At 47.4% G+C, this 72089-nt stretch overlaps 2 protein-coding genes across 2 annotated transcripts in view; one reads left to right on the top strand and one right to left on the bottom strand.

Moving 5' to 3' along the window:
* Nucleotides 1-14907: 14907 nt before the first annotated feature.
* LOC123165890 (FBD-associated F-box protein At5g60610) lies at nt 14908-17047 on the bottom strand. The gene is made up of 3 exons (XM_044583633.1): nt 16127-17047; nt 15661-15804; nt 14908-15548 (listed from the first exon to the last, which is right to left on the bottom strand). Exons 1-3 carry the CDS (start codon nt 16976-16978, stop codon nt 15153-15155), a joined length of 1392 nt encoding a protein of 463 aa, XP_044439568.1. The 5' UTR covers nt 16979-17047; the 3' UTR covers nt 14908-15152.
* A 52457-nt stretch (nt 17048-69504) lies between these two features.
* The window catches only part of LOC123168472 (pentatricopeptide repeat-containing protein At1g18485), a 2787-nt gene continuing 202 nt past the window's right edge, over nt 69505-72089 (top strand). Inside the window, exon 1 of the mRNA XM_044586358.1 lies at nt 69505-72089. This exon is cut by the window's right edge and continues 202 nt beyond it. Within this exon, the coding sequence (XP_044442293.1) occupies nt 69577-72089 (2513 nt within the window). The 5' untranslated portion in view covers nt 69505-69576.

The following is a 72089-nucleotide window of genomic DNA, read 5'->3' on the forward strand; positions in this document are numbered from 1 at the left end:
GCCTCGGAACACATGCGAAACACTTAGGTTGACTTGACGAGCCTAGCATGTACAGACATGGCCTCGGAACACAAGAGATCGAAAGGTCGAACATGAGTCTTATAGTAGATGCGATCAACATGGAGATGTTCACCGTTGATGACTAGTCCGTCTCACGTGATGATCGGACATGGCCTAGTCGATTCGGATCATGTATCACTTAGATGACTAGAGGGATGTCTATCTAAGTGGGAGTTCTTTAAATAATTTTATTAATTGAACTCATTGTCATGAACATAGTCTAAATTGTCTTTGCAAATTAAGTTGCAGATCAATAGCTCGTGCTTAAGCTGCCTGTTTTAATACGTTCCTAGAGAAAGACTAAGTTGAAAGTTGTTGTGAGCAATTGTGCGGACTAGGGCCGTAGTCTGAGGATTGTCCTCACTGCTACACAGAAGGCTTCTGTCCTTGATGCACCGCTCGGTGTGCCAACCCCTCTAGCGTTGCCTTTGGATGTTGTGAACATCTGGCAGACACGTTCTGATGACTACTTGATAGTTTAGTGCGCCATCCTTTACGGCTTAGAGTCGGGGCTCCAAAAGCGTTTTGAACGCCATGGAACATATGAGATACTCCAAGAGCTGAAATTGGTATTTCAGGCTCATGCCCATGTTGAGAGGTTTGAGACCTCTGACAAGATCTTTGCCTACAAGATGGAGGAGAATAGCTCAGCCAGTGAGCATGTGCTCAGAATGTCTGGGTACTTCAATCGCTTGAATCAAGTGGGAGTTAATCTTCCAGATAAGAGATTGATTGAGAAAGTTCTCCAGTCGCTATCACCAAGCTACTAGAACTTCGTGATGAACTATAACATGCAGGGGATGGAGATGATCCCGGAGCAGTTCGCGGTAGGCCGCGGAAGTAGAAATGAAGAAGGAGCATCAAGTGTTGATGGTTAACAAGACCACTAGTTTCAAAGAAGGGAAAGGGCAAGTAGGGAAACTTCATGAATGGCAAGCCAGTTGCCGCTCCAATGAAGAAACCCAAGAACCCAAACCCGAGACGAAGTGCTTCTATTAGGGGAACTGTCACTGGTAGCGGAACTGCCTCAAATACTTGGTAGATAAGAAGGCTGGCAACTTCAACAAAAGTATATTTGATATCTGTGTTATTGATGTGTACCTTACTAGTACTCCTAGTAGCACATGGGTATTAGATACCGGTTTAGTTGCTAAGATTGGTAACTCGAAACAAAAGCTACGGAATAAACGGAGACTAGCTAGGGGCGAGGTGACGATGCGTGTTGGAAGTGTTTCCAAGGTTGATGTGATCACCATCGCACGCTCCCTCTACCTTCGAGATTAGTGTTGAACCTAGATAAATGTTGTTTGCATTGGTGTCTGCGTTGAGCATGAACATGATTAGATCATGTTTATTGCAATGCGGTTATCCATTTAAGTAAGAGAATAATGGTTATTCTATTTACATGAATAACACCTTCTATGGTCATGCACCCCATGTGAATGGTTTATTGAATCTCGATCGTGGTGATACACATGTTCATAACATTGATGCCAAAAGATGTAGAGTTGATAATGATAGTACCACTTTTGTGGCACTGCCGCTTAAGGTCATATTGGTGTAAAGCGCATGAAGAACCTCGCCGATGGAGTTTTGGAGTCACTTGATTTTGAATCACTTGACACATGCGAGCCATGCCTCATTGGCAAGATGACTAAACCCCCGTTTTCTGGAACAATGGAACGGGCAAGTGACTTGTTGGAAATCATACATGTTGATGTGTGCGATTCGATGAGTGTTGACGCGTGCGGTGGATATCGTTATTTTCTCACCTTCACCAATGAATTGAGTAGATATGGGTATATTTACTTAATGAAGCATAAGTCTGAAACGTTTGAAAAGTTCAAGCAATTTCAGAGTGAAGTTGAGAATCATCATAACAAGAAGATCAAGTTCCTGCGATCTGATCAAGGGAAAAGTATCTGAGTTGTGAGTTTGGCAATCACTAAAGACAAGGTGGAATCGTTTCACAGTTGACGCCACCTGGAACACCATAGCGTAATGGTGTGTCCGAGCGTCGTAGTCGCACCCTATTGGTTATGGTGCGATCTATGATATCTCTTACCGATCTACCGCTATCGTTTTGGGGTTATGCATTAGAGACAGCTACATTCACTTTAAATAGGGCACCATCTAAGTCTGTGGAGACGACACCGTATGAACTATGGTTTGGCAAGAAACCTAAGTTGTTGTGTCTTAAGGTTTGGGGCTACGATGCTTATGTCGATAGGCTTCGGCCAGAAAAGCTCGAACCCAAAGCGGAAAATTGTGTCTTCATAGAATACCCAAACAAGACGATTGGGTATACCTTCTATCTCAGATCTGAGGGCAAATTGTTTGTCGCTATGAACAGGTCCTTTGTCGAGAAAGAGTTTCTCTCGAAAGAATTGAGTGGGAGGATGGTGGAGACTTGATGAGGTCATTGAACCGTCACTTCAACTAATGTGTAGCAGGGCACAGGAAGTTGTTCCTGTGGCACCTACACCAATTGAAGTGGAAGCTTATGATAGTGATCATGAAACTTCAGATCAAGTCACTACCAAACCTCATAGGACGACAAGGATGCGTACTACTTCAGAGTGGTACGTAATCCTGTCTTGGAAGTCATGTTGCTAGACAACAATGAACCTACGAGCTATGGAGAAGCGATGGTGGGCCCGGATTCCGACGAATGGCTTGAGGCCATAAAATCCGAGAGGATCCATGTATGAAAACAAAGTATAGACTTTGAAAGAACTACTTGATGGTCATAAGGCTATTGGGTACAGATGGATTTTAAAGGGAAGACAGACAATGATGGTAAGTGTCACCATTAAGAAAGCTTGACTTGTCGTTAAGATGTTTTCCGGCAAGTTCAAGGAGTTGACTGCGATGAGACTTTCTCACTCGTAGCGATGCTAAGAGTTTGTTAGAATTATATTAGCAGTTACTGCATTATTTATGAAATCTTGCAGATAGGATGTCAAAACATTGTTTCCTCGACGATTTTCTTGAGGAAAGGTTGTATGTGATACAACCAGAAGGTTTTGTCAATCCTGAAAGATGCTAACAAGTATGCAAAGCTCCAGCAATCCTTCTAAGGATTGGAGTAAGCATCTCGGAGTTGGAATGAACGCTTTGATGAGTATATGTTGTTAACATATTGTTGATCAGAAATGATGTAGAATTTCTGGAAAGCATCCAGGGTTATTTGAAAAGTGTTTTTTAATGGAAAACCTGGATTAAGCTACTTGAACATTGAGCATCAAGATCTATAAGGATAGATAAAAAACTCTTAATAGTACTTTCAAATGAATACATACCGTGACAATATTTTGAAGGAGTTCAAAATACATCAGCAAAGAAGGAGTTCTTGGTTGTGTTACAAGGTGTGAGTATTGAGTAAGACTGAAGACCTGACCACGGCAGAAGAGAGAGAAAGGACGAAGGTCGTCCCCTATGCTTTAGACGTAGGCTCTATAGTATGCTATGCTGTGTACCGCACCTAAAGTGTGCCTTGCCATGAGTTAGTCAAGGGGTACAATAGTGATCCGGGAATGGATCACATGACAGCGGTCGAACTTATCCTTAGTATCTAGTGGACTAAGGAATTTTCTCGATTATGGAGGTGGTAAAACAGTTCGTCGTAAAGGGTTACGTCGATGCAAACTTTGACACTAATCCAGATGACTCTGAGTAGTAAACCAGATTCGTATAGTAGAGCAGTTATTTGGAATAGCTCCAAGTAGCGCGTGGTAGCTACATCTACAAGATGACATAGAGATTTGTAAAGCACACACGGATCTGAATGTTGCAGACCCATTGACTAAAACCTCTCCCGTAAGCATAACATGATCAAACCCTAGAACTCATTGAGTGTTAATCACATGGTGATGTGGACTTGATTATTGACTAGTGAACTTTGAGTGTTAATCACATGGTGATGTGAACTAGATTATTGACTCTAGTGCAAGTGGGAGACTGTTGGAAATATGCCCTAGAGGCAATAATAAAATGGTTATTATTGTATTTCCTTGTTCATGATAATTGTCTGTTGTTCATGCTATAATTGTATCAACTGGAAACCGTAATACATGTGTGAATACATAGACCACAACATGTCCCTAGTAAGCCTCTAGTTGACTAGCTCGTTGATCAATAGATGGTTATGGTTTCCTGACCATGGACATTGGATGTCATTGATAACGAGATCACATCATTAGGAGAATGATGTGATGGACAAGACCCAATCCTAAGCATAGCACAAGATCGTGTAGTTCGTTTGCTAGAGCTTTTCTAATGTCAAGTATCATTTCCTTAGACCATGAGATTGTGCAACTCCCGGATACCGTAGGAATGCTTTGGGTGTACCAAACGTCACAACGTAACTGGGTGGCTATAAAGGTGCACTACAGGTATCTCCGAAAGTGTCTGTTGGGTTGGCACGAATCGAGACTGGGATTTGTCACTCCGTATGACGGAGAGGTATCTCTGGGCCCACTTGGTAATGCATCATCATAATGAGCTCAATGTGACCAAGTGTTTGGTCACGGGATCATGCATTACGGTACGAGTAAAGTGACTTGCCGGTAACGAGATTGAACAAGGTATTGGGATACCGACGATCGAATCTCGGGCAAGTAACGTACCGATTGACAAAGGGAATTGTATACGGGATTGATTGAATCCTCGACATCGTGGTTCATCCGATGAGATCATCATGGAACATGTGGGAGCCAACATGGGTATCCAGATCCCGCTGTTGGTTATTGACCGGAGAGTCGTCTCGGTCATGTCTGCATGTCTCCCGAACCCGTAGGATCTACACACTTAAGGTTCAGTGACGCTAGAGTTGTAGAGATATTAGTATGCGGTTAACCAAAAGTTGTTCGGAGTCCCGGATGAGATCCCGGACGTCACGAGGAGTTCCGGAATGGTCCGGAGGTAAAGATTTATATATGGGAAGTCCTATTTTGGCCACCGGAAAATGTTCGGGATTTTTCGGTATTGTACCGGGAAGGTTCTAGAAGGTTCCAAAGTGGGGCCCACCTGCATGGGGGGACCCACATGAACGTGGGTAGTGGGGGTAAGGCCCCACACCCCTGTTCAAGGCGCACGAAGATCCCACCTTAGAAGGAATAAGATCATATCCCGAAGGGATAAGATCAAGATCCTTAAAAAAGGGGGATAACAATCGGTGGGGAAGGGAAATGATGGGATTTCTTTCCCCCACCTTTGACAACGCCCCAATGGACTTGGAGGGCAAGAAACCAGCCCCCTCCACCCCGGGGAGGCGCATGGGAGCAGCACCCCCAAGCCCTGGCGCCTCCCTCCCTCCCGTGACACCTCTTACTCCCCGCTTGCGCTTGGCGAAGCCCTGCCGGGATCCCGCTACTTCCACCACCACGCCGTCGTGCTGCTGGATCTCCATCAACTTATCCTCCCCCCTTTCTGGATCAAGAAGGAGGAGACGTCCCCGCTCCGTACGTGTGTTGAACGCGGAGGTGCCGTTCGTTCGGCGCTAGGATCATCGGTGATTTGGATTACGACGAGTACGACTCCATCAACCCCGTTCTTTTGAACGCTTCCGCGCGCGATCTACAAGGATATGTAGATGCACTCTTTTCCCTCTCGTTGCTAGAAGACTCCATAGATTGTTCTTGGTGATGCGTAGAAATTTTTTAATTTCTGCAACGATCTCCAACAACCATCCCGTCGAACGAATCTTCAATGATATCCAAACAGGGAGAATCACTCGCTCTAAAACTCGTTTGGCTAATTTTTGTGAACATTATTCATTCATCTCTAGCATTGAACCTATGAAGGTTGAAGAAGGATTGGAAGATCCGGATTGGATAAATGCCATGCACGAAGAGTTACACAACTTTGAGAGGAACCAAGTGTGAACATTGGTCGAGAAGCCCGACAACAACCACAACATCATCAGTACCAAATGGGTGTTTCACAATAAGCAAGATGAAGATGGACAAGTCGTTCGCAACAAAGCACGTCTCATCGCCCAAGGCTACACTCAAGTCGAAGGTATGGACTATGGTGAGACATATGCCCCCGTTGCTAGACTTGAGTCCATCCGCATCTTACTTGCCTATGCAAATCACCATGATATTACCTTGTACCAAATGGACATTAAAACTGCTTTTCTAAATGGTGAAATTGAGGAGGAAGTTTATGTTAAACAACCTCCCGGCTTTGTTAATCCTAAGAAACCCGACCATGTTTACAAACTTCACAAAGCTCTTTATGGTCTTAAACAAGCTCCTAGAGCATGGTATAAATGCTTGACCAAGTTCCTTATTGAAAAAGGCTTTGAGATTGGAAAAATTGATTCTACTCTTTTGCCTAAAAGGGTTAATGGAGAATTATTTGTGTGCCAAATTTATGTCGATGATATCATATTTGGTTTGACTAACCCCCATATTAGTGAAAAGTTTGGAAGGCTAATGTCGGAGAAGTTTGAGATGTCTATGATGAGTGAACTCAAGTTCTTTCTTGGTTTGCAAATCAAGCAAACTAAGGAGGGTACATTTGTTTCTCAAACAAAGTATACCAAGGACTTATTCAAGAAGTTCAACATGCAAGAATGAAAAGGTATGAATACACCCATGCCTATTAGTGAACATCTTGACTTGACTAAGGATTGCGAACCGGTTGACCAAAAGGTTTACCGCTCTATGATTGGCTCATTGTTATATCTATGTGCCTCCCGTCCTGATATTATGCTAAGTGTGTGCATGTGTGCATGATATCAAGCGCCCCTAAAGAATGTCATCTTAAGGCTGTGAAAAGGATAGTGAGATACTTAATTCATACACCAAATTTTGGCATTTGGTATCCTAAGAGGTCTTCTTTTGATCTTGTTGGCTACTCCGACTCGGACTATGCCGGTGACAAGGTTGATAGAAATTCCACTTCGGGTACTTGCCAATTTCTTGGTAGATCTCTTGTGTCTTGGTCCTCCAAGAAACAAAACTCGGTACCCTTATCCACCGCCGAAGCGGAATACATTGCCGCCGGTTCATGTTGTGCTCAGTTACTTTGGATGACCCAAACTCTTAAAGATTATGGGATCTATGTGAAACATGTTCCATTGCTTTGTGATAATGAAAGTGCTATTAAGATTTCTCACAATCCCGTGCAACATTCTCGAACTAAGCATATTGAAGTTCGTCATCATTTTATTCGAGATCATGTTGCTAAAGGGGACATTGATCTTAAGCATGTTCGTACCAATAAGCAATTGGCGTATATATTCACCAAACCGCTTGATGATATAGTATTTTGTCATTTGAGAGGTGAATTGAACATCATTGATGCTTCAAACTTGGAGTAGAAACTCCATTTGGACACATGCAAGGCATGAGCCTTTGACTAATCCTTGATATTTCTCTTATGATGATGATCATATGTCTTGGATATATACTTGCACCCTTGCATGCTATCTAACCCTTGTAGGTACTTGGATGAATCTAAATCTATGAGATTGCAAGTCACTCACATCTTGAGCAATCTCTACATCACCAAGTCTCTACAATATGGTGGTTGAAGACAAGGAAGCATGAAACCTTTCAACATATCTTTTGACAATTTCTTTATATCAAATTTCATTTGGTATCAAACCTCGTGCTTGTCACTTTGGATACACAAGTCCTCTTCCTTGCAAGACTAACCCATGTAGGTAGATGAACTCAAACTACAAGTGGTGCTCCCAACCATTGATGAGCTGCATCAACCTTGAGCATCCCACACAAGTCCAACTAGATGATCAAGATCAACACCACCACTCAAGGTATGTTATTCCATCTTAGAGAAGCTTTACCCCAAGTCATGGGTCAAAGCAGCTCAACAAGATGTGAATACATCAAAATGCTTAAACTAAAAATGGCAACCCCATTTTGAGCTTAAACGATGAGTATGACCTACAATCAAGTGTTCTCACTTGACTCCTCAATCAATATACTCTAACATAGGTGACTTTGTCGCCGACCAATTCTAGATGAAGTTCTCTAGTGTTTTTCTATGTTCTTGCATTTGTTTCTTGCATGTGAGTTTCCCTTTTATCAAAAAAAACTTCATCTAGATTTCTTTTCTTTTCTCTGTTATGTTTTGCATTCCCTGCATCCAATTCATTGCAAATATTTCAGTAAATTCCTTGCAAATATTTGTGAAATCTTATTTGCCTAAGTGAGCTGAGATGACAATTGTTTTTCTCTCTGTGTTGAATTCGGCACCGATTTGTTCTTGTCAGCTAAACCGAAATAACTCGGTGCCACCGAAGCAAATAACTCGGAGTAACCGATTTCAATACTGAGAAAACACTTTGCCATTTGCATCCTGCATATTTGTTCCTACTCCACTCAATGATTCTTGTCCTCTACATGCATCACATTCTATATGCTGCTTTGTCATGTGACTCAAGGACCAAACCTATTCGACTCACACTCTAGAAGATCCCTTCTTGGAAAATGATGTCAAAGGGGGAGAGAGAGATCACATCAAAGCTTAATCACATCAAAGGGGGAGAGAGACCCTATGGGAAGGAAAAATTTCTTAGTCTTCCCAGATGATTGGTATTCAAAGAGGAGAGAACTCACATGTCTTTAAGAGGGGAAAAGACATGTATATGTTATGTTATGTTTGTTTTGCTCTGATTTTCTTTTTCCCTATCTTCTCCTATTATCCAATATAAGATTCAGGGGGAGAAAGACATCTAAGGGAAGGAAATCTTCGAATTCATTGCATATCTTTACTCTTTGGGGACATGTCTATATCCAATAGGGTACCTAGTACTCACTCACTACATGTCATCCCAATCTTGGTACTCTTGTGGTTTGTTGTTCTTGCTCTGTTTAGTAGATGTTTCTGTGTTATCTAACCTTGTTTACTCAGGTTCATCTCTTCCAAAGCCAGCTCAAGACCACAAGGTAAGTATATGCATCACACTCATGTGCATGATGATCTCTTGCTGATGTACATATTGTTTGCAAGAAGGACTCATGAACATGAAGGTATACTTCCTGTATCTACACCATTTGCTCTGATGCATATAACCAAGATACATGTAACTCATTGCTTGCTCTGACATGCTCATGCATTCACATGATCTTATATTCTATATTTACATGATTGCATACATGTAGGGGGAGCCTATGCATGTTACATGTCTTTTCAAAGCTTTACTTGTTATTCTTCATATCTTTATCCAAAGCTTTGATGTATGTTGTCATCAATTACCAAAAAGGGGGAGATTGAAAGCACAAGTGCTCCCTGGGTGGTTTTGGTAATTAATGTCAACATATCTCTTGTTGGAATAATATTTTCATCTAGTATATTTCAGATGAGTTCAACAAAGGCGTGGCATGGACAAGAGGATGTGGAACCCCTTCAAGATGCTAAGGACAAAGATTGGCAAAAGCTCAAGACTCTACATTTTCATTTTAGTGATCCAAGATCATGTTGAGTCCATAGGAAAGCCAATACTATTAAAAGGGGATGAGGTGTTGCTTAATGGCTTGCTTGCTCAAAGTGCTTAGTGATATGCTCCAAAGCCCTCAACAACTTTCTCATTTCCACATATGTCCTAAACCTAAAGTCAAACTCGGCCCTACCAATTTGATCTATCCGGTGCCACCGAGTTCACTTGACATAGCCACTACCAGAAACCCTAATCAGTTCGGTCTCACCTATGAGATCCCGGTCTCACTGAGATGGGCTTGCAAACTCTATGTTGCATGTTGCAATCATTTCGGTCTCACCGAGATACGCAATCGGTCCCACCGAGTTTGCTTGACCAACTCTCTGTTTTGCTTATTACCAAAATCGGTCTCACCGAGTTTGTGTAATCGGTCAAACCGAGTTGAGGTTTTACCCTAACCCTAGCACATCGGTCCCACCGAGTTGATCATATCGGTCCCACCGAAAAGCCTAACGTTCACATTTTGAACTAAATCGGTCTGACCGAGTCTCAGTTTTCGGTCCCATCGAGTTTAGTAAATTGTGTGTAACGGCTAGATTTTGTGTGGATGCTATATATACCCCTCCACCCATCCTCCATTCGGGGGGAAAGCCATCAGAACGTGCCTACACTTCCAGCATTCATTTTCTAAGAGAGAACCACCTACTCATGTGTTGAGACCAAGATATTCCAATCCAACCACAAGAATCTTGATCTCTAGCCTTCCCCAAGTTGCTTTCCACTCAAATCATCTTTCCACCAAATCCAAATCTGAGAGAGAGAGTTGAGTGTTGGGGAGACTATCATTTGAAGCACAAGAGCAAGGAGTTCATCATCAACTCACCATCTATTACCTTTTGGAGAGTGGTGTCTCCTAGATTGGTTAGGTGTTACTTGGGAGCCTCCGTCAAGATTGTGGAGTTGAACCAAGGAGTTTGTAAGGGCAAGGAGATCGCCTACTTCGTGAAGATCTATCCAAGTGAGGCAAGTCCTTCGTGGGTGATGGCCATGTGGGATAGACAAGGTTGCTTCTTCATGGACCCTTCGTGGGTGGAGCCTTCCGTGGACTCGCGCAACCGTTACCCTTCGTGGGTTGAAGTCTCCATCAACGTGGATGTATGATAGCACCACCTATCGGAACCACGTCAAAAATCTCCGTGTCTCCAATTGCGTTTGCACACTCCAATCCCATCCCTTTACTTTCTTTCAACTTGCATGCTTTACTTTCCGTTGCTCATATACTCTTGCCATGCTTGCTTGAAATGTATTGTGAATGTTTAAACTTGTGCTAAAACTCCACCTTAACTTGAAGAAATTAAAAACTGCTACTTTTCTTTGTTAAGGGGTCTAATCACCCCCCTCTAGACACCTCTTCTCGATCCTTTCAATATCTCAATTGAATGAAAAGGCTTCAAAATTAGAGAAATATAGTGTATTAGAAGAATTGAATGAGAGAGCTTGAGAAATTATTGACCCTGTCAAAATCGGATGACACAATTCTAAATTGAATACCTCGATTAATTGTGAGGCCTTACAAATTAGAAAGCATGGTATATAGTGTAAAAGAATTGAATGAGAGAGCTTTGCGAAATTGTTGACCCGTTCAAAATTGGTGACCCAATTCTGATTGTAGACCTCAATTGAATGTGGGCTTTTTAAACCTAGTGAGCTTAGTATTATAGAGGATTTTTGCTGAACTGGAGAAGAAAGAAGAGGGGAGAGAAGAGAAGTGGGCTAGAGATTAACAGCCAGCCGCAACATGTTATTTTAGACACTTTAGATAAAGTGAGGTTAATCATGTATCGATAAAGTAATACATTTTATATCTAACTATCATACTTACCGGTAATAATTTTGACAATAAATGATATGGCAGCATCATATAATCAACCGCTGACTATACTCTATTTTTTAGGGTCTGACTATACTATTAACCATACCTATAAAGGGAACGATTTGATGCAGGCGGTCCAAATGTGAGCTATTTGTTTGGCTGCACAATTTTCCTCTTTTTTATTGTTTCAACAGTTCTCGTTTGGGGTTTTGATTTTCTGTGTTTCTTCACGGTTTCCTTTTTCTGTTTCTTAATTGTTTTCAACATATGTCTACATTTTTTATTTACACTGTACATTTTCTATATACATTGAGAACATTTTTATACACACTTACATTTTTCCAAATATATGGTAATCTTTTTTTTTCAAATATATGTTTCAATGTCTACACTTGTTTCATATATATTAAATTCTTCGTACATATGAAACAGTTTTATACATGTTTAAAAAAATTAAATACATGATTAACATTTTTAAAAATATGTTTTGATATGTACTGTTTTTAATACACATTTTACATTTTTTGCATGCACATGAAAAAACTTATACATGTTTAACATTTTTCCGAACACATGCTTTGATCATTTTTCGAATATGGTTAAACATTTATTAAACACACGTTGAAACATTTTTCTAATGAACAAAACAATGTTTTTAAACTACATGGACATTAGTTTACATTGTATAAATATTTTTAAAAATTATCACGAATGTATTTTTTTGAAATGCATGATTTGTTTTCTAAATAATGTACAATTTTTGAATGGTACAACTTTTTCTAATAACACAAAAATAAATTTACATTTTATAAGCATTTTCAAAAAATGGCACGTACATTTCTCTGAAACGCGTGAACATTTCTAAAATGTCATAAACAAGTTTTTGAAAGGTTTAACTTTATAAAAAAATATGCTAAGAATTTTTTCACTTCATTAACATTTTGCAAATTCTAGTTCTTTTAGTTTTGAGTAAATTAAATTTTGGACTATATGTATTGAAAGTTTTTAAATATATAAACAAAAATAAGGGACCCCTGAGAAAACAGATCAAGAGACTTGCATACCTCGCGTGGCCTCCTCCAAGGGCGACCGGGGGAGCTAACCCTAGCCCCCGCCCCCGCCACCCCCTCCTCCCTCGCCGTCCTTAGAGGTGGCCGCTGGTGAAGGGGGTGGCGGGGATCTCGCATCCTGCGGCAGTGTTGCGGCTGCCTGGAGGTGCGGAGCACGACTGCACGAGATCTTCCTACAACATCTGCTCCTCCCGGCGGCGCGATCCCGGTGACAGCGTAGGGAGGACGGACTCGACGAAGATCTACGACGCAAGGGCACCGGAGCGGCGGCTCTAGACACGGCCACGACAGCGACCCTTCCGTCAGGGATGACTGGCCAGGACGTGGCTTCATGTGGCAGTGCCTATGGGAAGTGGATCAAGGGATCATGTGCCCGGGTTCGAAGCTGGAGGCCCGTGGCGGCCGAAGCTTTCTCCGACGTCGACAATGCTTGATGCTAGAGATCCGCAACCCTCTAGGGTTTGCGGACCGAAAGCCAGATGTGGGTTCGGGGAGGTGTGGCCGTGTAAACCGCGCCGACTTTGGTCTTGGCAGACGATGCCGATGTATTTGCGTCATTGTTGTCCAGTTCGACACATTGCCATGCCCTTGTACCACGAGGGGTCACAAACGTCATGCACAACATGACCGCGCACCTGACCCACAAACATCCGTGTAACCACGAGGGTCGGCTCTGATACCAACTTGTAACGCCCCGGATACACCCATCGGTTACTAGTGGTTACTCCTAGCGGGTTCTAGACTGGCCTCATAGATCAACACTAATCTTTCATGTGCACTTTGTCCTCACTCGTGCGCACCTGGGACCAACTTCCTAGTCGGTCACCCATCGAATGGGCTCCCGGAAAAGAAGCAATTGCTTGGTGATATGAGTAGTTTATCATACCTATCCATCCAGGCTCTCACACCGCAGGAGACACACCTCCAGACGCCCTCCGACGATGCTAGAAGCCCACCGGTACGGGGGCTTGGCGGGGAGAATCTTATTCCATCTTCAGGAAGCCACCACGGTCTCGCCTTCCTGAGCAGGACACAAACCCTAACAAAACTTGAAGAAACTCCTAAAAACAGAGCCCTCCCGCCGGCAAGGGCTGGAATCCAACATACCCCCATGGCCCTCAGGTCACAAGAGACGTGGCAGATTGGTGTCGCCGCCGCCGGGAAGCAGGAACCCTAGCCACCTCTTCCCTTGGAAGGAGCGCCGGGAAGCAGGAACCCTAGCCACCTCTTCCCTTGGAAGGAGAGACGGAGGGGAGGAGATACAGTTAAAGGTTTGATTCGAGGAGTGTGGCTACCCGACATCACATATGAGGGGCCGTCCGGGACTGTCTAGACGCGTCCACGGATGTTTAGGGGGGCGTATTTGCTAAGTCTGGCTGTAGATGCTCTAAAGGGTCGAAGGTTTAGCGTGGTCACCGATTTCGATGTCTTTGCTAGTAGCCCAGATTTCAGAATGCAGAGGCAATAGCGCCAGAACAGTCAACTTCTCCAGCGTGAGTACAATTCTGAGGTGTTTTTGCAGCTAGAAAGTACAGCAACGCCAAACCATCATGGCTCCCTTGATCAGTGGCTTCAGTGACAAATCCATCCACATTCATCCTAATCCATCCTGGGGTGGCCATTTCCACGGCTCTGGGCAAACCACGGCCCTGCAAACGTCACCGATCTTCTTTCCATGTCAGGAATTGTTCCACTAATTTGATCACGAGATTGGAGGTGGCTTTGCAGGAAGTGCACTAAGCAAAGATGTGAGATTTTTTGGCCTTATTATGAACTGTGTTGTTCCTAACGTGTCATATGGCCTTTGTGCAGGATAACAGCAGGATACAAAGGTCAAGTTTCAGAACAAGATTTAGAGCCTGTTCGGCAGGCCTCCACTCCCCACTTTTCAACTCCCAGCTCCATCTAGATGGGGAGCGCGCCGAGCGGCACTTTTGCAACTCTGAAAAATGGCCTACAAGCCGCTCCGCTCTGCTCTGGGAGAGCATGGAGCCAACGCGTTCGGTGCCACTCCACAGCTACTCCAGCCGCTCCAGGAGCGGAGGCCGGCTGAATAGGCACTTACTTACCATGTGGAGGAGCCAGTCAGGTCCAGTGTAGTTGAAATCTTCTTCTGGGACTAGCTCAGTTTTTGCCACACAAAAAACCTGCATTGACTCACGCCAGAAAAAAAAAAGGACACCTTCCGCGGCTCAGTCATATGGCCTTTGTGCATATAACAGCATCATGCCGGAAGTCTTACTCAATTCAGTTCCAGCACAAGTTTAATTTTTCTTTCTGTTGCTATAACACCAGAAAACTTGTCAACCTAGCTCGGTATATTCTGATGATATGAACGAAAACTGACAAGAGGTGTTTGTTAAATTAACTGACAAAGGTGACACTCTGCAGAAGCAAAGCGAAGCTAGGAAAATGGCACCTAACACATGCTACAAAGCAGGCGTACTATATTCAGATTCCAGAATGTGATCTTGACAGTGTTGCTAATTTTATCACTAATAATACACCACGTTTGATATCATGACAAGATGACACTAGCCAGTTCAGTAGTTCTGCTAGCTTAGATACTTAAATACACACAATCATGGTAGTTGAAACTTGAAACATACATAAGGTAGTTGAAACATGGTCCAACACAAGGGAAGGCATTGCCTTACAAACTTAAACTGTGTGATCTTCCAGTACAAATGTCAGTGAGTCCCCAAAAGACGGATCGATCAGGTATACATATAGCTAATTAGCCATGCATTGAGCAGCGAAAAGGGTCATCGACCGTAAGGTCAGCTGATTTCTGCAAGCTAAAACCAATGTCTACTTTAGTCAACACCAGCAACACTTTAGAGGCCCATGCCCGTAACCGTGGACATCCCAGTCTGTTTATCATCTCATTCACCTCGTTCGGTAAAGACATTTTTTCTTTAGGTGGCACAAGCACCAAAGAATGCAGCTCCAGGGCATCCTTGGAGATGAACTTGAGGAATTCAAATTCGTTTTGATGCCCTTGATATTTGTGGATAACCATCCTTTTGACATGTGATCGCAAGCATTTGATCGGACTGGCCTCCTGCCAGAACTTGGCATGGTGCTCCCCAGTGGGTTCATAGCCAGGTACGGATGGATCATGCAGGAGAGACTGCAAATTTATGCCAGTGCGTAAACAGTTCAATTGCATATATGGATCATGCTGCTAGTAATTGATTATAACATTGCCAAATGATCAACTAACAGAAAGAATTGGGAGAAACCTCGATGTGAAGCATGTCAACATTGGGAAAGCATCTAAGGAAGCTGGCAAGCATGTTGACCTCCTCGAAAACACCAAAATTCACCCTCAAGGCCAATATCTTGACGCCTGGAAGCACAGTTCTTGGGCACACTATTATGTTTGGCTGCAATGCGGCGCACCGAGACAGATACACATCATACTCACACATATGAACCACAGTGTTCTTGATGGATGGATGGAATAATTTGCACCAAAAGAAATACAAATATCATAACTCATTAGCAGTTTTATAATCGTAGAGAAGACTATGGTGGATGGATCTCAGTGGATGGAATGATTTTCTAAAATCCTAAATAATTTCATGCTGAGAAGATAGATCACCTATCCACTTGTACGTCCTGACAAGATTTATGAACATATGCAACACCCTTTGACCATTTAAAAAAAAAAATCATGTTGAGATAGAGATGGAGAGGTAACCGTACCTCGATGACATCATCGCCGATCTGCAGCTTGTGAGCTCTCGGCTCCAGGTAGCCAAACACCCGCAGGTTGGGTGCACAGGTAATCTTGACCCTCATACCAGCACCTCCAATAGCACTAGGAGGCGGTTCCACCAAGATAAGGCGATCCAAGAGCGGCGTTTCCATCACGGCGACCTCCTTCACCGGGGATCCGTCAACGACCACGCAATGGAGGCTTTGGCTGCGGAGACGCACATGCTTGGGCTCGTTGCGGGCGAGCACAAGGGTCTTCAGAACGGGAATGGCAGCAATCAAACACTCCAGGTCATGATCGCTCATGTCAATCCTTATCATATTGAGACTGTGGAGGTGGGGAAGAAAGACGTCGGCGCCGTGGGAGACGTCGGCGGGGAACGTCCAGAAGCCCAGCAAGAGGCGCTGGAGCGAGTCGCAGCGGAGGATTTCAGCGGGGAGGCGCGGGGAGGCGTGCTGGGGCTGGATGTGCTTGTTGACGAGGACGAGTTTCTGAATGCCCTTGGTGACGAGGAGGCGCGGCCACTCGGCGAGGTCATGGTCCAGGGAGGCGAACCTGCATCCGGCGAGGCGGACGGCGCGGAAGGGGCCCGGGTGGTCGGCAAGCACCCAGGAGACTATGGCGTCACGGGCGGACTCGTGGAGGTCGACATCGTCGAGGACGAGCGGTGTGGAGTGCCAGAGGTGGCGCCAGCGGGGGGAGAGGGCGGTGGTGCCGGCGGCGTCCGTGACGGAGAGGCGGGAGATGATGGCGCAGAGGAGGTCGTCGTGGAGGGCGCTGATTCGGTCCTCGCCGTCGCAGCCGGCGGTGGGGAGGAGGGAGGCGGCGCCGTCGGCCATGGTGGGACGCGAGGGTTTGGTATGATTCTGGCCGGAATGGAGCAGCCCACTAAGCGTCGTTTCGCTTTTCTTTTTTGCTCTCTTTTTGAGACGGGCTCACTCTTTTTTTATTTATCTATGGTAGGTTAGTTCAACTCAAAAAAAATAAAAAATCTATGGTAGGTTAGTGAAATTCCTCTCTTTTTTATCCAAGCTTGTACTAGTATATTTGTATATTGAGATGCAATTTATGTCATTGCATCAATGCCACCCCTTATATTGCCCGATATATTTATCTAGGGCAGACTGATGGGTCGATAGGGTCAAGAAGTAGACATCTCCGGCTAACCTAGGACCCCACATCAACAGACAGTGAGGCCCTCGAACCACAAGCACACTCAAGTGTTCACCAATAATTATTTCACTCGGATGGCATCCATCCGCTCGGATGTTGTCTGGTCACTCGACCGCTCCGCATTCACTCGGTTACCCCACCCACACCCGTACCAGGGAGGCGAAGGGACCGTGCGGGATCTGAAGCGACCGAGGAGCACGACGTCGGGCGTTACTAGCAATTAAACCTTCAGTTATCAGTAGTAACGCCTGTAATAAACATATTCATCAACCCCTCCTCGTAATGGGCTAGCTCAAGGGGCGACCCATTCTATATCTAGCAGACCCCTTAAACCCGTGACCCTTATAACCGGGGTAAGGGACGAGAAAAGCGCATTTTAAGGGTCGAAATCGGTTGCAGAGGATATTCTCTTTTGCCGCTCGGGTTTGCGGGCTCTGTTCGGCGCGCTGCCGATTTCGCCCCTCAAACCGTAAAACCACACTATGCAATTGACCGCGATTTTGATAAATAAACACAAATTTGGAGAATTCAAACACAGTTTTGGCGTCATTTGAACATAGTTTCGGGCCACAACCCAAAAGACATCGCATCCATCATCACTTCATCATCATCATCATCACACGATGAAATCTTCACCACCACCATTGGCAGCACCACTTGCCGAACCACCACCGAACATTGGCACCGATTGCGGCTATCCTCCTCCTCTCCAAGATCTCCAACCTTGCAATGTCATGCCATTCTTTGGTGACCTCATCCATCTCATTTCGATTCATCATCATGATCTTCTTCTCCTCGGCAAGAAGCTTGGCCATGTCTTTGTTCTCGTCGGCCATGGCTCTTCTCTTCTCAATGGCGGCCTTGCGCATGGTCTCCTCCTTGAGTAGTTTCCACTTCTCTTGCTTCTCTTGAGCCTTCTTCTCGGCCAACTCCTTTTTTGCCTCCAATGTCTTGATCACCAATAGCTCATTGGACTTGACCATGCGATCTAGCTTGTCCTGCAAGCTTGAAGCCTCTGCTTCCTTCTTGATCTTGTCCTTGGCCTTTTTGTTTCCATCAGGCTTGTTCTTGTTTCTTGGGTCGTCATCATCTTCATCTTCATCATCATCAATCTTGGTGAGTGCACCTCTCTTCGGTGGTGATTCTTTGTCAATCAACTTCCACTTCTCGATGTCCTTGAGAAGTTCCCAACAATGCTCTAGTTGAAATGCCTTCTTACCGGAACCTTCCATGTCTTTGTACCTCCCTTGCGCAATTTTGTCCTACAAAATGAAAATAATGTCAAATTATGCAACCACTCGGACGACTACAAAAGATTTGCACAACTTGCGACATGAAAACAAACTCATATAGTCAGATTCAACGGTACCACTTGGAGGTGCATTGTGGACTTGTTGCAAGCATGCAGCCCAACGGCTACAAATTGGCTTGATCACGTCCCAATGACCTTGGGGACACCGAAAGGTGTGTGGCGTCCTGTTGGGATACTTTGCCATCATGCAGAGGTATTGATCCTCGATCCTTTGCCAATACTGCTTCGCAGTTTGGTCGGTGCCGATGCACGCATCAATAGAAACCGCTTCCCAAGCCTTGATCAAGACTTTATCTTCCAATCGCATGTAGTTCTTTGATCTTGCCCGTGATTTTGCTTGTGCTTCGTCGAACACCCCCTCGTCAACCTCCTCCATATCAGCTCCTTACTCACCGTGACCATGCATGCCATCATCCATCTCATTGTAAACGTAATAACTGATCGGGACTTAATCGATGTCGATGGTGTTGTCGTCCAACATTTGCATGAAGTCGGCAATCGCTTCATGCTAACTAGCGCTACAAATTAGCTCCATAACTCACGAACACGCTCAATGGACAAAAAGTGAAAGAAGTGCAAGCAATTGAAGCATCATACCGCGGGGCCATTCCGTCAAACACCTCGGGGGCGGTGGCAGCAGCACCGTCGGCGGGCATTCTCGGGGCTGTTCATGCCGGAGCTATCGAGGGAGGTGTTGATAGGGTAGCTCTAGCTGTGAGCTTCTTGCGTTTCACACCGGAAGCCTTCCCATTCTTCACCGGCGGGTGACCGACCGAATTCGCAACAGAGGCGGCGGGGCCAGCAGGCGCGCCTGCCTTCCCAGCAGGGCCCGCGGGAGCGCCGCCCTGGACGATGACATTGCCCTGCCGCTTGCGGTGTGGCGCGGTGGAGCCTTGAATGGCGACGAGCGCGGCATGGCCTGCGAAGAGATCTGCGGAATGAGGTGGCGCATGGATGGCATCCACGGTGACGGCTGAGAGGCTTCCATGGCGGCGAGGGAAGCCGGGGAAGGTGCTCCGGAGCGGGCAGAGGGACGTGGTCGGCGGTGGAGGGGAGGGGAGGCGGGAACTACCTCGCGGAAATGTCCCTCCCGCCAAATCTCGCAGCTGATAGGGGTCACGCTCGGGTCGGCCTCCCACCTAGTGAATCTAAAGGTTGAGAGCGAAATTTTTTCGCGCCCCGCAATTTTTTTTACAAGTTGGACGCCAATACGGTGTCTGATCAGGCAACCTTTTCCGCCCGAAACCGTAAAAGGGCGGTTATTTTGTGGGTTGGGACGTTTTAAGGGGTCTAGTAGAGTTGCTCTAAGCCGCCCCATAGCACTTGGAGAGAGGTTAGCATCCATTGTACTCATCGAGACATAAGAAAAACAGCTCCAGCAGCTCTAGATGTAGGGTCTTTACCTCCATAGCGAGGGGCCCAAACTCGTAAACCTCTTGTGTCACATCTTCGAAAACACGTCCTATGCACAATCATTTCTCTGGCCATATCATGAAGGGCAAGTCAAATAAACAACCACACATACACTGATTGTCTTTCAGATTTCGACACAATTCGTAAGTTCATGGTTTCTTAATCTATAGCAATCACTGAATCTTGGTATTCATTGTTCCAAACAAGAACATAGTTTATTACATGGATTCTCGCAGAGAGTCAATAAAGCCCCAGGATCTGACGCATCTTCAGCAATTCATGGATAGATATTGAATTCTATGATGTTGAAATTAATTTGCATTCATATCTAGTTCAAGAATTGATGTTGTGAAAATTCATCTTCATTTGCAGTGTGTTCTCATTGTGAAAAACTAAACAAGGGAACATGTTCAAGAGGGAACTACCTCTGCAGCACGAGATCGTTTCTCCAGTAAGACACCAAAATCCGTTATTTTCGAAAAATATATCCAATGTTTGCAAATAAATTTTGTTACACTAGTCAAATGTTCAAGTTTCTAAATAAATATATTTCTATTTCTGTCCAAAGAAAACAAAATACATCTAATAGCTGTTTAGGTTGTTCCTAAAAGGGCAAATACATGACTAATTTTGTAAAAAAAATTAAGTTTCCTCAGCAACAAGCAGGAACCCACCTTTGTGGATACTAATTTTGTAGACACATGATCTCCATCTGCAAATCTGCTGATAGTTGTGAAGATGCTCGCGAATTAGTACCAGCAAGTCTATCTTAATTAATATCTTCTACTCCACTCATATGGCACATTCTGATCTTATAAATATTGTAGCTAATCTTTGAACCAAGGACCCCTGAACCGCTCCACGCTTGTGAATTGCTGATGGTTAGGAGATTTATCAGCAACTTCTTCCTGAATCACTACATCAAGCCCACTGGTGATAATGAAGATTTCAGTATGCCTTCTCCTGAAACAATGAGTAAGAGTTAGCCGCTAAATCATTGGAATTTATATATATGCAGTACATAATTAATCATACGTGTTCCCCTACGCATATGCTAATTCACTTTTACGTGTGCGTAGGGGCTCCCGAACCGTTTATGATAGCACATTATCGCGCACACACGAGAGCTTATAGTAAACCGTGCCCAATGTAAAATGCCATCCCACTTGTACATTTTTCAGGAAACGTGTGCGATCCCAAACAGAAAGCACACGTCACTCATACCGCAACCGTCGGTGATACACAACAAATCACAGATGATCTGCAGCACTTGTATATGTGCGAAGAGGCTCTTGAACCGTTTGTGATAGCACATTATCACACACGGTAGTTGTTCGCGAAATGTGTGCGATGGTGTCATGCATAGCAGACAATTTCCGCAGAAAACTCGTGTGCAATGGGACACATATCACACACAGTTCCTACGATGGCTCGTGTGCCTTAGATACTGTTTCGCAAATGGTTCAGTATGAACACCGTTTGGTTTCACCATTTTATTAGAAACGTTTGATCACCAATCCCACACGTGTGTCAGAATGTGGTGTGTGCGATATGTTGTTGCATCACCTACGATTACATTTGGCAACGCGTCTGTATCATGGATCCCTATCCCCGACGGTTTTTGGGTCGTGTGGGAAGGACCCCTATCGCACACACTCACTAGAAGATGGTTTAAAAATGTCATTGCGAAAAGGGGTTAAAAACCGTTTGTATAGCAGCTGGTTGTACCAGTGATAATTTTGGGTGAAATACTACCCTCGAAGACTATTGCGACCCCATACTTATGCGCCATCGCCTGACCAAGGAGAACTTAATTATAAGAGGGTGAACTAGTAGTCGTGCTTGCCCTTTTTGTGGTTTAGATGAATCTATAGAACACTTGTTCTTGAAGTGCTCCTTGGCTAGGACCCAATGGAATATAATAAATGTGCCTTCAATTTGTGTGGTATCCCTCATACCATCGATGCCTCGTTAACTAGTTAGTTGAATAAATTTAGAGCTGAGAACAAACATCTTATGTTCACTGGGTTAGCCGTGGTATTTTGGACTATTTGTAAAATTAGAAATAGTGTCATTTTCGACAATGCTAGAATTAGTGACCCTTCTATCCCTATCAATATAAGTACTAGCAGCCTGTTTGGTAGTTTTAGGGAAAGGGAACAAGAGTTTATAGGAAGGAGTTTGTAGAAGGATTAGACTTGGGAAGTGGACCACTAGTCCTAGTCCCATGTTTGGTACGGTTATAGGGAATTGCTTGCCAAAATTGGACAAGAAATTATTCTTCTAAAAAATAAATCAGATCTAACCAACATGAGAGAAGGGGAAAACGTTTGGTACATGTGCAACGGCCAGATTCTTTTTTCGTTCGTCAAACTCCCATTCCCAGCCTGAATTACCAGGGCCCTCCACGGAAGAGATACAGGGGAGTTTCCCCCGTCAATTCCTCTTCCCCTTCCATCCACAATTCCTATACCCCCCAACCATACAGGGGATTTTTAGTGCCATAGCCTCTTAATTCCCATTCCCAAGCTTTACTCCCCCCAACCAAACAGGCTTTAGATGGCTTAACGATTGGATTGTTGAGCGGAGAAAATAGGAAAATACAAGAAAAGCTAAAGTGTGTGGTAAGATTTCTAGAGTTGACAACAAATGAAGTGTTTCACGCAGTTTAAGGGTGGCGTTTTGGGGTGCTCAGGATACGACGAAGTTGCTTAGATGTGCTAAGAGCATCTACAGCTGGACCTCTCAAACCCGCCTCATATGCCCGGGCGGGCCGCCCGGTCACTGTCCGGTCACGATTTTTTAACCCAGACGGGCCCCTCAAACGACCCTCAAATGCTCGGGCGTAGGTCCTTGTAGGTCCGTAGGATGAACAGGTTTTGATTCACCTGTGGCAAAAGATAAGAAATAGTTAGAAAAAAGAGAAGAAGGATGTAGGAGGGCGAACCATATTATAGGCCTGTCCGTATGGTGCCTCCGCCTATGACCAATGTATTTTAAGTGCATAATTATGCATGCGTGATACGAACTTTGCGGGCATATGTGGCGAACGACGGAGGCGGAACTGCTAATCCAGCTCTAAGATTGACCGATGCTGTGTAATAGAGGCCGGTGGCTTAATAGCCGATGAGATATGCGACTTGACGGGGCCGCTTTGTACTTCGGCTGTGATGGTCGCGGTATGTTCCTTGGTACGGAGGGAGCGTTCCTTGTTTCCATTGATCGTGATGACGCCGTGTGGACCGGGCATCTTAAGTTTTAGGTAGGTGTAGTGTGGGACCGCATTGAAACGAGCAAAAACGGTCCGCCCGGGAAGTGCATGGTAGCCACTGCAGAACGGGACAATATCGAAGATCAAGTCTTCGCTTCGAAAGTTGTCCGGCGAACCGAAGACAACTTCAATGTGATTGAGCCCGTGCAGTGAGCTTCTACGCCGGGTACCACTCATTTGAAGGTAGTTGTGGCGGGCTTGATTGATGACCCACAAGTATAGGGGATCTATCATAGCCCTTTCGATAAGTAAGAGTGTCGAACCCAACAAGGAGCAGAAGGAAATGATAAGCGGTTTTCAGCAAGGTATTCTCTGCAAGTACTGAAATTATCGGTAACAGATAGTTTTGTGATAAGGTAATTTGTAACGGGTAACAAGTAATAAAAGTAAATAAAGTGCAGCAAGGTGGCCCAATCCTTTTTGTAGCAAAGGACAAGCCTGGATAAACTCTTATATAAAGGAAAGCGCTCCCGAGGACACATGGGAATTATCGTCAAGCTAGTTTTCATCACGCTAATATGATTCACGTTCGTTACTTTAATAATTTGATAAGTGGGTGGACCGGTGCTTGGGTACTGCCCTTCCTTGGACAAGCATCCCACTTATGATTAACCCTATTGCAAGCATCCGCAACTACAAAAGAAGTATTAAGGTAAACCTAACCATAGCATGAAACATATGGATCCAAGTCAGCCCCTTACGAAGCAACGCATAAACTAGGGTTTAAGTCTGTCACTCTAGCAACCCATCATCTACTTATTACTTCCCAATGCCTTCCCCTAGGCCCAAATAATGGTGAAGTGTCATGTAGTCGACGTTCACATAACACCACTAGAGGAAAGACAACATACATCTCATCAAAATATCGAACGAATACCAAATTCACATGACTACTTATAGCAAGACTTCTCCCATGTCCTCAGGAACAAACGTAACTACTCAAAAATCATATTCATGTTCATAATCAGAGGGGTATTAATATGCATAAAGGATCTGAACATATGATCTTCCACCAAATAAACCAACTAGCATCAACTACAAGGAGTAATCAACACTACTAGCAACCCACAGGTACCAATCTGAGGTTTTGAGACAAAGATTGAATACAAGAGATGAACTAGGGTTTGAGATGAGATGGTGCTGGTGAAGATGTTGATGGAGATTGACCCCCTCCCGATGAGAGGATCGATGGTGATGATGATGATTTCCCCCTCCTGGAGGGATGTTTCCCCGGCAGAACAGCTCCGCCGGAACCCTAGATTGGTTCCGCCTCAAGACGGCGGCGCTTCGTCCCGAAAGCTTTCTTCTCATTTTTTATATGACGAAAGACTTCATATAGCAGAAGATGGGCATCGGAGGCCTGCCAGGGGGCCCACGAGACAGGGGGCGCGCCCAGGGGGTAGGGCGCGCCCCCACCCTCATGGCCAGGGTGTGGGCTCCCTCTGGTTGATTCTTTCACCAGTATTTTTTATATATTCCAAAACGTGCCTCCGTGAAGTCTCAGGACTTTTGGAGTTGTGCAGAATAGGTCTCTAATATTTGCTCCTTTTAACAGCCCATAATGCAATAAATATCGATATAAAAGTATGATGCAAAATGGACATATCAACTCCCCCAAGCTTAGACTTCGCTTGTCCTCAAGCGGAAGCCGATATTGAAAAATATGTTCACATGTTTAGATATAGAGGTGTCGATAAAATAAAATACGGACATGAGGGCACCATGATCATTCTTAAAACAGCAACATATATATATATATACACACATATATATATATATATATTATATATATATATTGTCATATGATTTCTTATGCTAAAGTAACAATCTATTCACAATGTAAAGTATGAATCAGAAACTTCATTGAAAACTAACAAACTATAATCTCAGTCATTGAAGCAATTGCAATTTATCATAACATCGGAAAGAGTCAATATAAGAGCTTTTCAGCAAGTCCACATACTCAACTATCATTTAGTCTTTCACAATTGCTAACACTCACGTAATACTTATGGGTATGGAGTTTCAATCGGACACAGAGAAAGATAGGGGCTTATAGTGTTGCCTCCCAACCTTTTACCTCAAGGGTAATGTCAACAATAATAGTTCATGATAACTTACATCCAATTGGATATATATATATATATATATATATATATATATATATATATATCAGGATCCTTCCAACATCCTGTGCTTGCCAAAGGATAAAATGTAAAAAGGAAAGGTGAAGATCACCAAGACTCTTGCATAAGGTATAAGACAAGAATAAAAGATAGGCCCTTCGCAGAGGGAAGCAGAGGTTGCCATGTGTTTTTGTGGTTGGATGCACAAAATCTTAATGCGAAAGAACGTAACTTTATATTGCCACTTGTGATATGGACCTTTATTATGCAGTCCGTCGCTTTTATTTCTTCCACATCACAAGATCGTACAAAGCTTATTTTCTCCACACTAATAAATCATACATATTTAGAGAGCAATTTTTATTGCATGCAACAATGACAACTTACTTGAAGGATCTTACTCAATCTATAGGTAGGTATGGTGGACTCTCATGGCAAAACTGGGTTTAAGGATATTTGGAAGCACAAGTAGTATCTCTACTTGGTGCAAAGAATTTGGCTAGCATGAGGGGGAAAGGCAAGCTCAACATGTTGGATAATCCATGACAATATACTTTATTTTAGATATAAGAAAACATAACCCATTACGTTGTCTTCCTTGTCCAACATCAACTTTTTAGCATGTCATATTTTAATGAGTGCTCACAATCATAAAAGATGTCCAAGATAGTGTATTTATATGTGAAAACCTCTCTTTCTTTATTACTTCCTATTAATTGCAACGATGATCAAAATTATGGTCAACTCTCAACAACTTTTATTCATCATACTCTTTATATGTGAAGTCATTACTCTCTATAAGATCAATATGTTCTCTTTAATTCTTTTTACTCTTTTTCTTCTCTTCTATTTTTATTCCCTCAAGATCATAGTAAGATAATCAAGCCCTTGACTCAAAACTAATCTTTATTATATATAACTCATGGACTCGATTACATAGAAGGATCATAAAGCAAAACTCAAAACTAGATCATATTAAAACTTTATTCTACTAGATCAAGATATTACCAAAAGGATCGGACTAAGAAAAACGGTAAAGATAGGAGTGTGATGGTGATACGATACCGGGGCACCTCCCCCAAGCTTGGCAGTTGCCAAGGGGAGTGCCCATACCCATGTGATTATGTCTCTTTCTTCGGAGGTGGTGATGTGATATTATTGGCGATGATGCCCCTCAGGATACGATTCTCCTCCTCGAGCTTATTGACTTGCTGCTTGAGGTCCATTATTTCCTTACGAAGCTTACTCGTCACGGCTAAAGCTCCTTTCACCCAAGGATGTTGCATAGCTGCGGGAGAACAAGTAACACTCTTTTTCATATTTTCATAAGAAAGAAATCTAACATTGGAAGGGATGACCGAGTTTGGAATAGCTGAGCTCTGTAGTTCCCCCATCGTGAATCTTGCTCGGAAACGAGAAGTAACTTCTTGATCCTCCTCCATGGCATCTATCCTTTTCAAGTCGGCCTCCATCTCTTCCTCCGTTGATGGCCCAAAGTGGTCAGCGTCGCTGTTTGCTCCTGGTCCCGGTGTCGGATGAGACACCCGACTCTCCCCGACTGACTCTTGAGAAGACATCTTGCTCTAATCTGCAGCAGAAACAACTCAAGACAAAAACAGAGGATATTTGCGTGATACAGTGGTCAAAACCTTCGGGAGATTATATAACGAATTTTTACCGACCAAAAGAAGTATCATGCAAGAAAATGGAGTCCGGAGGGCACACAAGGTGCCCACGAGGCAGGGGGTGCGCCCTCCACCCTCGTGGACGCCTCGTGTCCTTCCCGGACTACTTCTTATTTTCCTATTTTCTTAAATATTCCAAAACAGAGAAAAATTGCCATTAGGACTGTTTTGGAGTCGGTTTACTTACTGTACCACATACCTATTACTTTTCAGAGTTTGAAACGTTCTGGAAAGTGTCCCTTATGTACTCCTCCGGGGTTACGGTTTCAATAACATTAGTTTCGACATTTATAGGATTACCTGAGATATAATGTTTGATTCTTTGACCGTTCACCACCTTTGGATTTGTGCCTTCGAAGTTATTAATTTTTATGGCACCAGAACGATAGACCTCCTCGATAACGTAAGGACCTTCCCATTTAGAGAGAAATTTTCCTGCAAAAAATCTTAAATGAGAGTTGTATAGCAAAACATAATCACCTACATTAAACTCACGCTTTTGTATCCTTTTGTCATGCCATCTTTTAACTTTTTCTTTAAACAGTTTGGCATTCTCATAGGCCTGGGTTCTCCACTCATCAAGTGAGCTAATGTCAGATAGCCTCTTCTCACCGGCAAGTTTGAAATCATAATTGAGCTCTTTAATGGCCCAATATGCCTTATGTTCTAGTTCGAGAGGTAAGTGACATGCTTTTCCATAAACCATTTTATACGGAGACATACCCATAGGATTTTTATATGCAGTTCTATAGGCCCATAATGCATCATCAAGTTTCTTGGACCAATTCTTTCTAGATCTATTAACAGTCTTTTGCAAAATTAATTTAATCTCTCTATTACTCAATTCTACTTGACCACTAGACTGTGGGTGGTATGGAGATGCAATTCTATGATTAACATCATACTTAGCAAGCATTTTACGAAAAGCACCATGAATAAAATGTGAACCACCATCAGTCATTAAATATCTAGGGACTCCAAACCTCGGAAAAATAACTTCTTTAAGCATCTTAATAGAGGTGTTATGATCAGCACTACTAGTTGGAATAGCTTCTACCCACTTAGTAACGTAATCAACAGCAACTAAAATATGTGTATACCCATTAGAGGAAGGAAACGGTCCCATATAATCAAAGCCCCAAACATCAAATGGTTCAATAACAAGTGAATAGTTCATAGGCATTTCTTGACGTCTACTAATATTACCAATTCTTTGACATTCATCACAAGACAAGACAAACTTACGGGCATCTTTGAAGAGAGTAGGCCAATAAAAACCGGATTGCAATACCTTATGTGCAGTTCTATCTCCAGCGTGGTGTCCTCCATAAGCCTCGGAGTGACACTTGCGTAGGATCTGTTCCTGTTCATGCTCAGGTACACAACGTCTAATAACACCATCTACTCCTTCTTTATAAAGGTGTGGGTCATCCCAGAAGTAATGTCTTAAATCATAGAAAAACTTTTTCTTTTGCTGGTATGTGAAACTAGGTGGTATAAATTTAGCAACAATGTAATTAGCATAATCAGCATACCATGGAGCAGTACGAGAAGCATTTATGACAGCTAATTGTTCATCAGGAAAGCTATCATCAATAGGTAGTGGGTCATCAAGAACATTCTCTAACCTAGACAAGTTGTCTGCAACGGGGTTCTCAGCTCCCTTTCTATCAATAATATGCAAATCAAATTCTTGTAGAAGAGAACCCATCTAATAAGTCTAGGTTTAGCATCTTTCTTTTCCATAAGATATTTAATAGCAGCATGATCAGTGTGAACAGTTACTTTAGAATCAACAATATAAGGTCTGAACTTATCACAAGCAAATACAACTGCTAAAAATTCTTTTTCAGTAGTAGCATAATTTCTCTGGGCACTGTCTAGAGTTTTACTAGCATATTGGATAACATTTAATTTCTTATCAACTCTTTGTCCTAGAACATCACCTACAGCATAATCACTAGCATCACACATAATTTCAAAGGGTAAATTCCAATCAGGTGGCTGAACAATAGGTGCAGAAATCAAGCTTTCTTAAGTATTTCAAATGCTTCTACACAATCATCATCAAAGACAAAAGGAACATCTTTTTGTAAGAGATTAGTCAGAGGCCTAGAAATTTTAGAGAAGTCCTTAATGAACCTCCTATAAAAACCGGCATGACCAAGGAAACTTCTTATACCTTTAATGTCCTTAGGACACGACATCTTTTCAATAGCATCAACTTTAGCTTTATCAACTTCAATACCTCTTTCAGAAATTTTATGCCCCAAGACAATACCTTCATTAACCATAAAGTGGCACTTCTCCCAATTCAAGACAAGATTAGTTTCTTCACATCTCTGCAAAACTCGATCAAGGTTGCTTAAGCAATCATCAAAAGAAGTTCCATATACGGAGAAATCATCCATGAAAACCTCAACAATCTTTTCACAAAAGTCAGAGAATATAGCATCATGCATCTTTGAAAGGTAGCAGGTGCATTGCATAAACCAAAAGGCATACGTCTATAAGCAAAGGTACCGAAAGGGCAAGTAAAAGTGGTCTTTTCTTGATCCTCTTTTGACACAGGTATTTGAGAGAAACCAGAATAACCATCTAGAAAGCAAAAATGTGTATGTTTGGATAATCTTTCTAGCATTTGATCAATAAAAGGTAAAGGGTAATGATCCTTTTTAGTAGCTCTATTTAGTTTACGAAAATCAATTACCATTCTTTAACCTGTAACAATTCTTTGTGGGATCAACTCATCTTTATCATTAGGAACAAAAGTAATACCTCCCTTCTTAGGGACACAATGGAAAGGACTTACCCACTGACTATCAGCAACAGGATAAATTATACCTGCCTCCAGAAGCTTTAGTATTTCTTTTCTTACCACTTCTTTCATCTTAGGATTTAACCGTCGTTGGTGATCAACAACCGGTTTAGCGTCTTTCTCCAATTTTATTTTGTGCTGGCATAGAGTGGGACTAATGCCCTTAAGATCATCAAGAGTATATCCAATAGCAGCACGGTGCTTCTTCAGAGTTTTCAATAATTTCTCTTCTTCCTGCTCTGAAAGGTTAGCACTAATAATAACAGGATATATCTTCTTTTCATCAAGATAAGCATATTTAAGAGTATCAGGTAATGGTTTAAGCTCAAACACGGGATCACCCTTGGGTGGAGGAGGATCCCCTAGAATTTCAACAGGCAAGTTGTGTTTCAAAATAGGTCCCTGTTTAAAGAATACTTCATCTATTTCCCTTCTTTCATTCATAAACATATCATTTTCATGGTCTAGCAAATATTGTTCTAAAGGATCATTAGGAAGCACGGCAATAGAAGCAAGACCAATAATTTCATCTTTACTAGGCAATTCTTTATCATGGGGTTGTCTATGAAATTTAGCAAAATTAAATCATGAGACATATCCCCTAAACCAATAGTAACAACATCCTTTTTGCAATCTATCTTAGCATTAACAGTATTCAAGAAGGGTCTGCCAAATATAATGGGACAAAAGTCATCTTGTGGGGAACAAAGAACAAGAAAATCAGTAGGATATTTAACTTTCCCACACAAGACTTCAACATCTCTAACAATCCCAACTGGTGAAATAGTATCTCTATTGGCAAGCTTAATTGTAACATCAATTTCTTCTATCTCAGCAGGTGCAATATCATGCATAATTTCTTTGTATAAGGAATGAGGTATTGCACTTGCACTAGTACCCATATCACATATGCCATGATAACAATGATCTCCTATTTTAACAGAAACAACAGGCATGCCAACAACAGGTCTATGTTTACCCTTAGTATCGGGTCTAGCAATTCTAGCAGCTTCATCACAGAAGAAAATAGCATGCCCATCAATATTATCGGCCAAGAGATCTTTAACCATAGCAATACTAGGTTCAACTTTAATTTTGCTCAGGGGGTGTAGGTGTTCTAGTATTACTCTTACGAACCACAGTTGAAGCTTTAGCATGATCCTTTATTCTAACAGGGAAAGGTGGTTTCTCAATATAAGCGGTAGGAACAATAGGATCTACATTATAAGTGATAGTCTTTTCTTCAACTTTAATAGGTTCAACTACTTTTACTTCAATGGGAGGATGATATTTAAACCACTTCTCCTTAGGGAGATCAACATGAGTAGCAAATGATTCACAGAAAGAAGCTACTATCTCAGAGTCAAGTCCATATTTAGTGCTAAATTCACGGAAAACATCGGTATCCATAAAAGTTTTAACACAATCAAACTTAGGTGTTATACCTGACTCCTTACCTTCGTCGAGTTCCCAATCTTCAGAGTTGCGTTTAATTCTTTCCAATAAATCCCATTTGAATTCAATAGTCTTCATCATAAAAGAACCAGTACAAGAAGTATCGAGCATGGAGCGATTATTGAGAGAAAGCCGAGCATAAATTTTTTGAATAATAATTTCTCTTGAGAGCTCATGATTGGGGCATGAATATAACATTGACTTAAGCCTCCCCCAAGCTTGAGCGATGCTTTCTCCTTCGCGAGGCCAAAAATTACATATATAATTACGATCACGATGAACAAGATGCATAGGATAAAACTTCTGATGAAATTCCAATTTCAATCGGTTGTAGTTCCATGATCCCATATCATCACATAGCCTAAACCATGTCAACGCCTTTCCCTTCAAAGATAAAGGGAAGACCTTCTTCTCGATAACATCCTCGGGCATACCTGCAAGCTTAAATAATCCACAAACTTCATCCACATAGATTAGGTGCAAATCGGGATGCAATGTTCCATCTCCTGTAAAAGGATTAGCTAGCAGTTTCTCTATCATACCCGAAGGAATTTCAAAGTAAACATTTTCAGTAGGTTCAGTAGGTTGAGGAGCAACTCTTTGCTCTACTGGTCGGGGTGAAGATACCCGAACAAGCCCCTCAAAGGATTACTTTCCATAGTAACAAGTGACAGTAAATTTCAGCACACTATATAAATTTTTCCTTACCAAATTCCACTTACCAAAGGCGCTTCACTCCCCGGCAACGGCGCCAGAAAAGAGTCTTGATGACCCACAAGTATAGGGGATCTATCGTAGTCCTTTCGATAATTAAGAGTGTCGAACCCAACGAGGAGCAGAAGGAAATGATAAGCGGTTTTCAGCAAGGTATTCTCTGCAAGCACTGAAATTATCGGTAACAGATAGTTTCGTGATAAGGTAATTTGTAACGGGTAACAAGTAATAAAAGTAAATAAAGTGCAGCAAGGTGGCCCAATCCTTTTTGTAGCAAAGGACAAGCCTGGACAAACTCTTATATAAAGGAAAGCGCTCCCGAGGACACATGGGGATTATCATCAAGCTAGTTTTCATCACGCTCATATGATTCGGGTTCGTTACTTTGATAATTTGATATGTGGGTGGACCGGTGCTTGGGTACTGCCATTCCTTGGACAAGCATCCCACTTATGATTAACCCCTATTGCAAGCATCCGCAACTACAAAAGAAGTATTAAGGTAAACCTAATCATAGCATGAAACATATGGATCCAAATTAGCCCCTTATGAAGCAACACATAAACTAGGGTTTAAGCTTCTGTCACTCTAGCAACCCATCATCTACTTATTACTTCCCAATGCCTTCTCCTAGGCCCAAATAATGGTGAAGTGTCATGTAGTCAACGTTCACATAACACCACTAGAGGAAAGACAACATACATCTCATCAAAATATCGAACGAATACCAAATTCACATGACTACTTATAGCAAGACTTCTCCCATGTCCTCAGGAACAAACGTAACTACTCACAAATCATATTCATGTTCATAATCAGAGGGGTATTAATATGCATAAAGGATCTGAACATATGATCTTCCACCAAATAAACCAACTAGCATTAACTACAAGGAGTAATCAACACTACTAGCAACCCACAGGTACCAATCTGAGGTTTTGAGACAAAGATTGAATACAAGGGATGAACTAGGGTTTGAGATGAGATGGTGCTGGTGAAGATGTTGATGGAGATTGACCCCCTCCCGATGAGAGGATCGATGGTGATGACGATGGTGATGATTTCCCCTTCCTGGAGGGATGTTTCCCCGGCAGAACAGCTCCGCCGGAACCCTAGATTGGTTCCGCCAAGGTTCCGCCTCGAGACAGCGGCGCTTCGTCCCGAAAGCTTTCTTCCCATTTTTTATATGACGAAAGACTTCATATAGCAGAAGATGGGCACCGGAGGCCTGCCAGGGAGCCCACAAGACAGGGGGCGCGCCCAGGGGGGTAGGGCGCGCCCCCCACCCTCGTGGCCAGGGTGTGGGTCCCCTATGGTTGATTCTTTCGCCAGTATTTTTTATATATTCCAAAACGTGCCTCCGTGAAGTTTCAGGACTTTTGGAGTTGTGCAGAATAGGTCTCTAATATTTGCTTCTTTTCCAGCCCAGAATTCCAGCTGCCAGCATTCTCCCTCTTCATGTAAACCTTGTAAAATAAGAGAGAATAGGCATAAGTATTGTGACATAATGTGTAATAACAGCCCATAATGCAATAAATATCGATATAAAAGCATGATGCAAAATGGACGTATCATTGATCCTTGAGGGATCAATGCCCATCTTGCGGACAGTGTCTTGATAGAGTAAATTAAGGCTACCGCCGCCGTCCACAAGGACTCACATGAGATGGAATCCATTGATAATTGGATCGAGGACCAGAGCTGCCGAACTTCCGTGACAGATACTGGTTGGGTGGTCCCTGCGGTCGAAAGTGATCGAGCAGGCCGCCCATGGGTTGAATTTTGGGGTGACCGGTTTTATGGCGTAGACGTTTCGTGGTGCGCGCTTGCGCTCCCTTGTAGGGATATGCGTCACATATATCATGTTTACTATTTTTACTTTGGGGGGAAATTGCTTCTGTCCCCCGGTGTTGGTTGGCGAGTCTCTTCGTCTTCGCTGTCACTGGGCGGCCCCTTCCCTTTGTGTTCAGCATTGAGCTTGCCGGCTTGTTTGAAAACCCAACAATTTATGTTGGTATGGTTGGCCGGTTTGTCAGGGCTGCCATGAATCTGACAGGGCCGATCCAGTATCTAATCTAAACTGGATGGACCATCTCTGTCTGCCTTGAATGGCTTTTTCCGTTGACCGGATTTGGAGCCACTGAATCCGACGTTGACCGCCGTGTCTTGGGTTCCTGCATTATTGTTTCGACGCTTGTCTTTATTGCGCCGTGGCTTGCCATTGCCGTCCCTGGCTTCGGAGGTGCCAGGATCGCTGGTGCTATTGCTTCTACGAGCAAGCCAGCTATCTTCTCCCGCGCAAAAGCGGGTCATCAGTGCGGTAAGAGCTGCCATGGACTTCAATTTTTCTTGGCCGAGGTGACGAGCAAGCCACTCATCTCGGACGCTATGCTTAAAGGCCGCGAGGGCTTCGGCGTCCGGACAGTCGACAATTTGGTTCTTTTTAATTAAGAACCTAGTCCAGAGTTTCCTGGCTGACTCTCCGGACTGCTGGATGATGTGACTTAGGTTGTCTGCATCCGGAGGCCGGACATATGTACCTTGGAAGTTGTCGCGAAAGGCGTCTTCCAAGTCTTCCCAATTGCCAATGGAGTTCTCTGGGAGGCTGTTTAGCCAGTGCCGGGCTGGTTCCTTTAATTTTAGTGGGAGGTATTTGATGGCATGGAGATCATCACTGCGGGCCATGTGGATATGGAGAAGAAAATCCTCAATCCATATGCAGGGTCGGTTTTTCCGTCATATGATTCAATATTCATAGGTTTAAACCCTTCTGGGAATTCGTGCTCCATTACTTCCTCGGTGAAGCATAGGGGGTGTGCGGCGCCTCTATAATGGGCAATGTTGCGACGGAGTTTGGCGGACGTCCCTATGCGGTTTTCACCCCGAGTGAGGTTGTGTTGATCACGCCGTGCCTGATAGCCGTCCTCTCGTGTTGGGGCACGTCCCCTTGAACCGTAGATCGATTTGGCTAGGCCTGCCCTAGTGTCCAGATCATGCCGTAGGTCGTAGGTGTAATCCTGGGCCACTGTCTTCCTGCCTTTGCGGCGGGGTAATGTGGGCTGGTGTTCGGCTTGGGTAGCTGTTCTGTCTTGGCCACGCGGTGGCCGGTCTAGTTTATCGGCTGTGTTACGCGCTGATGTTAGGGGGTCCCGCGCCTCAACGTCGAATTGAGGTAACAACTTGCGCTTCGGGTAGCCTTTGGTTGGTTGTGCGAGGCCGTATTCCTCGGCTGCCAGGACATTAGTCCATCTGTCGTTGAGCGTATCCTGTTCGGCTTGAAGCCGTTGCTGCTTCCTTTTCAGGCTCCTCGCGGTTGCGATGAGCTGTTGCTTAAAGCATTCTTGCCCGAGGGGTTCCTCTGGCACGATGAAGTCTTCGTCGCCGAGGCTTATTTCGTCTTCGGAGGGTGGTATATAACTGCTATCCTCCGAGTCCTCGTTCCCGACTGGCTCGTTAGGGTTACCCTGCCCCTCCTCCCTATCATCTTGTTCGGATGTTGGTTCGATGGGGCGTCTGGGTCTTCCGCATTCTCCGGAGTGTTATCGTCTCCATTGCCGGTATTGCTTTCTTTCGCGGCATGATTTTGAACGGCGCCGCTGATGCCGCCGCTTTGGTGGTTTATCAGTGTTGTTGTCCTTTATTGGATCCTTACTGCCTTCATCGCCGTCCTCTTTTAGCGTATCCACCATGTATATGTCGTATGTGGAGGTGGCCGCCCGCTGTCCGGTATGCGGCGGGTTTTGGCTTTGTTCGTCTCCGGCATCGACATCCATACCGTAGATGTCTTCGGAGTTACGGTCAAGCATGTCGGTTAGGTCCTCGACAGTGGCTACAAAGTGGGTGGTGGGTGGGACGTAAAGTTCCCCGCTCTCAGCCCCTAGTCCAGGCTGGGCGTAGTTCGATTGTTGCCCCTCTGTGATGACGAGGGATCGGATTAAGTCGAGAGCCTTGCTTAAAGGCAAGGTTTGGCCAGGGAGAAGAGAGTCCGTGGAGTACGGCAGGAAGGAAACTCCTTGGCCGATCTCACACGATGCTGACTCCGAGGGTCCAAAGCCAGTGTTCGGGGAAGAGTCCGGATTCGTGATGATGGCCGGTGACACTACTTCCTCCGGCTCTCCCCTGCCGGGCTTAACAGCCGTGGGCTCGGACATCCCGTCTTCGGACCCATTAACGCGCTCCGTATCCAAGGCCAGAGCGAAGGTTGGGGTCGCGAACCCTTGGAAGATCAAATCTCCTCGGATATCGGCGACATAATCCAGATTTCCAAAACTAATCTGGTGACCTGGGGCATAGCTGTCGATCTGCTCTAGATGGCCAAGCGAGTTGGCCCGCTATGCAAAGCCGCCGAACACAAAGGTCTGGACGGGGAGGAAGACCTCCCTTAGGGCAGCATTGTTGTAGATGATTGATGGAGCCATCGAGCCTTCTGTCGACGGCACAGTGGAACTCTCAATGAAAGCACCAATGTCGGTGTCAAAACCGGCAGATCTCGGGTAGGGGGTCCCGAACTATGCGTCTTAGGATCGAAGGTAACAGGAGACAGGGACACGATGTTTACCCAGGTTCGGGCCCTCTTGATGGAGGTAATACCCTACTTCCTGCTTGATTATCTTGGATGAATATGGGGGTTGCAAGAGTTGATCTACCTCGAGGTCGTAATGGCTAAACCCTAGATGTCTAGCCTGTATGATTATGGTTATGATTGTCCTCTACGGATTAAACCCTCCAGTTTATATAGACACCGGAGGGACCTAGGGTTGTACAGAGTCGGTTTACAGAGGAAGGAATCTTCATATCCGAACTCCAAGCTTGCCTTCCACGCAAAGGAGAATCCCATCCGGACACGGGAAGAAGTCTTCTGTCTTGTATCTTTATGGCCCATTAGTCCGGCCTACGTCACCCAGCCCGGACGCCCGAGGACCCCTCAATCCAGGACTCCCTCACCCGACACATTGGACCCGACAACCCGACCCCACCCCAAATTGCACCAAATCCACCAAACCCTTCCTCCTCCTCCCGCCGCCCTCAAACCATTCCCGCGCCCGGACCCTCGCTGTCCTCCACCCTTGCTCCCAATCTTCACCTCTGGTCACGATCCACCATCGAAGATGTCGTCTAACCCGACCCACACCGCCTCGACGGAGACGCAGTCCGCCTCGATCGTCAGTGATGTTGCTACTTGATCTCTACTACGCAAATTTATTCTTGTAGACTCGTGTTGGGCCTCCAGACGCAGAGTTTTGTAGGACAGTAGCAATTTTCCCTCAAGTGGATGACCTAAGGTTTATCAAACCATGGGAGGCGTAGGATGAAGATGGTCTCTCTCAAACAACCCTGCAACCAAATACAAGAAATCTCTTGTGTCCCCAACACACCCAATACAGTGGCAAATTGTATAGGTGCACTAGTTCGGCGAAGAGATGGTGATAAAAGTGTAATATGGATGGCAGAAATGTATTTTTATAATCTGAATAAATAAAAACAGCAAGGTAGCAATCGATAAAAGTGAGCACAAACAGTATTGCAATGCTTGAAAATGAGCCCTAGGGTCCGTACTTTCACTAGTGCAATCTCTCAACAATGCTAATATAATTGGATCATATAACCATCCCTCAACGTGTGATGAAGAATCACTCCAAAGTTCCTATCTAGCGGAGAACATAAGAAGAAATTGTTTGTAGGGTACGAAACCACCTCAAAGTTATTCTTTCCAGTCGATCTATCAAGAGTTCGTACTAAAATAACATCAAGCTATCCTTTCCGATTGATCTATCAAGAGTTCGTACTAAAATAATATCAAATGATACACATCAACCAACTCTAATGTCACCTAGATACTCCAATCTCACCGCGAGTATCCGTGAGTTAATTATACGATATGCATCAAACAATTTCAGATTCATAATACTCAATCCAACACAAAGAACCTCAAAGAGTGCCCCAAGATTTCTACCGGAGAAACAAAGACAAGAACGTGCATCAACCCTTATGCCTAGATTACTGATGCGGAATGCTACTAGGCATAATTTCAATGTAATTCTTCTTAATTGTGGTATGAATATTCAGATCCGAAAGATTCAAGATAAAAGTTCAATATTGACATAAAAATAATAATACTTCAAGCATACTAACTAAGCAATTATGTCCTCTCAAAATAACATGGCCAAAGAAAGTTCATCCCTACAAAATCATATAGTTTAGTCATGCTCCATCTTCGTCACACAAGAATGCTCTCATCATGCACAACCCCGATGACAAGCCAATCAATTGTTTCATACTTTAGTAATCTCAAACTTTTTCAACCTTCACGCAATACATGAGCGTGAGCCATGGATATAGCACTATGGGTGGAATAGAATATGATGATGGGGGTTATGTGGAGAAGACAAAAAAGGAGAAAGTCTCACATCAACGAGACTAATCAATGAGCTATGGAGATGCCCATCGATTGATGTTAATGCAAGGAGTAGGGATTGACATGCAACGGATGCACTAGAGCTATAAATATATGAAAGCTCAACAAAAGAAACTAAGTGGGTGTGCATCCAACTTGCTTGCTCACGAAGACCTAGGGCACTTGAGGAGGCCCATTGTTGGAATATACAAGACAAGTTCTATAATGAAAAATTCCCACTAGTATATGAAAGTGACAAAACAAGAGACTCTCTATCATGAAGATCATGGTGCTACTTTGAAGCACAAGTGTGGTAAAAGGATAGTAACATTGTCCCTTCTCTCTTTTTCTCTCTTTTTTGGGCCTTCTCTTTTTTTATGGCCTTTCTCTCTTTTTTGTTTTTTATTCCTCACTTGGGACAATGCTCTAGAGAATGATGATCATCACACTTATATTTATTTACAACTCAATGATTACAACTCGATACTAGAACAAAGTATGACTCTATATGAATGCCTCCGGCGGTGTACCGGGATATGCAATGAACCAAGAGTGACATGTATGAAAGAATTATGAACGATGGCTTTGCCACAAATACTATGTCAACTACATGATCATGCAAAGCAATATGACAATGATGAACGTGTCATGATAAACGGAATGGTGGAAAGTTGCATGGCAATATATCTCGGAATGGCTATGGAAATGCCATAATAGGTAGGTATGGTGGCTGTTTTGAGGAAGATCTAAGGAGGTTTATGTGTGAAAGAGCGTATCATATCACGGGGTTTGGATGCACCGGCGAAGTTTGCACCAACTCTCAATGTGAGAAAGGGCAATGCACGGTACCGAATAGGCTAGCAATGGTGGAAAGGTGAGAGTGCGTATAATCCATGGACTCAACATTAGTCATAAAGAACTCACATACTTATTGCAAAAATCTACAAGTCATCAAAAACCAAGCACTACGCGCATGCTCCTAGGGGGATAGATTGGTAGGAAAAGACCATCGCTCATCCCCGACCGCCACTCATAAGGAGGACAATCAAAGAACACCTCATGTTTCAAATTTGTTACATAACGTTTACCATACGTGCATGCTACGGGACTTGCAAACTTCAACACAAGTATTTCTCAAATTCACAACTACTCAACTAGCACAACTTTAATATCACTACCTCCATATCTCAAAACAATCATCAAGCATCAAACTTCTCTTAGTATTCAAAACACTCATAAGAAAGTTTTACTATTCTTGAATACCTAGCATCTTAGGATTTTTTAAGCAAATTACCATGCTATTTAAGACTCTCAAAATAATCTAAGTGAAGCATGAGAGATCAATAGTTTCTATAAAACAAATCCACCACCATGCTCTAAAAGATATAAGTGAAGTACTAGAGCAAAAACTATATAACTCAAAAGATATAAGTGAAGCACATAGAGTATTCTAAAAATTTCCGAATCATGTGTGTCTCTCTCAAAAGGTGTGTACAGCAAGGATGAATGTGGTAAACTAAAAATCAAAGACTCAAATCATACAAGACGCTCCAAGCAAAACACATATCATGTGGTGAATAAAAATATAGCTCCAAGTAAAGTTACCGATGGAAGTAGACGAAAGAGGGGATGCCTTCCGGGGCATCCCCAAGCTTTGGCTTTTTGGTGTCCTTAGATTATCTTGGGGCGCCATGGGCATCCCAAAGCTTAGGCTCTTGCCACTCCTTGTTCCATAATCCATCAAATCTTTTACCCAAAACTTGAAAACTTCACAACACAAAACTCAGCAGAAAATCTCGTGAGCTCCGTTAGCGAAAGAAAACAAAAGACCACTTCAAGGTACTGTAATGAACTCATTATTTATTTATATTGGTGTTAAACCTACTTTATTCCAACTTCTCTATGGTTTATAAACTCTTTTACTAGCCATAGATTCATCAAAATAAGCAAACAACACACGAAAAACAGAATCTGTCAAAAACAGAACAGTCTGTAGTAATCTGTAACTAACGCAAACTTATGGAACTCCACAAAATCAGCCAAAATAGGACGACCTAGAAAATTTGTTTATTGATCAGCATAAATTGGAATCAACATTTTATCACGTTCTGGTGATTTTTAACAATTGTTTTCGTGAACAGAAAGTTTCTGGAATTTTCTGCAAGATCAAATAACTATCATCCAAGAAGATCCTATAGGTTTAACTTGGCACAAACACTAATTAAAACATAAAAACACATCTAACCAGAGTCTAGATCAAATATTTATTCCTAAACAGAAGCAAAAAGCAAAAAAAACTAAAAATAAAATTGGGTTGCCTCCCAACAAGCGCTACCATTTAACGCCCCTAAGCTAGGCATTGAGATTTCGATGATGCTCACATGAAAGACAAGAATTGAAGCGCAAAGAGAGCATCATGAAACATGTGACAAACACATCTAAGTCTAACATACTTCCTATGCATAGGCATCTTATAGGCAAACAAATTATCATAGCAAGCAAAAACTAGCATATGCAAGGAAGCGGAAAGAAACAATAATAATCTCAACATAACGAGAGGTAATTTTGTAACATGAAAATTTCTACAACCATATTTTCCTCTCTCATAATAGTTACTTGTAGTATCTTAAGCAAATTCAACAATATAGCTATCATATAACATATGCTTAACACGATCCACATGAATGCAAAGTTGACACTCTTCCAAAATGGTGGGATTAACATTAGCTAAAGTCATGACCTCTCCAAAGCCACTTTTATCAAAAAATTCATAAGATTGAACATTCTCCAAATACATGGGATCTAAAGTTGACACTCTTCCAAACCCACTTTCAATATTATTGCAAACAATATTGTCAATCTCATATTCATCATGGGGATTAAATAAATTTTCAAGATCATAAGAAAAATCACCCCAATCATGATTATTGCAACAAATAGTGGACATAGCAAAACTAGCATCCCCAAGCTTAGGGTTTTGCATATTATTAGCACAATTGACATCAAGAGAATTTATAGTAACATCATTGCAATCATGCTTTTCATCGAAGGAACTACCAAGTATGGGTGTAATAGCAACGATCTCATGTTTAACATAAGGAACTATAGCAAATTCATCTTCATAAATATTGGCATCATGGCCACAAGAATAGCAAGCATCATGTTCATCCAGGGAAATTTCAATCAAATCATCGGAATCATCATTATCTGTAGATTCATTCATATCATTATTTTCTTCTAAAGCTTGGACATAGACATTATGAGCAAAGTTTTCATTGCAATATTTAAGTATGATGGAATTTTCAGATTTGTTGAGAGTAAAATTATACTTTTCAATCAAAGAAGCAACTTCATGAGCACCCTTAAAAATGACAAATACTTCAATTTGTTCGATATCATAGTAACTATAAACACCCTTTGCATAAGAAGATAAGATTTCATTATCATTGAACTCACATAGGTAGGGAAGGTGTTTTTTAGGGTTCTTAGAGCAACAAGTAAAATCACACATTTCACAAAGATTCCAAGCATAGCATAGCAATTTGTTTATTTGATTCCATAAGAGTCTCCCTTTTTCAGACAAACGGTGATGCACAAAATGAGCATGCTCATCTAAAGATTTCCCATCAACTAGGCTAGTTGGGGTTTCAGCACAAGCGCATAAGGATCGAAGATGATCCAAGTAGAACACTTTAAGTGGATCCATATCAATAGACTTTTAGCAAGCGAAGATGCAAGCACATAGAAGGCACATGGCAACACAAGCAAACGAAAAAGACAAACAGAAGAGGGGCGAATAAAACGACAAGGGTGAAGTGGGGGAGAGGAAAACGAGAGGCAAATGGCAAATAATGTAATGCGGGAGATAAGGGTTTGTGATGGGTACTTGGTATGTTGACTTTTGCGTAGACCTCCCCGGCAACGGCGCCAGAAATCCTTCTTGCTACCTCTTGAGCACTGCGTTGGTTTTCCCTTGAAGAGGAAAGGGTGATGCAGCAAAGTAGCATAAGTATTTCCCTCAGTTTTTGAGAACCAAGGTATCAATCCAGTAGGAGGCTACACGCGAGTCCCTCGCACCTACACAAACAAATAAATCCTCGCAACCAACGCGATAAGGGGTTGTCAATCCCTACATGGTCACTTACGAGAGTGAGATCTGATAGATATGATAGGATAATATTTTTGGTATTTTTATGATAAAGATGCAAAGTAAAATAAAAGCAAAGTAAAAAGCAACGGAAATAACTAAGTGTTGGAAGATTAATATGATGAAGACAGACCCGGGGGCCATAGGTTTCACTAGTGGCTTCTTTCAAGAGCATAAGTATTTTACGGTGGGTGAACAAATTACTGTTGAGCAATTGACAGAATTGAGCATAGTTATGAGAATATCTAGGTATGATCATGTATATAGGCATCACGTCCGAGACAAGTAGACCGACTCCTGCCTGCATCTACTACTATTACTCCACACATCGACCGCTATCCAGCATGCATCTAGAGTATTAAGTTCATAAGAACAGAGTAACGCCTTAAGCAAGATGACATGATGTAGAGGGATAAATTCATGCAATATGATAAAAAACCCATCTTGTTATCCTCGATGGCAACAATACAATACGTGCCTTGCTGCCCCTACTGTCACTGGGAAAGGACACCGCAAGATTGAACCCAAAGCTAAGCACTTCTCCCATTACAAGAAAGATCAATCTAGTAGGCCAAACCAACCTGATAATTCGAAGAGACTTGCAAAGATAACCAATCATACATAAAAGAATTCAGAAGATTCAAATATTGTTCATAGATAAACTTGATCATAAACCCACAATTCATCGGTCTCAACAAACACACCACAAAAGAAGATTATATCGAATGGATCTCCACGAGAGAGGGGGAGAACATTGTATTGAGATCCAAAAAGAGAGAAGAAGCCATCTAGCTAATAATTATGGACCCGAAGGTCTGAGGTAAACTACTCACACTTCATCGGAGAGGCTATGGTGTTGATGTAGAAGCCCTCCGTGATGGATGCCCCCTCCGGCGGAGCTCCGGAACAGGCCCCAAGATGGGATCTCGTGGGTACAGAAGGTTGCGGTGGTGGAATTAGGTTTTTGGCTCCGTATATGGTCGTTTGGGGGTACGTAGGTATATATAGGAGGAAGGAGTACGTCGGTGGAGCAACATGGGGCCCACGAGGGTGGAGGGCGCGCCCAGGGGGGTAGGCGCGCCCCCTACCTCGTGGCTTCCTGGAAGCTTCCTTGACGTAGGGTCCAAGTCTCCTGGATCATGTTCGTTCCAAAAATCACGTTCCCAAAGGTTTCGTTCCGTTTGGACTCCGTTTGATATTCTTTTTCTGCGAAACTCTGAAATAGGAAAAAAATAGCAATTCTGGGATGGGCCTCCGGTTAATAGGTTAGTCCCAAAAATAATATAAAAGTGAATAATAAAGCCCAATAATGTCCAAAACAGAACATAATATAGCATGGAGCAATCAAAAATTATAGATACGTTGGAGACGTATCAATTACCCCAATGTCACTTCGGGAATCCGCAAGTTGAGTGCCAAAACACATATCAAGTGAATCAATATGATACCCCATTGTCACCACGGGAATTCATAGCAAGACATGCATCAAGTGTTTTGAAATACATAAAAGTATTCAATACAAAGAAATCTCAAAGGGAAAACTCAATTCATCACAACAAGATAGAGAGGGGAAAACACCATATGATCCGACTATATTAACAAAGCCCGTGATACATCAAGATTGTGCTACTCAAGAACACGAGAGAGAGAGAGAGAGATTAAACACATAGTTACTGGTATAAACCCTCAGCCCCGAGGGTGAACTACTCCCTCATCATGGTGGCCACCGGGATGATGAAGATGGCCACCGGTGATGATTTCCCCCTCCGGCGGATTGCCGGAACGGGGTCTAGATTGGTTTTTCATGGCTACAGAGGCTTGCGGCGGCGGAACCTCTGATCTAGGGTTACCATGATGGGTTTTGGAATATTTGACGATTTATAGGGTGAAGAGGGGTGATACGTCTCCAACGTATCTATAATTTTTTATTGTTCCATGCTGTTATATTATCAATCTTGGATGTTTTATAATCATTTTATATCATTTTTTGGTACTAACCTATTGACATAGTGCCAAGTGCCAGTTGTTGTTTTCTGCATGTTTTTTACATCACAGGAAATCAATATCAGACGGGGTCCAAATGCAACGAAACTCCACGGAGATTTTTTATGGACTAGAAGGAACGTACTGGGCCATGGCTGCACCTGGGGGGTGGCACAACCCACGAGGGCGCGCCCGGAGGCCCAGGGCGCGCCCGGAGGCCCAGGGCCGCCCTGGTGGGTTGTGCCCACCTCGGGTGCCCCCCGGACCGCCTCTTTGCTCTATAAATACCTCAATATTCCAGAAACCCTAAAAGCATCGACGAAATATTCATCCAGCCACCGTAGAGTCCAGAACCACCAGATCCAGTCTAGACACCATCTCGGATGGGGTTCACCACCTCCATTGGTGCCTCTCCGATGATGCGTGAGTAGTTCTTTGTAGACCTTCGGGTCCGGTGTTAGTAGCTAGATGGCTTCCTCTCTCTCGCTAAATTCTCAATACAATGGTCTCTTGGAGATCCATATGATGTAACTCTTTTGCGGTGTGTTTGTTGGGATCGATGAACTTTGAGTTTATGATTAGATCTATCTTTTTATATCCATGAAAGTTATTTGAGTTTCTTTGATCTCTTATATGCATGATTGCTTATAGCCTCGTATTTCTTCTCCGATATTTGGGTTTTGTTTGGCCAACTTGATCTATTTATCTTGCAAGGGGAAGAGGTGCTTTGTAGTGGGTTTGATCTTACGGTGCTTGATCCCAGTGACAGAAAGGGAAACGACACGTATGTATCGTTGCTACTAAGGATAAAACGATGGGGTCTGTCTCTACATAGATAGATCTTGTGTACATCATGTCATCGTTCTTATTGCATTATTCGTTTCTCCATGAACTTAATACACTAGATGCATGCTGGATAGCGGTCGATGTGTGGAGTAATAGTAGTAGATGCGGGCAGGAGTCGGTCTACTAATCTTGGACGTGATGCCTATATAATGATCATTGCCTGGATATCGTCATAATTATTTGAAGTTTTGTCAATTTCCCAACAGTAATTTGTTCACCCACCGTTTGCTATTTTTCTCGAGAGAAGCCACTAGTGAAACCTACGGCCCCGGGGTCTTCTTTCTCATATAATTGCCTTTGCGATCTACTTTTTCCTTGCATTTATTTTCAGATCTGTTAAACCAAAAATACGAAAATACTTTGCTGCACTTTATTTTATTTGCGATCTATTTATTCAATCTATTACACCTTTCTCCCGTCCACGCACCGTTTCTGGCGCCGTTACTCGAAAGGGATTGACAACCCCTTTAACACGAGGGTTGCGAGGATTTGTTATCTGTGTGCAGGGGCTGTTTACGTTGTGTTGCTTGGTTCTCCTACTGGTTTGATAACCTTGGTTTCATATCTGAGGGAAATACCTACCGCCGCTGTGCTGCATCATCCCTTCCTCTTTGGAGAAATACCGATGTAGCTTCAAGCGACATCAAGGGGGTGCGGGAGGCCACCGAGGTGGGCAGAACCCACCTGGGCGCGCTTGGTGGCCCAGGCACGCCCTGGTGGGTTGTGCCCCCCTCGAGGCACCCCCCAGGTGCTGCTCTAGCCCTTTGGATGTCTCCTGGTCCATAAAAAATCCACAAAAAGTTTCGCGGTGTTTGGACTCCGTTTGATATTGATTTCCTGCGATGTAAAAAACAAGCAAAAAACAGCAACTGGCACTGGGCACTGGGTCAATAGGTTAGTCCCAACAAATTATATGAAGTTGCTATAAAATGATTGTAAAACATCCAAGAATGATAATATAACAACATGAATATTTCATAAATTATAGATACGTTGGAGACGTATCAGCATCCCAAGCTTAAAATTCATAATATCGTTCCTAAGGGAGATGATCTTAGCGGGAGGAAAATACTTGGAAATAAAAGCATCTTTACACTTATTCCATGAATCAATATTATTTTTAGGCAAAGATGAAAACCAAGTTTTAGCACGATCTCGAAGTGAGAATGGAAGCTTCAGTTTAACAATATCATTATCCACATCTTTTTTCTTTTGCATACCACACAAATCAACGAAATTATTTAGATGGGATGCGGCATCTTCACTAGGAAGGCCAAAAAATTGATCTTTCATAACAAGATTCAGCAAAGCGGCATTAGTTTCACAAGATTCCACATTAGTAGAGGGAGCAATCGGAGTACTAATAAAATCATTATTATTGGTGTTGGAAAAGTCATACATTTTGGTATTCTCTTGAGCCATCGTGACAAAGCAAGCAATCCAACACACGAGCACACAAAAAGCCAACGAAGAAGACGAACGGAAGAGGGGCGAAGAAAAGGCAAATATTTTCGAAAATCATCTTAGAAGTGGGGGAGAGGGAAACGAGAGGCGAATGGCGAACAATGTAATGCACGAGATGAGAGTTTATGATGGGTGCTTGGTATGTCTTGACTTGGCGTAGATCTCCCCGGCAACGGCGCCAAAAATTCTTCCTGCTACTTCTTGAGCTTGCGTTGGTTTTTCCTTGAAGAGGAAAGGGTGATGCAGCAAAGTAGAAATAAGTATTTCCCTCAGTTTGAGAACCAAGGTATCAATCCAGTAGGAGACAACACACAAATCACCGAATACCTGCACCAACAATCAAACAAACTTGCACCCAACACGATAAAGGGGTTGTCAATCCCTTCATGGTTACTTGCAAACGTGAGATCTGATAGAAATAGGTAAACCATAAAATAAATATTTTTGGTATTTTTGGTTTATAGATCGGAAAGTAAAAGATTGCAAAAAGAGTAGATCGGAAACTAATATTTAAGATTGGAAACTTATATGATGAAAAATAGACACAGGGCCATAGGTTTCACTAGAGGCTTCTCTCAAGATAGAAAATAATACGGTGGGTGAAAAATTACTACCGAGCAATTGATAGAAAAGCGCAAAGTTATGACGATATCTAAGGCAATGATCATGAATATAGGCATCACGTCCGTGACCGAAACGATTCTGCATATACTACTATTACTCCACACATTGAACATAAAGGCCACCAACATTAGTGTACTGCTGCTAAGGCCAGAACCAAACAACTTCAATATTACAATAGAAAGAAGTCTCAGGTTTATCAAGCACAGCAAAACAGCAGCGTGACCTGAAGAAGAAGAAGAAGAAGAATAGAAAGAGGTCTCAGGTTTATCAAGCACAACAAAACAGCAGTGTGACCATCAGTCATAGATCTGAATATAAAACAAAAGAGGTCTCATGTTTAGACTGAAAAGGAAGAACTAGTTATGCATGATGTCTCAGGTTTAAACCAAAGATCAAGACCACAATTTTAACAAGAGATATATAGTGAGTCCAATTGAACAAAATCTGGACAGTAGCATTATGAGTATTTAAGTGGAGATGTAGCAGGCAATCAAATGAATATATCGTGGAGGCGATGAATAAAATTAGGCAATCAAAAGCTTAGGCATGGGGTCCCGGTCATCGATGGAGAGCGTCTAATGCTCCAAATCAAACAAATGGATATGTTTAGCCAACCAAGAAGGGAAGCACTAACCAAACACTGGCAATTTTAGGCGGTGAGCTAGATGTGGTACAAACTAAGATGACATTCAATCATCCGGTAGCAGAACAAGCTTACTAGCTAGTAGTACACTAGAACGTGACCATCCAACATGCACACACGCGTCATGCAAGAACATATATGAGCATTGTTCTGTAAGTGGGACATCAAGACCTTGTTTTGGAAGGACTAAAGAGCTCTTGAACGAGTTCTGGTCATCAAGTATATAAATCAAGCAATGCTCCACTACTAATTTATTCCAGTATTTTTGGACATGTGTGTTGCTGCTATTTTCTGGAAACATGGAGTACAAGTATTTTTGGAAACATGGAACAACATGATTTCTTATCCTGGAGACTAGACAAGACTTGTTCTGAGCATTGTTACTCCAGTGAAGAGGATGACTAAAATCGTTCAATGGTTGAGAATACACCAACTCCTTCAAACTCTCCTAACGAAAGATTGAAGTGCTGGAAACCTAGAAGCGGGACAGATTATAGATTTACCTGAGTGGAGTAAGGGACTATTTCCAACATAGGAATTTCAAAGGAATCAGTCAATTTCCTCCAGGAACATAAATTAAAGTTAGTGTTCAAAACTTAGCACTAGAAGACCAATCCCAAACTTTTCAAACTTTTCATAATTACTTCAAGTGTTGAACATAAATTTAGAGTCAGTGCCAATGATCATCAGAAAGCTCTGCAATAATTTTAGACTCGCTAAAAACCAAAAGTTGTCATAGTTCAGAACTTGGGATCCTTACTAAAAAACGAAATCTAAGCAAGTTTGTGTTAGGAACTTGAGCTCCTTACTGAAAACATAATGTACAACAGTTTGGCCACAGGATTGAAATAACATTAATATTTTGACACTATGCACAACAAGTTATTTTAGATGCAGTGGTAATCTAAATTTAAATGAATAGGAGTAACTGAATTTAGAAACCCAAAACATATGGAATTTCTTAATTCATCAACAGTTTGGCCACAGTTTGGCCCTTTCCCCTTGCCTTCATTGCATTAATCTTGTTTCTATATACTCACAGGCTAAATTAGGCACGAGAGAAGAGACACACACCTCATCTTCATTTAAAATCAGAGATCATCGCCAATAATAACATGTACACATCTTTGTGTTACTGCAAACACAAAGTAGAAATTCAGTTTAAATTCAGTTTAGTGGTTGTGGTTGTTGGCTGGGGTAACAAGGATGAGGAGTGAACGGGGGATGAACAAGTAAAAATAAGCATGCACAATTTGTGCTTATACCAACCGTGCAGGATATGAAACCAACACCAAATTCTTTAAGCAACCGTCACATATACAAAAAAGAAGTGTCTTGTATAAAATGCCAGCAAGCATCAGGTTCAGAAGTAGCAAATGGGGAACTAATTAAGCCTTTGAAAAGTGTACTGCCATACTTTGGCGAAGGAGATGGCAAGCCAGCCGATGATGTGAATAGCGGCAATCATCACTAAGTGTAAAATGAATGAGCAAGCTTGTTAGAGGTAAAGAGAAGATCATTAGTTTAGTTAGCTACTAAAGTTAATTTCCAATCAATGAAGGAACAATTTTAGTAACTACTCCTGTCGAACAATTTCAGCACACGGAACAAGTAACAGCCCCAACAAGCATTAGACTTTTCTGAAGTTATGTCCAACTTGTAGAACAAAGTGACTTCTCAAAACAACAAGTTGTAATGATTGAGGGAAAACATTGTTGAAATACAGAATGGTCTCTAAGATGTATTATATATACACCTGCGAGTACTGGACAACTGATATAGAGATGAGCTAGACTTTTACTGGTCACTTCATAAGATGGCATGACAAGAGATTGATTACACTATAAATATATTTCCATGGTTGAAATAGATAGCTCATCAACAAACCGAGAAGCATAATAACTGCATATGTATCTACCATTTCCTAACCAGAGAATACATCCTTGAACTTAGGATGACCTGACAAGATGCATTCAGTCAAGACAAGGCAATGCAAAAACGGTGCATCATTAGTGACACAAGTCCACCACAAAAACAAGCATGCCATGCCACAACTCTGAACTCAAGGAGGAAGTAGAGACAGGCTGCGACTTACAGTCCTCCTGCAGGTATGCCAGGCCCTTGGCCGCCCCGAGCACGATCTGCCACCTGCGCTCCCAGTCCGGCAGCGTCGGCCCATCGCCGTCGTGGTGCAACCGATCTCCATCTCGCCGATCGACACATGCGACACTGAAGTTTCCCTCCATCTCGCCGATCTCCCAGTTCTTGCGGTCCTCGACCTCTTGGGGCGCGGGGATGAGGTCGAAGCAGCCCGTCTTCGGGGTGCAGCAGAGGATGTGGCCGATGGTGGTGCGCCAGAAGGCGCGTCCCCGCGCACCGACGCCAGACTGGGCGACGTAGTAGAAGCCCGTGGCGCAGCTGCGGAGGCAGACAAGGCCGCACTACGAGGCGCGGATCCAGCTCGACGACGACGCGGACCCGGAAGGCCCGTTGTGGCCGTGGCGGATCTGGCCGCGGACTAACCTCGTCGGCTCAATCTGGCGCCATGGGAGAGAGGGAGAGGTACGGTACAGGGCGGTGGCTGGGGAAGGAATGATGGCGGTGGGGGTGAGAGGAGGATGTCAGGATTCCCGCCGGATTCCCGCCTGAGGTTGCCAGGATCGGGCACCGGAGGTGGCGGCAGCAAGGGAGGGGTGCATCACTAGGGTTCGCGCAAGAGAGAGGAGGGCACGAGGGGTTGGGTGGGGTTCGCGAGAGTGGGGGGGGGGGGGGGGGGGTTGTCGTGGGTTGGTTGGATGGATGGATGGACAGATGGATGGCCTCATGTTTGCCATGTCATCTATCCAAGGCACAAGTGATTCCACCAATCAGAATTAAGTTTGTGTAGTAGTTTTTTCCTTGTGTTTCTCATATAATGCAAATGACCAACGTTATGTCAATATTCATGGCAAAGTTTGTCCAAATTATCTCACATTTTGCATAAATGTGCATCTTGGAATGGCGAACAATGTTGCTAAAGGGAGTTTTCATTTTCTTTGCACGAAAATTTCATTTTTCATTTTTCGAGTGCCCAAAATGAGTTTTTTGTGAAGGACCTACCATATATTTGTTGTAAAAATGAACCAAATAAATTTTCTAAAATATTAGGCCATATTTAATGTACAATTGATAAAATGGTAAGGTGTCAAAAGCGTTGATCTACCTCTGTCGGAGGAAATGGCCACGGGTAGCCTAACCGACTACCCCTGGCTCTTCGGTAAATTTATCAGGCCTTTGGGCCTTCAAGCACTCCAAGCATTTGGGCCGCCTTCCCTGGCCGGCTACCACTAAAGCCGACTCCCGGAAGGCGACCAAGCCTCGCCGACTCCTCCCCAGGACGACTACGGGGTGGCCGACTCCAAGAAGCCGGCCAAGAAGGACGCCGACTCCTAGGAACCGGCCAAGGCCACAACCACTCCTACATAACGGCGACCTGACGGGGTGTGGCCACAGTGCGGCCCACGACCCCCGAAGCTCGAGGCGGGCATGGCTACAGGAGGCCGTACGGGAGGGACGTCTCCCGTGCGGCTCGGCACTGTAGCCACGCTAGCCTCGACGTCATCCACGACCCACTCCTGTACGGCCTAAGGACTGCGGGCCCCTTCAGCCAGAGAGAGGCGCGAGGGGGGCCCGGCTTTTCCTAGTCGGCCAAGAGTATAGCCGGCCTCCAGAAGCCGGCTACTCCCTTCCTCGAAGCAGGAGCCCCATTAAGGAGACAAGACGAGGTGAGGCTACAGTGATAGCCCCCGAGGCGGCCCACTGTAGCCATGCTCACCTCGACAAAGCCCTCATCATCAGAGGCGCGGCTACAGTAAGCAGCCGCCGACAAGACCCTAGGCGGTGGGACCGGCCTGTCGACCAAGTAGCCGGCAGCCGGCGGGACCCACTAGCCGGCGGGACCCAGCAGCCGGCGGAGAAGCCGGCGAGCGTAGACACTGACGGCTGGGACCAGTTCCCAGTCGGATTACCGTTGTACCCCCGGGGGGTAGGCCTATATAAACCCCCGGGGCACCCATGCAAAGGGTTCGCTTCTGGTTGGCCTCTGAGCATAGTTGGCTTCTAGGTTAACACCCACGCATAGCACACACACCATAGATAGAGAGAAGCAAGAGCTAGCCTTGTTCTTCTTCTCCCTTGACCTCAACAGCTCTAGGAGCGATTGTACCTACCCTTTATCGATCTAGTGATCATGCGGAGACCCCGCAGAGCAGGACTAGGGGTGTTATCTCCTCGGAGAGCCCCGAACCTGGGTAAGATTCGCCGGCGTGCATGTCTTCGCCTCATCCCGTTTCCAGGCACCGGCGACGTTTTATTGGCTCCCACAATGATAAGCCATCCCTTGGCATATGTCGCACCAACCACCCGACATTTGGCGCCCACCGTGGGGCCAGGTGCACCGTCGTCCGGAGACCTGTTCTGGACGGGAACCCTCTTCCTTCCCCGCGAGCGCAGCCAGCCTGCTGCGCCCGATGGCGTTTGCCCCGACGCGCTGCAAGGCGTCGACGACGCCTGCGCAGCGAGCCGCCTCGCCGATCTGCTTGGCGAGACTCGCATCTCCGACGAGCCTGCGTCCGACGCAGGCACCGACTACCCCGAGAGCCGCCTCGTCAGCCTCCTCGACCAACTTCACGTCTCCAGCGAGCCTGCTGCGGACATGGAGTCGGTCGGCTCCACCGACCCGATGCTCATCGACTCCGACACCGCGTCGCTCGACGCCTACCCCTCCGACGTGGTGGTCTTCGACGACCCCCTCCCTCGAGCTGACAGCGGCAGCAGCGCTGTCACTGAAGTGCTGGTCATCAGCCACGTCTCCAACTCGGGCGAGAACGCCCGCGACGCTCAGCAAGCGGCGATGCACGACCTCTCCGTCCCCATCCCGGCCGACGCCGACGCCGAGACCCTGGAGGCACGCCGCCTTGCCCTCATCGCGGAGAGCAAGAAGATAGCCTCGATGAGACGCCTCACCGAGGCCCACCAGCGCGAAGTCGACCGCGCCGCCTTCGGGACGCCGCCGCCTAGCGGCCCGAGCCGAGCCGGCTTCGTCCAGAAGCGCGGCGCAGCCGTTGCCAGCATGCTGGGCGCAGATCGCCCCGTCTACGCCACCCCGCTCGAGAATCTGCGAGCCGCTCAGGCGGCTGCAGAGGAGCTCAATGGGCTGGGAGCCGATGAGCTCCCTACATGACAAGACGGATCCAGCAGCTGATCGACGCGGCTGCAGAACGGCACGAAGCCGGCGCCCGAGCTGATAGCCATCCCCCGCGCCGGGAGCACGCCGCGACGTCCCGCTCGCCGACTGCGAGCGGCGCGCGCCAGAAGAAAGACAAGGAGCCGGCTGCCAGCCGCAGCCGGACTCGCATTACCATCGAGCGCGACGCGGATGGCCGCCCTCGAGCTGTAGAGCACCAGGGAAACCTGCCTCCTCCCCCGCCTCGAAGAGAAAGACGCCTCACTCCACCGCCTGTCACCCATCCGACTCTTGGCGACCGACTCGGCCGCCGAGAAGGAGTCGGCGAAAACGACGCCCGCCACAGGATCGACCGCCTTGCTCGATCCTTGGCGCTAGAAGAAGAAGACGATGTCGGCCCGCCATGCTTTGGCCCCCGCATCCGCGACGAGCCCTTCCCCAAAGGGTTCTCGCTCCCCAGAGACACACCCAAGTACAACGGCTCGGTGAAGCCGGAAGATTGGCTCATCGACTACTCCACAGCCGTCAGCATCGCCAACGGCAATCGGCGCGTCGCCGTGAAGTACGTCCCCTTGATGCTGCAAGGCACGGCGCGCACATGGCTCAACAGCCTCAAGCCCTACAGCATCAACAGCTGGCTGGACTTCACCGAAGTTTTCGTCCGCAACTTCACCAGCACCTACAAGCGGCCTCCCAAGCCTCGCCAGCTCTCCCTCTGCGTCCAGGGGCCCAACGAGTCGACCCGCGACTACCTCACGCGATGGGCCGAGCTCCGCAACTCCTGCGAGGGAGTGCACGAGGTCCAGGCCATCGAGTACTTCACTGCCGGGTGCCGAGAGGGCACCCTCCTCAAGCACCGACTCCTCTGCGACGAGCCGGCTACCCTCGACGAGCTACTAGTCATCGCCGACAAGTATGCCACTGCCGACTCCTCCATGAAGACCGAGCTCCGAGTGGACGCCTCGGGGAAAGTAGTTGCTCCGGCTCCCAAGACGCCGGCTGGCGACCCTAACCGGCGCCCCTACCAGAACGACCACAAGCGCAAGGGCCCCATGCCGACTTCCTCCAGTCGGCAGGTGGCCACAATTGAAGACGAGCAGCCCGAAGAGCGGCCCGCTCCCAAGAAGAAGGGTGGCCGGCCGCCCTGGCAGCCGTCCTTCTCCTACGAACAAGCACTCGATGCTCCCTGCAAGTTCCACAGCGGCGCGAAGCCGTCCAACCATACAACACGGAAATGCCACTGGCTCACCCGCATCACCAAGGGCGAAGGGATGGTGCCGCCTCCGCCTCCCGGCCCGCCGCCTCCAGCTCCCCAGCAGCCGGCGGCCCGGCCGGCAGTCGGCGCCATCCAAGACGAGTTCCCCGAAGCGCACGACGCCTACGTCGTCTTCACAAGTCAAGTCGACGACAAGCGCAGCCGACGCCGGCAGCACCAAGAAGTAAACGCAGTCGCCTCTAGCACCGCCGAGTTCATGCACTGGTCGGAAAAGCCCATCAGCTGGAGCCAGGCCGACCACCCAGAGGTGATGCCTTCGCCTGGCTCCTATGCTATGGTCTTGGACGTCACCCTTGCGACGGAGAGGCGAGCTGCCAGATTTTCCCGCGTCCTGATAGACGGCGGAAGCAGTATCAACATACTGTACCGCGATACCATGGACAAGCTGAACATCAAAGCAAAGCAGCTCATGCCGAGCCGCACCGTCTTCCATGGTATCGTACCCGGCCTATCTTGCTCTCCAATCGGCAAGATCAAGATGGATGTTCTCTTCGGAGACAAAGATCACTTTCGCCGGGAAGCAATATGGTTCGAGGTGGTGGATTTGGAGAGCCCCTATCATGCACTACTTGGCCGACCTGCGTTGGCCAAGTTCATGGCTGTGCCCCACTATGCCTACCTGAAGATGAAGATGCCGAGCTCGAAGGGGATCATCACGGTAGCCGGCGACTACAAGAAGTCCATCGAGTGTGCCATGGCCAGCAGCCGGCTGGCCGAGTCCCTCGTGGTGGCCGAAGAGAAGAAGATGTTGGAGCGGGTTGTGGCCATGGCCAGCAAGCAGCCGGCCCTGTCCCCCAACCCCAAGGACTGTGATGCGCAGGGCTCCTTCCAGCCTGCAAAAGAGACGAAGAAGATACCTCTAGACCCGGAGCACCCGGAGAGGTTCGCCGTGATTGGGGCGAACTTGGACAGTAAATAGGAAGGCGAGCTCGCCGACTTCCTCCGTGAGAATCGAGACATCTTTGCATGGTCCCCAAAGGACATGCCGGGTGTCCCGAAGGATTTCGCCGAGCACAAATTACATGTCCGAGCTGATGCGAAGCCGGTCAAGCAACCCCTCCGCCGACTATCAGAAGAGAAGCGAAGAATCGTGGGAGAAGAGATAGCCCGGCTCCTTGCAGCCGGCTTCATCATGGAAGTGTTCTTTCCAGAATGGCTTGCCAATCCAGTTCTGGTTTTGAAGAAGAATAACAAGTGGCGCATGTGTATAGACTACACAAGTTTGAACAAGGCCTGCCCAAAGGATCCGTTTGCTTTGCCACGGATTGACCAAGTGATAGACTCCACAGCCGGATGCGAGCTGTTAAGTTTTTTGGATGCATACTCAGGGTATCATCAGATCAAGTTGGACCCGGCTGACCGCCTGAAGACTGCCTTCATCACACCCTTTGGAGCTTTCTGCTACCTGACAATGACATTCGGCTTGAGAAACGCCGGTGCCACTTTTCAGCGTTGCATGCAGAAATGTCTCTTGAAACAACTCGGCAGAAATGCCCACGTCTACGTAGACGACATTGTGGTGAAGACAGAGAAGCGCGGTACCTTGCTGGAAGACCTGAAGGAAACATTTGCCAACTTGCGCCGATTCCAGATCAAGCTCAACCCCGAGAAGTGCGTGTTCGGAGTGCCAGCCGGCCAGCTGCTAGGCTTCCTGGTCTCCGAACGCGGCATTGAGTGCAACCCTGTCAAGATCAAGGCCATCGAGAGGATGGAGATTCCCACCAAGCTGCGAGATGTGCAGAAGTTCACTGGCTGCTTAGCCTCCCTGAACCGTTTTATCAGCCGACTAGGAGAGAAGGCTCTCCCCCTGTACCGACTCATGAAGAAGTCCACTCACTTTGAGTGGAATGATCAAGCCGACCAAGCCTTCCATGAGTTGAAGAAAATGTTGACCACTCCGCCTGTCCTGGCTGCGCCGACTGAGAAGGAGCCCATGCTCCTCTACATCGCCGCGACAAGCCGAGTCGTCAGCACTGTTGTTGTGGTCCAGCGCCCGGAGGAAGGCCGAGCCCAGCTGGTCCAGAGGCCGGTCTACTATCTCAGCGAAGTACTGTCCAGCTCAAAGCAAAACTACCCGCACTACCAGAAGATGTGCTATGGGGTGTACTTCGCTGCCAAGAAATTGAAGCCCTACTTCCAAGAGCACCCCATCACGGTCGTGTGCACTGCCCCGCTCGCCGAGATCATAGGCAGCCGGGATGCATCCGGCCGGGTGGCCAAATGGGCCATTGCCTTGGCGCCCTACACGATTTTCTATCAACCCCGCACCGCCATCAAGTCGCAAGCATTGGCCGACTTCCTCGTCGACTGGGCCGAGACCCAGTACTTACCGCCGGCTCCCGACTCTACCCATTGGCGGATGCACTTTGACGGGTCCAAGATGCGCACCGGCTTGGGAGCCGGCATCGTCCTCACCTCTCCCAAAGGCGACAAGCTCAAGTACACGCTGCAGATCCACTTCGCCGCCTCCAACAACGTGGCCGAGTACGAGGCGCTCGTACATGGGCTCCGGCTAGCCAAAGAACTCGGCATACGCCGGATCCTGTGCTACGGCGACTCAGACTTGGTGGTCCAGCAATCATCTGGCGACTGGGACGCCAAGGACGCAAACATGGCGAGCTACCGTTTCCTCGTCCAGCAGATGAGCGGATACTTCGAAGGGTGCGAGTTCCTTCACGTGCCAAGGGCCGACAACGACCAAGCAGATGCCCTAGCACGGATCGGCTCCACCCGACAAGCCATACCGACTGGCGTCTCCCTCCAGCGCCTCCTCAAGCCGTCCATCAAGCCGTCTCCAGAGTCGGATTCCATCTTCGTACCGCCTGCGCCAGAAACAGCCGGATCCGGCTCAAGAAATCCCGCAGGCGGCACGGGGACTTCGACGACTGCCCCGGGGACTGACGTAGTCGCACCCGGCCCAGGGACTTCAGAACCCGGCCCGGGGACTGCAGCAGTCGGCCCGGGGACTGCAACGACACAAGAAGCGGTGGTCGACTCCAATGCAACACCCAACCCACCCACCCGAGTCATGGTGGCCACATTAACAGCAGAAGAAGTCACAGCTCCCTCATGGGCCCAGCCCATCCTCAAGTTCCTAGTCAGCAGAGAGCTGCCGGCTGATGAGATCGCAGCAAGACTAGTGCAACGACGAGCCGCAGCATACACAATAATCAACAGGGAGCTCGTGAAGCGCAGCGTCACTGGAGTCTTCCAGCGTTGCGTCGAGCCAGAAAAAGGAGTGGCAATCCTCAAAGACATCCACCAAGGCGAATGCGGCCATCACGCCGCCTCAAGATCCCTCGTGGCCAAGGCTTTCCGCCATGGGTTCTTCTGGCCGACTGCCTTGGAGGATGCTAAAGAAATAGTCAAGAGCTGCAGAGGATGTCAAGTCTTCAGTTCCAAACAACACCTGCCGGCTTCTGCCCTCAAGACCATTCCCCTCACCTGGCCTTTTGCCGTCTGGGGACTGGACATGGTGGGCCCTTTCAAGACAGCCCGCGGTGGCATGACACATCTACTTGTTGCGGTGGACAAGTTCACAAAGTGGATCGAAGCCAAGCCAATCAAGAAGCTGAACGGGCCGACTGCCGTGACATTCATCACCGACATCACTACTCGGTACGGCGTGCCGCACAGCATCATCACCGACAACGGCACGAACTTCGCCAAAGGCGCACTGGCACGTTTCTGCGCGACGCAGGGCATCCGACTGGACTTAGCGTCCGTTGCCCACCCGCAGTCAAACGGCCAGGTCGAGCGAGCAAATGGACTTATCCTCTCCGGCATCAAGCCCCGACTGGTTGTACCACTGGAGCGATCAGCCGGCTGCTGGCTCGAAGAGCTGCCGGCTGTCCTCTGGAGTCTGCGCACTACACCCAACAAGTCAACCGGCTTCACTCCATTCTTCCTTGTGTACGGTGCCGAGGCTGTCATCCCAACAGACATCGAGTTCGACTCGCCTCGGATCACCATGTACACGGAGGAGGAAGCCAAAGAAGCAAGAGAAGACGGCGTCGACCTACTGGAAGAAGGCCGGCTGTTAGCCCTCAGCCGGTCCGCCATCTACCAGCAAGGCCTGCGCCGCTACTACAACCGCAAGGTCAAGCCAAGATCCTTCCAAGAGGGCGACCTTGTGCTCCGGCTGATCCAGCGAACAGCCGGCCAGCACAAGCTCTCGGCCCCTTGGGAAGGCCCCTTCGTCGTCAGCAAGGCACTCGGCAACGACTCCTACTACTTGATCGACGCGCAAAAGCCAAGAGCACGCAAGAGAGACGACTCCGGCAAGGAGTCGGAGCGACCATGGAACGCAAACCTCCTAAGACGATTTTACAGCTGAAAAGCAGTATGTATCACGCTACCCCTTTTGTATTAAGTACAAACCAACAGGCCCCCCGAACAGTACTCGGGGACTGCCTTTTATTTATCTATGAATGACGAGTGTCATATCCATGAATGTATTATTACATTTGAATTCTTGTCCGGCACCGGGTCCGACTAGTCGGCCCGGGGACTGGCCGCCTTGAGCTATATTCAAAGTTCTTCCCGAAGTCAGCAAAGTAGTGCGCCGGCTCCCAAGTCCTCTCTTGTTGAAAGTCGCAGCTCAAAGAACTGACTGTCCGACTAGCAAGAGAGAAGACAGAAAGGACGCCCACACGAAAAATGGCTAAGGAACAACTAACCTATATAGCAAAGAGACGGCCTCCAAATATGCCTGCCGGCTGTCAAAGCAGCCGGCTGGCCGGCTTCCTAAAAAACTTAGCTTAAGTCCGGCAGAGCTAAAAGTACTTCCCCCTCCCCAATCGGCCAGGCACTCCCCGGCTACAGATTGCAGAGCAACTGTTTGACTAGGGAGGCGGCAGCCAAGGGAGGGCGGCAAAGGAAAAAAGCAGAAGGACAAAAAGCGAAAGTACAAGGAAAGACCGATTGCATAACTTATATACGTAAAGCCGCCCACAGGCCGGCAACAGACTTAAGTTTGAATACACCCAGTGGGTGGAATTGTGCAGACTTAACCAAACATTGTTTAAAAGTAACAAGACAGGAAAACAAAAGAAAGAAGACTAAGGCGCGACATGGAGGCCGAGCTGGTCGGTGAAGGCGGCTCGCCGGCTGAAGAAGTGGCCGCCTAGCTGGTCCCGGCTTGACCACCTCCCGCGGCAGGAGACGCACTCGCACGCGACGTAGTGCTGGAGGCGCAGTCAGGCTGGCCGGCTACTCCACCAGCCGGCTCGGCGTCTTCACCCTCCTCCTCCTCCTCCTCTTCGCCCTCATCGCTGGAGTCGATCTCCTCCGCCGAGTCCTCGCCGTACGCCGGGTCCAGCCCGAACCAATCTTCCGGCTGGGCGATCCCATTGTCGTCCACCTCGGGGGCGAAGACGTTGGTGTCGGTGTAGTCGGCGATCGCTGAAGCCCGCCGAATGATGGCCGGCCGCGCCGGCTCCAGCTCCGTGTCGGCTTGCTGCCGCCAGGTAGCCAGCTGGTCCAGGTTCAGGCCGGGATACCAGGCCTTGACGAACTCCAGCGCCCGCCTGGCACCGGAGCGAGCTGCTGACGCCTTCCAAGCCTCGAAGCGGCCGACTGCCACCTCCAGCCAGTCGGCGGTCCGACTGGGGGTGCGAGGGACCACTTGGCCGGGCCAGAGGGCGGCCAAGACCTGCGATCCCGCGCGCTGAAGCCGGCGGAGTAGCCTGTGAGCCGGCTGGATGCGAGCCTGGATCGCCAGGAGCTGTTCTTCCAGCGAGCGGCTGGCGGTTGGCGAGATCTCGAAGCCGGCTTGCCTCTTCGCCTGGCGACGGGCTTCGATGGCCTGGTTGGCAGCAGTTGAGTAGTCAGGAAAGTACTCTGCGCGAAGGAGAAAAGAAAAGAGAAACACCGAAATCAGAAAAATAAGCTGAAATGGCAAATGGCAAGAAAGAATGAAGGGGTAGACAACTTACCGTCAACCAGGTCCTCAATCTGGCCATAGCCGGAGACCAGAGTCTGCCTGGCCTCTGCCCAGCCGGCCGCCTCCATCTCGAACTCGGCCTGGAGGGTGGCTTCGCGATCCTGCGCAGCCTTCAGCGCCGCCTTATGACCTTCCTCCTGGTCGGCCAGCTTCTTGACCAGGCGGTCGCACTCCTGCACCAAGGCGGCGAGCTCCGCGTCCTTGGCACGAAGAGCAGTCTGGGACTCCCCAGCTGTGCCCTCAGACTGGCGTTGGCCGCTGCAGAGATAGAAGAAGAAGAAGAACAATGAGAAATCATCAAGGAAGATCCGAGCCGACTGCTCAGCAGTCGGCCCGAATCTCGGGGACTACACCCAGTGGGTGCGCTGACGCGCCCCCACATGAGATAAAGATCAAGTCACATACCTCGGCTTTCAGTGAGATCGACGGTCTTCTGAGTCAGCTCCCGAGCCTGGGAGTTGAAGGCGGCTGCTCGGAGGTTGTGGTAGTCCTGCAAGACGGACAGAAGACCGTAGTGAGAACAAAAGCAGCAAAGACAAAATCTCCAAGAAGTTCCAAGCCGCCTGCTCAGCAGCCGACTCGGAACTCGGGGACTACACCCAGTGGGTGCGCTGACGCGCCCCCACGAGAGAAATCAAGATCAAGAAAGAACAAGATAGGAATACTAACCCGGATGGCTGCCCGCGTGGCGAGGAATTCGTCGGTGAACTGCCTCAGCGTCGTGGCTTGGCTTTGCAGCCGGGTCCGGACGTCTTGCGCAGCGATGTTCACCACGGCTGTCCCTCCGCCCGGCGTCCACCCCGAGGTAGCGCTGGCCGCCTCCATGTCTCGGGCCGACGAGCTGGAGCCTACGGCCGGCTGTGGCTCCGACGCAGCCTTCTGCGGCTCAGACGCGGCCTTCCCTGCACGCCGGCTTGGCGGAACCCGGACCGCCACCTCAGCCCCCGCGGCCGGCTCGCCCTCCGCCGACTGTGCGGGCGCAGGCTCAGGCCGGCGGCCTTGGGTCGCCCTAGTCGGAGGAGTCGGCCCCGGCGCCTCCCCCAAGATGACGACGTCGTTGCCGCTTCCTCCCAGCCCCGGCTGGGAACCGCTGGCTCCCCCTGGCGAGGGATCCACGTCCCCGGGCGCCATGGTGCGCAGGGGGGTGACCATCAAAGCCTCCCCTACCGCCGCTTCGGCCTCGGCCTCTGCCTGGGCCTTGGCTGCGGCCTCGGCGAGCGCCTTCGCCGCCTCCTCCTCCCGAGCTGCCTGGGCGGCGGCTGCCCTCCGTGCCTCCGCCTCCCGCGCTTCCTGCTCCTCCCGCGCCTCCCGCGCGTTCCTTTCCGTCGCCTCCAGGAGGGCGGCGCGGGGATCTACGCGGCGGGTGGTGCTCCCAGAGCCCACTGGCGACTCGACGACGGAGCCGGCGGCCGCCCACTCAAGTGACAGCGGAGCTCTGACCATTGAAAAAGAAGACGAAGATTCAAGAACCACCAAAGGAAAGAAAGAAGGACAGTACATAGAAAGAGAGAACTTACGCCGACACAGTCTGCGGCTGCTTCACCACTTTGCGGAAGCGAGCCGCCTTCGCGGCCGCCTCTTCCCGCCTGGTGGCTGCCGCCCCACCCCTGGGCTTCTTCGTCCGGCTACCGAACATGCCCTGGGTGGCGCGACGTTTCTGGCCTCTACCCCGAGCAGGCTGCGCGCCGGAGGAGCCCGCGCCGCGTCCGGATGCCGGCTGGCGATGCGGGACGGCTTCGGCTTCGTCCTCGTCCGGCCAGTCGTCGAAGGTAGCGGTGAACCCGGAGCCGCCTGCTTGGCCGCCGGCCAGCTCGACGGCATCCTCCATATGGACCGCCCCCAGGTCGGGGTCCTCCTGGTCGTGTTCGGTCCGGTCAGGGACGAAGCGGCGCTCCACGTCTGCCCCGCCGGCCGGCCGAAGCAGAGGACTCTGTCAAAAGAGCAAGCCGACTGAGTTAGAGTCGGCCCAGAGGAACTCGGCGACAAAGCTGAGAGAGAGAGAAAAAGAGACGAGGGGAGCGTACCATGGGCGGAGGATTGGCGCGGCTGTATGGCTCCTTGCCGAATTGCCAATCTTCGGAAAGTTGGCAGTTGGCGAGGTAATTCACCATGTCGGCGGCGTCGGGCTGCGGCATCTCCTTGGTGCACATTCGGCTTGGATCGAGCTGGCCGCTCATCTGACAGATCAGATGAGGCCGGCTCTGGAGCGGAAGGACCCGGCGCGTGACAAACGCGGCCAGGAGGTCGGGCCCCGTCAGGCCCTCCGACTGGACCATCACCCGCAGGCGGGCGATGGCGGCGTTTCCTCCCTGCAACAGCGTCACTGCCCGGAAGGACCACTGGGGCAGCCTGCCCGCCGGTGGGCCGGCCACGTAGGCTGGCAAGTTGAGGTAGTCGCCCCGGGGAGCGATGCTCCGCACGTAGAAGTATGACTTCTGCCACTTCTTCACCGATTGGATCAGTGTAATGATGGGGAAGGGGTTGTCGGCACCTGATCTCCGCGACGCGATGAAGGCGCCGGTCTGAGCCGGCACACCTCGCACGCGCGTGCCCAGCTTCGACTGGAAGAACTCCCCCCAGAGCTCGAGGGTGGGGAGGACGCCAAGATAGCCCTCGCACAGGGTGACGAAGGCCGACAGCAGCACCACCGCGTTGGGGGTGAGGTGGTGCGGCTGGAGCTGATAGAATTCCAGCCAGGAGCGGAAGAAGGCGCTCACTGGCAGGCCGAAGCCGCGCAGGAAGTGCGAGCGGAAGACCACCCGCTCGCTCTCCCGCGGCGCCGGCCTGATTTCCTTCTCCGGCGCGAGGCGGACCTCCACTTTGTCCGCGCTAGGCAGACGCCGGGTGTCGCGGAGGAAGTCGATGTGATCGTTATGGACGATGGAGCCGTCCCAATCCCCGCCAAGCTGCTCTACGTGGGGAGGCATAGCGGAAGCTAGCACGGCGGCGGAGGAGCGTGCGGAGGAAGAGCGCGGCGGCGAAGCGCTGTCGCGAGAACGAGCAAGGCAAGAAGACGGTGGAAGTAGGAGGAGCGTGCGAGGGCCTGCCACCCTCCACCTCCCCCTACTTATAGCCTCACGCGGCCGAAGAGGCCGGACATGGGGGGGGGAGACGTGGGATTAACTGCGCCCACTCCCCCCACGTCTCGCGTTTATTACGCATGAGTGCGAGCCGAAACTGCCGCACGGAACGTGCGGGCGATTTCGGGATACAAAGGATCCGCGCCTGGGCCGGGGCGCGGACGTGGCGGGCCCCCACCCTGCGGCGACGTCCCGTCACGCGCGTGGGCTGGCAGGCTTTCCGGCCACGTGGCACGCCAACGGCCCGAGGCCCGGCGCACGCGCCCGCGGGTTCCCGCCCCCCCCACCGACTCCAGAAGATTTCGACCAAGGCCGGCTCCCAGCTGCCGGCTTGTCACGATAGGAAGCTGATCGAGCTTCTTGAACCCCACTCCACCTCGAAGCCCAATCAGCTTCGGGGACTACTGTCGGAGGAAATGGCCACGGGTAGCCTAACCGACTACCCCTGGCTCTTCGGTAAATTTATCAGGCCTTTGGGCCTTCAAGCACTCCAAGCATTTGGGCCGCCTTCCCTGGCCGGCTACCACTAAAGCCGACTCCCGGAAGGCGACCAAGCCTCGCCGACTCCTCCCCAGGACGACTACGGGGTGGCCGACTCCAAGAAGCCGGCCAAGAAGGACGCCGACTCCTAGGAACCGGCCAAGACCACAACCACTCCTACATAACGGCGACCTGACGGGGTGTGGCCACAGTGCGGCCCACGACCCCCGAAGCTCGAGGCGGGCATGGCTACAGGAGGCCGTACGGGAGGGACGTCTCCCGTGCGGCTCGGCACTGTAGCCACGCTAGCCTCGACGTCATCCGCGACCCACTCATGTACGGCCTGAGGACTGCGGGCCCCTTCAGCCAAAGAGAGGCGCGAGGGGGGCCCGGCTTTTCCTAGTCGGCCAAGATTGTAGCCGGCCTCCAGAAGCCGGCTACTCCCTTCCTCGAAGCGGGAGCCCCATTAAGGAGACAAGACGAGGTGAGGCTACAGTGATAGCCCCCGAGGCGGCCCACTGTAGCCATGCTCACCTCGACAAAGCCCTCATCATCAAAGGCGCGGCTACAGTAAGCAGCCGCCGACAAGACCCTAGGCGGTGGGACCGGCCTGTCGACCAAGTAGCCGGCAGCCGGCGGGACCCACTAGCCGGCGGGACCCAGCAGCCGGCGGAGAAGCCGGCGAGCGTAGACATTGACGGCTGGGGCCAGTTCCCAGTCGGATTACCGTTGTACCCCCGGGGGGTAGGCCTATATAAACCCCCCGGGGCACCCATGCAAAGGGTTCGCTTCTGGGTTGGCCTTTGAGCATAGTTGGCTTTTAGGTTAACACCCACGCATAGCACACACACCATAGATAGAGAGAAGCAAGAGCTAGCCTTGTTCTTCTTCTCCCTTGACCTCAACAGCTCTAGGAGCGATTGTAGCTACCCTTTATCGATATAGTGATCATGCGGAGACCCCGTAGAGTAGGACTAGGGGTGTTATCTCCTCGGAGAGCCCCGAACCTGGGTAAGATTCGCCGGCGTGCATGTCTTCGCCTCATCCCGTTTCCAGGCACCGGCGACGTTTTATTGGCTCCCACAATGATAAGCCATCCCTTGGCATATGTCGCACCAACCACCCGACAACCTCTCATGAAAAAGACAAATTTCTGTCGATTCAGATGGAAGTGGGTCAGGTTTGAACTACAGCCGCCTCATAGTTTGCTCATGATTTTTTCCAAAAAACATTTTTAGGTACAAAAGTATCTATTTAATCAGAGAAACACCAAAAGTTTTCCAAGATTAAACCACTAGCTAGGAACGGTCATGCCCGCCGTTTTGACCGTATTTTTAAATGGGCATAAAAATTCAAAAAAACAAAAAGTTGGAAAACCTTCACATTGTGTCATATATGTGGCCAAGTTACAAGGAAAAATAATAAACTTGTAATACGACAATTATTTTTAAAAATTGTTCTCATAAATGAGCTATCATGTGTGAAGATTCATGGCTTTCAAGAGAAATGGTCAATCTTATGGCCACATTCATGACATAGTTTGTTCAAATGATCTAATATTGTGCACAAGGGTCCATCTTGGAATGGCAAACAATGTTGCCTAAGGAAGTTTTCATTTTCTTTGGACGAAAAATTCATTTTCCATTTTTCGACTGCCCAAAATGAGATTTTTTGTGAAGGACCTACCATATATTTGTTGCAAAATTGGACCAAATCAATTTTCTAAAATACTAGGCCATATTTAATGTAAAATTGACCAAATGGTTGGGTGTTAAAAGCTTAGATCCACCTCTCGTGAAAAAGACAAATTTCCGCCGATTCAGTAGGAAGTGGGTCAAATTTGAACTGTGGCTGCCTCATATTTTGCTCTTTATTTTTTTCCAAAAATCATTTATAGGTAAATAAGTATCTATTTAATCATAGATACATGGTGTGGTGGCGAGACGTCGAGGTTTGGACGGTGTCCTAGGGTCCCAACTCCAGAGCGCGTATACTGGCATGCCCGCCGCGTGACCGTGGCGTTGCCACGCGTTCTGTGCGGCCTAGGCATGTTTGGTGGGTTGGGCACTCTCTCGTTAGGTGTTAGGAAGAAGAATACAACAGAAGAATCTCACGAGGAGACTGAACTAAGCTCAAACATGAATTAATAGCCAAGTGTTTGATTAGCGGTGGGGGAAATGCACATGGCCAATGGGCCTGAGTTTTGGCTGAGGATGATCACCTACTAAGGAGACGGTCCTAGAATTTTTTTAGCTCAAATGGAGGAGCTTAGGTGGCACGTGCTTTGCAAAGTACCACACTTGACAAAAATATGAATATTCAAGCTGGGCTCAAATTAAAGAATGGATTGAGCTGAAATTTGGTGGAGGATGGTCATTTCGGCATAGGAAAGCACTATAAAAATTTGATAACATTTGGACATGCCAAAGTGGTACTTCCTTCACAATGCTCTTCTCTACACAGAAACTTGGGAAAATAATAGAGAGGAATTGGACAAATGAAATGAGCTCAAATATGGTGGAGTGAAGTTATAACATGCCCTGGTAAAGATTCAACAATGGTTAAGCAATATAAAATATAGTTGCTTCACAAACTGAAAAATTGACCAGAATAAAAGATTGGATGATGAGCTCACATGGATTTATGGATAGAGCTCAAATTTTGTGGAGCGTGTTGATTTTAGCATATGGAAGATTTGGAAAAATCTCATATCATTTGGATAATCCTAGCTAGTACTTCCTTCACAAAGCTTCTCTCTGGATAGAAACTTTGGAAATTTGCTGAGGAAGATTTACTATGCAAATGGAGCTGAATATTGGCATGTGGCAATGATTTGGATATGGAAGAGTGCCTACGAAGTTTGAGGGCAATAGGAGGGGTCTAGATAGCACTTGCTTTGCAATGTGCCAATCTGGTCAGAAAATATAAATTAAAGCTGGGCTCACATAGATGATTGGATTGAGCTTCAATTTGAAGGAGGATGATAATTTTGGCATATGAAGGCACTGTAAAACTTTCATACCATTTGGATAAATAAAAATGGTATTTCCTTCACAATGCTCTCCACTGAACAGAAAATCGGGAACAATATTGAGGGAAATTGGCTAAATTAAATGAGCTAAAATTTGGTGGAGGGAGGTTATATGGTCAGGGTCATGTTCTGGTAAAATTTTCAGCAAGTATAAAGCAATATAAAATATAGTTGCTTCACAAACTGGAAATATTACCAGAAACAAAGATTGGATGGTGAGCTCACATGGATTGTTAGATGGGGCTCAAATTTTGTGGAGAGCTATGATTTGGGCATATAGAAAATGTGGAAAAATTCAACTTATTAGGTTATGCCTAGCTAGTACTTCCTTCACAAAGCTTCTAGCTGAACATATACTTTGGAATTTTGTCATGAGATAATGATTTGGATAGGAAAGAGTGCCCAAAATTTTTGAGGGCAATCAAGAAAATATAAATAGCACTTCCTTCACAAAGTACTGTTCTGAACAAAATAGGAAAATGAACATTTCTGAATTATTTTTGAACTAGGCAAGGAAGGTTTTTGACATATTTGACGAAGATACGATCCAAAGAATTCATGAGATTTTTTTGGGAATTTTGGGAATGACAGAAATGTAGGTCGCTTCACAACCTAGGGCAAAAGTTGACACATGAGCATGACACATAGGCAAAAATTGACACATGGACATGACACATAGTAAAACTGATGAGGTGGCGCCTAGTCATAGCAATGCACCACAATTTACAAGGCTATGACCATCTATATTGGTCGTGGTCAGCTAGAAATAAGGCAGCGGACCAGTGTTGTCTGCTTTACGACCATTTCGTGTAAGGAAATTACGGCCTTTCTGACCAAAATGGTCGTTATGGTTTAGGGTTTGGAGCCCCCGAACAGCTTACGACCAATTGGTCTCAAATGGTCGTAGATTTACGACCATTTCTTCCAGGCTCACTCACAGAAGGTCACAAGTTGACATATTTCTTGTAGTGTTCTTGTGTTTGAATTCTCGTGCGCATACATATGTTGTTTGCTAGACGGCGGTGGCGGCCACTTTGTATCACGAGGTGGAGAAAAAGCCATTTGCTTTTAGCCATTGTTGGGTCATACTGAGTGGCAAGCCGAAGTGGAACCAACTTGTAGCCGACCTCAAGTCCGGCAAGAAGAGGAATGATGGCTCAAGCTCCAAAAAATCAATTTGGTTGGACGATGAAGAGGACGATGTTGTCGTGACGAATGGAAAAGCAACCGTGCCAAAGGACAACTGCCAAGTCATGGGAAACAAGTGGGAGAAGGCACGTGCTGCCTGTGATGCCGCGGCTACCAAAATGTCGTCCACATGGACGGGCATTTTTCCGGTGAGAGAGAACAAGAAGGAGGAGAGGTATAAGCTCATGTTGGATGCGCAAAAGGAAAGGATGGAGTGGGACCGGAAGAGACCGGAGAAGAAGCTGGAAATTGAGAGGGAGAAGATCGAGTTTGAGAAGCAACAAGCGGCGATAAAATGGGAGTTCGAGAAGGCCGAGACATTTGGCGACATAGAGCTTGAGAAGGAGAGGTTGCAACTCGCACGGGACGCGAAAAATGCGAGGATCATGTTGGCAGACGAGACCCTTTTGGATGAGCATGCGAAGAAGTGGCTTGCGGACAAGAAGGAGATCAACGACCGTAGGGACTACGAGGCAGCGAGGGCGGCTGCGCCCGGATGCATGCGGAGCAGGCAGCCCGGCTGCAGGCGGAGGAAACTGCCCGGATGCAGGCAGAGCAGGACGAGCAGGATGCATTCCGCTCGGAGCAGGCGCCCAACTAGTGATCTGAGGCCATCCGTCACGCTCGGGCATTGATTTCATTTTGCCATGTTCGATTTATTGTACTATGATTTACTTTACTTTGTTCTGAGCTTTGGCATACAGACAGTTTGTACCGTATGATCGACGTGCATGGATTGCATGAATTTGAGAATCGAAATTTACGGTATATAAATGTGCAACACAATATTTGAGGGGTGCCTGGTCAGTGCCCGCGAACACGGGCATTTGAGCGGCCGGATTTGCCAAATCAGGCTGGAGATGCTCCAATCTCTCCTCTCTACATCAACTCTTCAGGGTGTTGTGATTCATGTCGTGCATTGTTTCTCAGCTGAATACCTTTGGCGCCTTTCCCTGATATTCCCTGTTAAAAAACATGCCCCACATGTGTATTATGATACGGAATTATATTTGTATTGCTATTCTTTATTTTAGTTTTGCAAAAGCAGAAAATAGAAATGTACGCGTGAAACAAAATCGGCGTGGTCGAGCTCACTTCCCTTCCCCACTCTGTCACTCGGCAAGATAAGCAAGCCCGGCTGACCCCATGCCCGCCACCGTCCACCTCGCGCCGCTTCCCCATCGCGCACAGCCACACGCAAGCAAGCCTCCTCCGCCGCCGTCGAAGCCCGTTGCCCCGTCGCTCCCGCAATGGAACGCCCTCCTCGCCGACCACTCCCGAGCCGGCCGCCATGCCGACGCCCTCGCACTCCTGCCGCAACTCCTCACCGCCTCAGAGGGCCTCGCCCCCGACAGGTTCACGCTGCCTCCCGCCGCCAGGTCCTGCGGCTTCCTCCGCGGCGGGGCCGCCGCCGCGGGGCGCCAGGTCCACGCGCTCGCCGCCAAGCTCGGCCTGCCCGGCGACCCCTTCGTCGGCAACTCCCTCGTCTCGATGTACGGCCGGTGCGGCCGCGTCGAGGACGCCGAGAAGGTGTTCGGCGGAATTCCGGATGCGTCCAGGAACCTCGTGTCCTGGAACGCGCTCATGGCGGCCCTCTCCGGCGACCCGCGGCGCGGCCTGGAGCTGTTCCGGGACTGCCTGGTGGCGCTTGGCGGGATGGTGGACGAGGCGACGCTGGTGACGGTGCTCCCAATGTGCGCCGCGCTCGGTTGGTCGGAGACGGGCAGGACGGTGCATGGCCTCGCGGTCAAGTCCGGCTGGGACGCGGCGGCGCGGGTCGGCAACGCGCTGGTCGACATGTACGCCAAGTGCGGCGAGCTCGCGAACGCCGAGCGCGCGTTCCCAGAGGCCCCGTCCGTCGTGTCCTGGAACGTGATGCTCGGGGCGTACGCGCGGAACCACGAGGCCGGCGCGGCGTTCGGGCTGCTGCGAGACATGCAGATCGAAGAACATGGCAGCGTGCCGGCCGACGAGATCACCGTGCTGAGCGTCCTGCCGGCATGTTCCGGGCCGCCGGAGCTGGCTAGGCTGAGGGAGCTGCACGCCTTCACCGTTCGGAGAGGCCTGGATGCCACCGGCGACAAGGTGCCAAACGCACTGGTGGCAGCCTACGGGAGATGCGGGCGCCTGCTCCACGCTGACCGCGTCTTCGCCGGCATCCGGTGCAAGACGGTGAGCTCGTGGAACGCACTCATCGGTGCCCACGCGCAGCAGAATAGCGCGGCCGCGATCGAGCTGTTCATTCAGATGACCAATGCCTGCGGGCTGAAGCCTGACGGGTTCAGCATTGGGAGCTTGCTCATGGCATGCGCCGATCCGAAGCACCTGCTCCATGGCAAGGCCACCCATGGATTCATCCTCAGGAATGGGCTGGAGAAGGACCCTATCATCCGGGTCTCGCTCCTCTCGGCTTACATCCGATGCAGCAGGACGGAGCCTTTGGCTCGAGTGCTGTTCGGTGCAATGGAGGAAAAGGGTGAGGTTTCATGGAACGCCATGATCGCCGGGTACTCGCAGAACGGGCTACCCGGTGAGTCCCTCCAGCTCTTCAGGGAGATGCAATCCATGGAAGGCCATTGTTCGTCAGTGATTTCAGCAACAAGTGCCTTGATGGCCTGCTCAGAGCTATCAGCTGTTCGCTTAGGGAAGGAGATGCACTGCTTTGCCCTGAAAGCTGGCCTCTGCGAGGACCCGTTTCTATCGAGCTCGGTGATCGACATGTACTCGAAGTGCGGATTTGCGGACGATGCCAGGTCGTTCTTCGACCGGTTGAAGGCAAGAGACGCAAAGGTGTCATGGACGGCGATGATCACCGGGTACGCCGTCAATGGTTTGGGGAAAGAAGCTGTTGAGCTGTATGGCAAAATGAGGAGGGAGGGGGTGGAACCTGATGAATTTACCTACCTTGGTCTACTGATGGCATGTGGCCATGCCGGGATGCTGGAGGAGGGGCTGCATTTCTTTGAGGAAATGAGAAACCATTATCACAAAATAGAACCGAAGCTAGAGCACTATGGCTGCATCATCGGCATGCTGAGCCGAGCAGGGCGCTTCGCTGATGCGGTGGCGCTCATGGCGGAGATGCCGCAGGAGCCAGACGCCAAGATACTGAGCTCCGTGCTCTCTGCCTGCCACATACATGGAGAAGCAGAGCTGGGAAGCGAGGTCGCTGACAGGTTGCTTGAGCTCGAACCCGACAAGGCCGAGCACTACGTCCTCGCCTCCAACATGTACGCCGGGTCCAGGCGGTGGGATGAGATGAGGAAGGTGAGGAAGATGCTCAGGGACGCCGGCATCGCCAAGGATCCAGGCTGCAGCTGGATCGACGTCGCGGGTAAGGTGTACAGCTTCGTCGCCGGAGAAAACACGCTCCCTGAGATGGACGAGGTGAGGAGGATGTGGCTCAGCCTGGAGGAGAGGATCCGCGAGATCGGGTACGTTCCCAACACCACGGTCGTGCTGCACGAGCTCGAGGAGGAAGAGAAAGTGGAGGCGCTGCGGTGGCACAGCGAGAAGCAGGCCATCGCGTTTGGGCTGCTGAGGACGGCCGCGCCGGCGACGGTGAGGGTGTTCAAGAACATCAGGATGTGCAAGGATTGCCATAACGCGGCCAGGCTCATCTCCAAGGTGACAGGGAGGGAGATTGTGGTTCGGGACAA

This window comes from Triticum aestivum, chromosome 7D (assembly GCF_018294505.1).
Source record: "Triticum aestivum cultivar Chinese Spring chromosome 7D, IWGSC CS RefSeq v2.1, whole genome shotgun sequence".
Classification (NCBI taxonomy): Eukaryota; Viridiplantae; Streptophyta; class Magnoliopsida; order Poales; family Poaceae; genus Triticum; species Triticum aestivum.

Excerpts from the sequence above, each read along its gene's own strand:
- LOC123165890 (XM_044583633.1), bottom strand. The coding sequence starts at position 16,978 with ATGGCCGACGGCGCCGCCTCCCTCCTCCCCACCGCCGGCTGCGACGGC. Across the intron at positions 15,805-16,126 it reads TCGGCGATGATGTCATCGAG|CCAAACATAATAGTGTGCCC; the intron begins GTACGGTTACCT and ends GCCGCATTGCAG. Across the intron at positions 15,549-15,660 it reads TTGACATGCTTCACATCGAG|TCTCTCCTGCATGATCCATC; the intron begins GTTTCTCCCAAT and ends ATAAATTTGCAG.